This window comes from Lucilia sericata, unplaced genomic scaffold (assembly GCF_015586225.1).
Source record: "Lucilia sericata isolate MDLA Ls3-8-SP2 unplaced genomic scaffold, ASM1558622v1 Contig000790F_arrow, whole genome shotgun sequence".
Taxonomy (NCBI): domain Eukaryota; kingdom Metazoa; phylum Arthropoda; class Insecta; order Diptera; family Calliphoridae; genus Lucilia; species Lucilia sericata.
In genome coordinates, this window is record NW_023994783.1 from 3220 (window position 1) to 75308 (window position 72089).

The 72089-nt window shown below is 33.5% G+C and overlaps 2 protein-coding genes across 2 annotated transcripts; both read left to right on the forward strand.

The window, feature by feature from the left end:
- The first annotated feature begins 18503 nt into the window (after nt 1–18503).
- On the forward strand, nt 18504–19052 carry LOC119608096 (secreted RxLR effector protein 161-like). Its single transcript, XM_037962362.1, has one exon. The coding sequence runs from the start codon at nt 18504–18506 to the stop codon at nt 19050–19052; it is 549 nt and encodes a 182-aa protein (XP_037818290.1).
- Nucleotides 19053–23396: 4344 nt separating this feature from the next.
- LOC119608097 (secreted RxLR effector protein 161-like) lies at nt 23397–23945 on the forward strand. The gene has a single exon (XM_037962364.1). It carries the CDS (start codon nt 23397–23399, stop codon nt 23943–23945), a length of 549 nt encoding a protein of 182 aa, XP_037818292.1.
- The last annotated feature ends 48144 nt before the right edge of the window (nt 23946–72089 follow it).

The window sequence follows — 72089 nt, forward strand, 5'->3', positions numbered from 1 at the left end:
GCAGCAATGTTTTGTACAAACAGAAAATAACATGGCATTTTTATATTAAAAACTAGCTATACCCAGTGTGCTTCGCTACCCTCATCGTAATGGAATAAAATAAATATTATTGTAAATGTATATATATCAGCAATATCAAAAAGTCCCCTATTTAAATTTATGTTTATATATTCAATATTTAAGAAAACTCAAAAAGTACCAATGAAGTACGAAAAAGTAACAAAAGACCTCTTTATTTTATTTCATGTTCCTAAGTTCAATATTATAGAAAATTAAAAAAGTACCAGTTGAAGAACGAAAAATTACCAAAGGGTCCCCTTTTATAGATTCTCATTAACTCCGGGCTCCACATGGTTAATTTCATGTTATAAAAAAACACAAAAAGTACCTTTTGAAGAACGAAAAATTACCAAAAAGTCCTCTTTTATATGTTCTCACTTACTCCAGGCTCAACGTATTTAATTTCATGTTTCTAGGTTCAATATTATAGAAAATTCAAAAAGTACCTTTTGAAGAACGAAAAAGTACCAAAAAGTCCCCTCTTATAGATTCTCATTTACTCCAGGCTCTATATGCTTAATTTCATGCTTCTAGGATCAATATTATAGAAAATTCAAAAAGTACCTTTTGAAGAACGAAAAAGTACCAAAAAGTCCCCTTTTATAGATTCTCATTTACTCCAGGCTCTACATGCTTAATTTCATGCTTCTAGGATCAATATTATAGAAAATTCAAAAAGTACTTTTTGAAGAACGAAAAAGTACCAAAAAGTCCCCTTTTATAGGTCCTCACTTAATTCGGGCTCTACATGTTTAATTTCATGTTTCTAGGTTCAATATCATAGAAAATTCAAAAAGTACCTTTTGAAGAACAAAAAAGTACCAAAAAGTCCCCTTTTACAGTTTCTCACTTAATCCTTTTACAGTTTCTCACTTAATCCAGGCTCTACATGCATACTTTCATGTTTCTATTTTCAATATTATAGAAAATTCATAAAGTACCTTTTGAAGAACGAAAAAGTACCAAAAAGTCCCCTTTTATAGATTCTCATTTACTCCAGGCTCTACATGCTTAATTTCATGCTTCTAGGATCAATATTATAGAAAATTCAAAAAGTACTTTTTGAAGAACGAAAAAGTACCAAAAAGTCCCCTTTTATAGGTCCTCACTTAATTCGGGCTCTACATGTTTAATTTCATGTTTCTAGGTTCAATATCATAGAAAATTCAAAAAGTACCTTTTGAAGAACAAAAAAGTACCAAAAAGTCCCCTTTTACACTTTCTCACTTAATCCTTTTACAGTTTCTCACTTAATCCAGGCTCTACATGCATACTTTCATGTTTCTATTTTCAATATTATAGAAAATTCATAAAGTACCTTTTGAAGAACGAAAAAGTACCAAATAGTCCCCTTTTATAGATTCTCATTTAATAAGGGCTCTACATGCTTAATTTTATGTTTCTAGGTTAAATTTTATAGAAAACTCAAAAAGTACCAGTCGAAGGACGAAAAAGTACCAAAAAGTCCCCTTTTATAGATTCTCATTAACTAAGGCCTCCGCATGCTTAATTTCATGTTTCTAGGTTAAATTTTATAGAAAACTCAAAAAGTACCAGTCGAAAGACGAAAAAGTTCCAAAAAGTCCCCTTTTATAGATTCTCATTTACTCCGGGCTCTACATGCTTAATTTCATGTTTCTAGGTTAAATTTTATAGAAAACTCAAAAAGTATCAGTCGAAAGACGAAAAAGTACCAAAAAGTCCCCTTTTATAGATTCTCATTTACTAAGGGCTCTACATGCTTAATTTCATGTTTCTAGGTTAAATTTTATAGAAAACTCAAAAAGTACCAGTCGAAGGACGAAAAAGTACCAAAAAGTCTCCTTTTATAGATTCTCATTAACTAAGGCCTCCGCATGCTTAATTTCATGTTTCTAGGTTAAATTTTATAGAAAACTCAAAAAGTACCAGTCGAAAGACGAAAAAGTACCAAAAAGTCCCCTTTTATAGATTCTCATTAACTAAGGCCTCCGCATTCTTAATTTCATATTTCTAGGTTAAATTTTATAGAAAACTCAAAAAGTACCAGTCGAAAGACGAAAAAGTACCAAATAGTCCCCTTTTATAGATTCTCATTTACTAAGGGCTCTACATGCTTAATTTTATGTTTCTAGGTTAAATTTTATAGAAAACTCAAAAGTACCAGCCGAAGGACGAAAAAGTACCAAAAAGTCCCCTTTTATAGATTCTCATTAACTAAGGGCTCTACATGCTTAATTTCATGTTTCTAGGTTAAATTTTATAGAAAACTCAAAAAGTACCAGTCGAAAGACGAAAAAGTACCAAATAGTCCCCTTTTATAGATTCTCATTTAATAAGGGCTCTACATGCTTAATTTTATGTTTCTAGGTTAAATTTTATAGAAAACTCAAAAAGTACCAGTCGAAGGACGAAAAAGTACCAAAAAGTCCCCTTTTATAGATTCTCATTAACTAAGGCCTCCGCATGCTTAATTTCATGTTTCTAGGTTAAATTTTATAGAAAACTCAAAAAGTACCAGTCGAAAGACGAAAAAGTTCCAAAAAGTCCCCTTTTATAGATTCTCATTTACTCCGGGCTCTACATGCTTAATTTCATGTTTCTAGGTTAAATTTTATAGAAAACTCAAAAAGTACCAGTCGAAGGACGAAAAAGTACCAAAAAGTCCCCTTTTATAGATTCTCATTTACTCCGGTCTCTACATGTTTAATTTCATGTTTCTAGGTTCAATATTATAGAAAATTCAAAAAGTACCTTTTGAAGAACGAAAAAGTACCAAAAAGTCCCATTTTATAGATTCTCATTTACTCCAGCTCTACATGCTTAATTTCATGTTTCTAGCTTTAATTTTAAAGAAAACTCAAAAAAGTACCTTGTAGAACGAAAAAGTAGCGAAAAGTCCCTTTATTATTAATTTCATGTTTCTATTTCAATATCATAGAAAACTCAAAAAGGACCAGTTGGAGAATGAAAAGTACCAAAAAATATCACTTGGTACCGGGGTTCCAAATAACACCCCATTAGGATATTTAGTGTTTCTAAATTTAAAAATTTTATTTAAATTGGATCATTCTGGTTGAATAAAATCAAATTTCCCGTTTTTACCCCTTTTGGTACTTTTTTCCTCCCCATTAACGAAATAAAAATTCTATTCCAAAAAGTTGCAACATCGTAGTGGGAGCCCGTTATTATGTATTCATATGTATAAGTTAATAAACCAAAAACAATGTTTTATGAAAAAAGTACCAAAAATAGGTACAATTTTAACCCCTTAAACGTCCGAATATCCAAAAAGTACTAAATTAATATTTTTGTTTTTTCGTTAAGTTATAAAGGAGTCAAAAATATTTTTTGAATGTGCACTGGTTTAAAAGATACATGGGGTGCGAAAAAAGTACCAAAATACAGTTTTTACCCGTTTATTCCCTAAAGGGGCCGAATTTTAAAAAAGTACCAGACACCTGTCCGTTTATTTTTTAAATGAACGGCGAAAAGCTTTAAACTGTTTTTGTATCTTTTCTAGTTTAGGAGATATAAGGTTACCGAATTTACCCGTTTTTACCCTTTTTTACCCCCTAAACATTCGAATTTCCAAAAATCCCGTCTTAGTGGATCTATTTGGCGGGAGACCAACCTCCTGTCCAAATTTCAGCTCTTTAGCTTCAACCGTTTAGGCTGTGCGATGATGAATCAGTCAGTGAATCAGTCAGTCAGTCAGTCAGTCAGTAACGTTAGAATTTTATATATATAGAGATATTAGTTAACGAAGGACAAAGTAATGAAGTGGTGCAGTGGATGGAAGGGAGAATTAATTGCAGGTTCGATTCCTGGTCGATTTATCTTTTTTTGTCATAAATAATTAATCTTTTTATACCCTACACCACTTCAGTGGGGAGGGTATATTGGGTTTGTGCTGATGTTTGTAACGCACAATACCCACCTATACCCACCTTAAAGTATACCAAACAGCTCAGAATCATTTTCTGAGTCGAGCTATGTCCGTCCGTCCGTCCATGTAAACCTTGTAATCAAAATACAGGTCGCAATTTTGAAGATAATTCAATGAAATTTGGTACATGATTTTCTATTGTCCCAGGAACGAAGCCTATTGAAAATGGTTAACATCGGTCCATTATTTCACCTAGCCCCCATACAACTGAACCAGCCGGATAGGGCTTTTAAACTTTGTAATCAAACTACAGGTCGCAATTTTGGAGATAATTCAATCAAATTTGGCACATAATCTTTTATGGTACTGTGAACGAAGCCTGTTGAAAATGGTTTACATCGGTCCATTATTTCACCTAGCCCCCATACAACTGAACCAGCCGGATAGGGCTTTTAAGTTCATAATTATGTTTAATATACTCATATCTCGACAAAAAGCTGAAAAAACCAAGTTCTATACAAGATTTGATGACCCTCACGAATTCCATAATAATAGGTCCTCATATGACCCTAGCCCCTATGAAAAGTCCCGATCAAAATTTCACTTAAATGTCCACAATTTTATTCAACAATAAACGGCTTCAGAATGTATATCTGAGGCAAGGTACAATTCAATTTAAATGCTTTATTATGGCAACTAAATCGCATTATATTTTTGTCAAAGGTTTAGGGTATTATATGGTCGGCCTCGCCCGACTATAATTTCTTACTTGTTTTTTTAACCAAAATAAGTGTCGAAGTTCGGTTCAACAATAAAAATTTAAAAGCAATTTTTTTTTCATAGGATCAACAACGTTGAAAATCTTTTGTACCTCCCGTACTTTTCTCTCACACATAGACATTTTTTAAATACAGAACATATGTAGGTTAAATTTAGCATGCTCTGTAACAGTCTGTTAAGTGGTAGTTTTGTTTTTAATTCCATAATTCCATAAGGCGTAATGAAAGTAAGTCTAAAATATTAAGGTAAATTTGAATCAATCCATAAAATTTGATAATTTATGAAACCAGTTTAAGGTGGAGGGTATTTAAGATTCGGCAGAGCCGAATATAGCACTCTAAATTGTTTTTAATATAAAAATGCCATGTTATTTTCTGTTTGTACAAAACATTGCTGCTGAATAACTTTTATCAACACTGATGTTGCTGAATAGCATAAGAAATTATCAGTTACACTTTCTCAATGTGCACATTTTATTTGCTCTAGGGTTAACAACAATTTTTTACACAAACAGGAAAGAGAATTTCTATGTGAACATTAGTTGCAAACAATTACGAAGCTAGTTAATAGTGTAGTGGGAATGGCGTAAAACTAGCAACTGGGAGATTTTAAGTTCGAATCCTGTTCGTTTTGGACAGTTTTTATTTAATTGTTTCTTTATATGAATTCTATTGGCATAGAATTTAAATTTGTAAAATTTCGTAAATATATCGGCATTATTTCGGAAGTTATTAACAATAAATTAATTTCGGGGAATATGTACATTTGTATGGGAGGTATATGTAGTTGTGAACCGATTTGTCCGATTTTTAACAATGTTGATCCTTGCACCAAGAGTTATATCTCTGACAAAATTCATCAATTTAACTGCTGTAGTTTTTGTAAAAAATACAAATAAATATGTGAAAAAGCACAATTTTTTTTGAGGTTGTCTCAAATTTTTACTCATAACTCTGAACCTATTTCACCGATCTTGCTGATTTTTAATTCCAAACTGCTTAGGATATCAATGAATATTTTGGGTGAATTTCATAATGTTCCGTTTCTTCGTTTTAACGTTATCGTGTTTTATACAGACGGACAGTCGGACATATCTAAATCGACTCAGAATTTCATAAGGATCAAAAATATATATACTTTGTTGGGTCTCAAATGAATATTTCTCGGTGTTACAAACGGAATGACAAACTTATATATACCCTCTATGACCACTGATGGTGGTGGAGGGTATAAAAAGTACCAAAAGTCCCTTTCAATAGATTCTGATTCACTAAGGTCCCTACATTTTAAATTTTATTTTCAATATCTATGTTCAATAAAAAAGTACCATCGGAAAAACGAAAAAGTCCTAAAATATCTCTCAATAAATTCTCATTTAATAAGGACCGTGTGTTACGGTTAACCATTATAAAGAATCTAAAAGGGACCATTTGAAGAATAGAAATAGTTCCCACTTACAGAATATTATTCAGTCAAGACCATGTATGTTAAAATTAATGTTCCTAGGTTGAATATTTTAGAAAATTAAAAAAGTAACATATTTGAGATAAAAAGTACTAAAAAGTTCTCTCTTAAAGAATCTTATTCAATGAGGATTGTGTATGTTTAATGATCATGTGTTTTGAATTCATATTAAACAACATACAAAGAGTATCATTTGAAGAAAGAAAAAGTACCAAAAGTGGAATAAATTTTACCTAAGTGAAAAGTACTAATAAAGAGTACAATTTTCCCCTTTTCGAAAAAATTTTATTACAATAAATATTACAATGGGAATAATTCAATAAACCGAAAAAGTTTTCTTAATGTGCTAAAAAAAAGTACCATTAATACAGTTTTCTCCCTTTTAAGATAATTAAGAAAACCTGTTTTACCCGTTTTTCCCCTTTTCACCCGTAAATGTACAAATTTCCAAAAATTCCTCCTTAGTGGAACTACATAACCAAAGACACGTCTACTGTCAAAATTTCATGATTCTAGGTTCAGTTAGGGCTGTGCGATGATGAATCAGTCAGTAACGCTACTCTTTTATATATATATATATATATATATATATATATATATATATATATATATATATATATATATATATATATATATATATATATATATATATGTATATATATATAGATAAACTGAGAAGAAAGCTAAAATTACCCACTACACCCATAGTTGCTGAAATATCAGGATTAAATGAGATAGTTTCTGCTCGTTCTAATAAACTATACCAAGTTTTATTGCGCTCAACCACCCCAAACGATTTCAGGTTGAATATCCAAGCAATTGTTGTTAAAACACTAACCAAAAAGACTGGGAAAATATTCAATTCGCTGACCAAAAATTCTACGAAAGTCGACCTATAGACTTTATTTTTGGCAGCGATTATTACCCACAGATTTAAAAATCTGGAGTCAAAAAGGACTTGCTCAATACCCTTATAGCTTAGGAGTCAGAGTTTGACTGGATTCTAACAGGACCCGTTCAGAATTCGCAAAATACTCAGTTCAGTCACGCTTGATAAAGTTTTGACCAAGTTCTGGGAAATTGAAGATGTACCCACCCAACCCAAAGTTTCAGAGGAAAGTTCTTTATGTGAAGAAACTTTCATGACTACTACCCTTCGATTACCAAATGGCCGTTATCAGGTAAATTTACCATTTATATACCCTCCTGTTGAGTTAGGAAACTCTCGACACGTTGCTATGGCTCAATTTCTAAGAAACGAGAAAAGTTTGATGAAAAAGCCAGAGCTTAAAATGGAATATGATAACGTGCTACAAGAGTATATCGACTTAGGTCATATGAAACCCATTAAATATAACCCAAACACTCCTTCAAATACCCATTACTATTTACCCCATCACGCCGTTGTTAAACTTGATCGTGTTACGACAAAAGTTCGAGTTGTATTTAATGCATCTAGCAAAACCTCGAACAGCAACAGTCTTAATGAACCCTACACACTGGTCCTACCCTACAACAAGATTTAGTTGTACTTATCTTAAAATGAAGCTTTTACAAGATAGTTTATAATGCCGACGTTACAAAAATGTACCGGCAAATTATGCTAAACCCTACCCACACACCATTCCAAGGAATATTATTCCGTAAAAGCGTCAACGAATCCATTCAAGATTATGAACTGCAAACAGTTACATTTGGTGTTAACTGTGCGCCATATTTGGCTATTAGAACTCTACACATATTAGCCGATGACATTCAAAATACCCACCCTATAGCTTTGCAAATATTGCGAAACAACATGTATGTTGACGATGTCTTAGCCGGAGGTCACACAAAGAAGCTAAAAAAGCTCAAACTCAATTGATCGTGGCTCTTGACTCTGCTGGGTTTCCTTTGAGAAAGTGGCTTTCCAATACAAAGGAATTATTACAAAATTTACCCGAAGAACATCTACTCGATGTTGATTTACTTATCCTACCCGAATCAAATAATGCTAAAACGTTTGGCATTCGTTGGAATGCTAAAGAAGATACGTTTTTCTTTAATGTACACTTAATTGAAAGAAAATCAGCATACACAAAGCGAACTGTGTTATCAGAGATTGCACGTCTTTTCGACCCAGCTGGTTGGTTAGCGCCCATTATTATATCTGCCAAGATTATTATGCAGCAAATTTGGTAAGATAATACAGCTTGGGATGAATGTCTTAACCCACTCACCCTTATAAAATGGCAAAAGTTTTTGCAGTTCTACGATAATATTAATCGAATTCGTATTCCAAGATGGATTAACTTTTCACCTTCAGCAAAAATTGAGTTTCATAGCTTTTCAGATGCTTCTGAAAAGGCATCTTCTACATGTCTATATGCACAAGTAACACCCATAGACGGACCTAATTCAGTAACCCTACTCTTCACTAAGACGAGAGTAGCGCTAATCAAAGTAATCTCGTTACCAAAACTTGAACTTTGTGGTGCAGTGTTGTTGGCAAATATGACATATAATTTACTCACCCAACTCAACCTACCTACCTACTCGTGGAACACATTTGTAGCAAACCGAGTTTCTACAATAATCCATACCGTCGGCGTTGAAAATTGGAACCATGTTGCTTCACACGATAACCCTGCCGATGTTGCTAGCCGAGGATGTAATGCTGATGAGTTGAAAGATGACACTTTATGGTGGAATGGACCATCGTGGTTGAAAGAAGTAGCGTCGAAGTGGCCAAGAACAAGTAAACTCTTTGTAACTCAAGCTGAAGCTAAAGTTAGTCAGTCGTTTACTACGACCGTTAATACCCTTCCTTGGTTAATACGAATACTGAAAACCTAGATATATTATGAAGATTTTCGATATTGTCAAAAGCTCTAAGAGTAATGACATATGTCTATCGATTTTGTGATAGCGCATCCTACATCCGTAGAAATACATTCCGAAATAATAGAGTTATTCTTGATCGAAATAACCCACAACCACTCAATGATAGACTACGCTTGTTAACACCCACCCAAGTATTGAACTTGATGCATCAGAAATCAAATCTACTTATAGACTTATTACTCTTTGTCAGACAAAATATTTTAACAACGAATATAACTGTTTGAAGAGAAAATACCCTATACCCAACAAAAGTAACCTGCTAACCCTAACACCATTTTTAGATTCTGCAAAGATAATGCGTGCAATTGGTGGACTAGCAAATTCCAACAGTTTGTTCTATTCCGAAAGACACCCTATTAGTACCCTATAAAGTGCATTTGCTAAATTACTAGTACAACACGTACGTTTGTGTTTTTGTTTGCTTTGCAACAAAAGCTATCCACTTGGAGCCAACATCTGATTTGTCTACCCAAGCCTTTATGGCAGTCTTTAATCGATTTTTTTCGAGGCGGGGATGCCCTGTCGCCATTTATTCTGACGATGGAACAAATTTCATAGGTGCTAGCAAGTTATTGAAAAAGGAGCGACAGGAGCTCATTTGAAGAAAATAACTACCCTTAAATGTACATTTTAAGGCTAGCTACACTCCTTGCCAGAATAGAAGGCTGCCTAAACTCGAGACCCTTAAGCCCGTCAAGTGAAAACCCTCAGAATCTTAACCCGTTAACTCCTGGACACTTTTTAATTGGCTCACCCAATTTACCCCTGCAGAACCCGACACAAGCAGTGATAATATAACCCTGGCAAACAGATGGCAAAAATTAAAGATATAACATCACAACTTTTGTAAAAGATGGAAAGATGAATATCTTAAAGAGCTTCATAAAAGATATAATTGGAAAAACCCTACCCGAGAAGTTGAAATAGGTGATATTGTAGTAATTAGACAAGACAATTTAGCACCCAACAAATGATTACTTGGACGTGTGACCAAAACACACCCTGGTTCTGATGGTAGAAATAGAGTAATTGACTTACAAATTTCAACTGGAACTCTAACCCGACCAAATACTAAAATTGTTGTTTTACCCGCTAATTAGTCTAATACTTTTACTCAAACCCTAACCCAATATAACAATATCCTTAATTATTTCAACTAACCCATATACTAACCCAATATATTATGAATCATATTTAACACTTCACCCTAACACACTAACTCATTCATAATATTTCATTTCATAACCCATTTTTAATTTCTATGCAGAATGGCACCAAACAGCAAACGTGGATCCAACTGTGGACGTTCTGGTCGTCACCATACGCGTGATCATAAGGGAAACCGACGCCATCGTCGCCACACAGAACCAACAAAGCATTTTGGTTGCGGTATCTGTAAGGCCGACCACCGACTGACCAACTGCCACAAGTTCAACAAAATGAACTTGGCTCAGAAATATAAAACTGTGGTCAGCTTACACTACTGTGTCAACTGTTTGGCAAGGAACCACTTAATTGGAAGCTGTTCGAGTAAAGCTTGTTGCCAGCAATGTGGTGGTAAACACCATTCCACACTTCATGGTCCAAATAGGATTTTAAAGAATTTGACCCAAGACCGATCCCCTCCACTAACTCCGGCACCAAGAACTCCAAACACACCAGCTCCACGACGATCATTAGACATCGTGAAAGTTACAACACCGGTAACAACGTCGATGATGAAAACGTTTGTTCCTACAGCAGTTGTGCAGGTAGGAAGTCGGAGGGCAAGAACAATACTAAATCCTTGTTAGTGAAAGTTCCCTAACTCCCTTCAAAATCGACAAAGAGTTATTTGTGAAGGTTTTAGTTCCACCAAATTATTCCTCAAGCCTCCGATATGAGGTTTGCATAGAGGTGGTTAAGGATCTGCCAAAAACCCCATATACAAGCCCCATGGATGAAACAATTAAAAGTAAACTGTGTCGCATATCGCTGGCTGACCCGAAGTTTTACCCCAACAACTCAGTCTCCATGGAAATTGGTGGAGACCTTTACACAACGATCCTACAACCGAATGTGATTCACATAGGATTCCACCCTTGGTTGGCTTGTCATTGGATCATCTACCCAATAAACAACCATATAATGAAGTTGCCAGGCCCGGGAGGATGTTCACATCAGTGAACACCATCCCTGATGTCCAATAACACCCACACCAAACTGCAGCCAACTTCATTCTGCATAAATGTCAACTGAAGCTCTACACTTTTTCTTTTACTTTACTTCTATTCAATCTATCTGAAGAAGAACAAACAAATCTGTGCGCCTCGTTAACCCGGCAGTTTTAAAGTTAAAAATATTATTTTAAATAGAAAACTTAAAACCACAAATTTAAAATAAAGTGTGTCATTAAAAATAAACTAAAAAAAAAATTGGAAATCCAAAATTAAAACTGAAAACTAAATATTTATTTGAATTAATAAAATAAATCTAAAGCGTATATACTAATAAAAATAGAAATCACAGAAAAGTGTATCAAAGTTTTGTTAATTAAATTATTTACCCTATACTAAATAAAAAACATTAAAATCTAAATAAATAAATATTTAAACTTAACCCTATATATGTAATAAATACTTACCTCTATATTGCACATAAAATCTAACCTAAAATTTTGTGAATTATATACATACATACATACATACATACATACATACATACATACATACATACATACATACATACATACATACATACATACATACATACATACATACATACATACATACTACATACATACATACATACATACATACATACATACATACATACATACATACATACATACATACATACATACATACATACATACATACATACATACATACATACATACATACTACATACATACATACATACATACATACATACATACATACATACATACATACATACATACATACATACATACATACATACATACATACATACATACATACATACATACATACATACATACATACATACATACATACATACATACATACATACATACATACATACATACATACATACATACATACATACATACATACATACATACATACATACATACATACATACATACATACATACATACATACATACATACATACATACATACATACATACATACATACATACATACATACATACATACATACATACATCATACATACATACATACATACATACATACTACATACATACATACATACATACATACATACATACATACATACATACATACATACATACATACATACATACATACATACATACATACATACATACATACATACATACATACATACATACATACATACATACATACATACATACATACATACATACATACATACATACATACATACATACATACATACATACATACATACATACATACATACATAATACATACATACATACATACATACATACATACATACATACATACATACATACTACATACATACATACATACATACATACATACATACAACATACATACATACATACATACTACATACATACATACATACCTACATACATACATATCCATTATTAGCTCTGGCGAATCTTAAATATCCTCCACCATAAACTGGTTTCATAAATTATCAAATTTTATGGATTGATTCCAATTTACCTTAATATTTAGACTTACTTTCATTACGCCTTACAATATGCAATCAAAAACAAAACTACCACTTAACAGACTGTTACACAGCGTTGCCAATTTAGAGCTTTTGGCGCTAGATTTAGCGCCTTTTAACAATCCAAAAGTCGCATTTTTTCCTCTTAACGCTTTTTTGGAAAAAGGCACTAAATTAGCGCTTATTTCAACAAATGAAAAATCTTTTTAATAACATAAAATTATTCTAGTTTAACAATAAAGATAAAACGGAATAATTTTAGACAGTACTCTGCCGTACAAAATTTATTAAGTTCCTTTTTCTAAACTTTCCATATTATGAGTAATTCAAAGGTCTTTTAGTGTGATGAGTTATTTTAAAACTTTAAAACTAAAATAAAAAATATTCACCTTTTTCGCCAAAAGAATTGAAATTTGTTTCTTCTTAAATTTTCAATCCCTTCGAAGGGAAAATTGATTTCGTGAAATTCCACAACAGTTGATTTTGATCGTAACAGCTTTTTATTGATCAGAAAATTCTATAAAAAATTCACAACAAGGGAAGTTTTTTACGTCAAAAAAGGGAAAAGTTGTAAATTAACTTAATTTTAGTTAGGTTAACTTGAACTTGAAATTAAAATTGCATTTCGTGAAAGCTATTGATATTTTAATGTGAATAATACAAAAATAATTTTGATCGCACAAATTTTGATTCACAAAAATTTAGCATTATTTTTTATAACTTCACTGTGAAGGAAACAATTACTTGACGATTACTTCAGTTTTTTCAACAAGTTTTGGCTCTTAGTATTTTTGGAAATGAAGAGTTTAATTAAAATTTATTATGGGGAATTTCAAAAAATCTCTTTGACTAGTTATTGAGAGCTTGATCGATGATAGCAATTAGTCATTGAATAAGAAAATCGAACATATTTGTATTAACCTTAATTTTTTAAATTTCGTTCCCGAATCAAAATTCCAATTAAGGAGTAATTTTTTTAATAAACAAATTTTAGCTAAATACTATATTTTTTAAGATTGTGTAAAAATATAATTTTAACGCTTATTAGTGCGTTTTGAGTGAATGGACGGCGCGTTTTAGTATAAAATAGTTGACAACACTGCTGTTACAGAGCATATTAAATTTAACCTATGTTCTGCATTTAAAATAATTTCTATGTGTGAGAAATGGTAATAGTTATAAAACTTATATAATTTTGTACGGGAGGTACAATAGCTTTTCAACGTTGTTGATCCTATGAAAAAAAAATTGCTTTTAAATTTTTATTGTTGAACCGAGTTTCGACACTTAATTTGATTTAAAAAAATTAAATATTTATGACAAAAAAAGATAATTCGACCAGGAACCGAACATGTAATTAATTCTCATTTCCATCCAATGCACCACTTCATTACTTTGTCCTTCGTTAACTAATATTTTTAATATAAAAATGACATGTTATTTTCTGTTTGTACAAAACATTGCTGCTGAATAACTTTTATCAACAATGATGTTGCTGAATAGCATAAGAAATTGTCAGTTACACTTTCTCAATGTGCACATTTTATTTGATCTTGGGTTAACAACAATTTTTTACACAAACAGGAAAGAGAATTTCTATGTGAACATTAGTTGCAAACAATTACGAAGCTAGTTAATAGTGTAGTGGAAATGGCGTAAAACTAGCAACTGGGAGATTTTAAGTTCGAATCCTGTTCGTTTTGGACAGTTTTTATTTAATTTTTTTGCGAGAAATAATAAATTTTAATCCCTATGGGTGGTACAAGAAATTGTGGACTGATTTCGATTTTCAACTCAGTGGATTCCCAAACTATATGTATAACAAAAAAGAGCCATCTAGAATACGAACCAAGGACTTCGGTTTGTTAGTCAAATGTTCTACCCACTGCACCACTGCTTAGCTATTTCATTGCTCGTCAAATAATGGTTTTCACATACAAACCTACTTTTGTTTTATTTTTTGTAAAACACAATTCTTAGCACGCAATTAAATAAAATGTGCAAACAAAACGACAAAGCCGAAAATAAAGTACTTCATTACTAGAGTATTTCTAAGTAGTAGTCATTGAAAAGTAAGTGGTTATGGAAGTACAACCCATTACCGAGTTTTTGCTGGGTATCTAAATAAAATTCGGTTTTGTGTATGTATGAATCACTCTCCGAATTTTTTTCCGGATAGGCCCGTAATTGGTCATATAAGGTCCACTTTCGAAAATCACTTAAACGAGCATATTTCATTGATAAATATGGCTATCGAGGTACAATTCGGCACGAATATGTTTTGTGTATCTATCAAGTTATATAAAGTCAACTTCCGAAAATCACTTAAAGGTACATATTTTATTAACTAATAAATAATAAATAAAATTCAACTTGTTGGAGTAACGAAGACGATCAACTACAATACTGCATAATGCGTTTTTGTTTATTATAATGAACTGTCAAATATTCTTCCCTTTTATTGTATTTTCTTTATATTACTTTATGTTACTTTTTTTTTCTTTATTCATTCCTCTTTTATACTTCAATAAAGTGACTTGAATTTTAACAACGTGTACATGATTTAATAGGTTATGGGCCCAGTTTGGCAAATATAATCTATTGGTGAGTGAAAAACTCTTTTAAAGATAAAAATTGAAGTATGGCCGGTGTGGTGCTCATAGAGCCGCTAAACGCGGACAACTATGACACCTGGAAAATGCAAATGCGTGCTATATTAATAAAAATTGATTTATGGTCATATGTGGATGACAGCATTAAATGTCCTACAGATCCGGCGGAGTTTAATTCATGGAAAAGACAAGACGAAAAGGCTGCTGCAGACATCACGCTGGCAATGAGCTCGTCGGAATTGGGATTGGTAGCCGAGTGTACGACCGCAAGGGAAGTGTGGTTAAGATTGGAATCAACATACCAATCCAAAGGCCCTGCTCGAAAAGCAACATTGTTAAAATGCGTCGCGTTATCTCGTATGCGTGACGATGAAAAAGTACGTGAACATTTAAATGAGTTTTTCGATGCAGTTACAAAGTTAAAAGAGATCGGTGTCTCTATCGGTGATGAGCTCTTGGCGATTTTGCTATATATAGTCTTCCAGATTCTATATAGTCTTCCAGATTCATTTGAGACTTTTCGATGTGCATTAAAAACACTTGATGAACTGCCAAAACCCGAAGTACTTCGTGTAAAAATTCTAGAAGAGTTCTAATCGAGAAAATCTAAGGAAGACAAAAACGTGTCTGATGCATTATACGCAAAAAAAAGAGCAACAAAAAACGAAACAAACAAAACTGAAACAAAATGGTGCGTGTTTTAAGTGTGGCAAACTCGGACATTACGCAAGAAATTGTAGAGTAAAAAATAAAAATATACAAAATGCCCAAGATACAGGTGAAAATAACAGAAAATCTAATATTTGCTGTACAACAACTGAATCAGTTTATTTGTGTCCGGATGGTAACACGAAGTGGTGTTTGGACAGTGGCTGCACTTCGCACATGAGTGCAAATATTAAACATTTTAAACAGCTATCAGAAATAAATCAAGAACTTAGTTTGGCAAATAACAATTATACAACGATAAGTGGTGTTGGAAACGTTGATATTGTAATAAATGAGATTAATACAAATTTACATTTGAAGGACGTTTTATATGTATCCGATTTACGCACAAATTTATTATCGGTATCGAAAATAATAGACAGTGGTTACGAGGTAATTTTTCATAAAAATGAAGCGGTAATAATAGATCAAAATAAAAAAGTGTGTCTTCGTGCGGAAAGAATAGACAATTTATACTATTTGAAAAATACTGAAAGTGTCGCGAACGTCGTTGAAGCCCGAAACGAACTTGATTTATGGCATTACAAATGGGCCACTTAAATGAAAGAGACCTTAAAGATATGGCAAAAAATAGTGATATTTATGGACTAAATTTTAATCAAGAACTTAAATTATCAACATGTGAAATATGTATAAGCCTAAAAGAGACGCGCGCGTGTTTTCCAAAAAAAAAACCATAGATCTAACGAATTATTCGAAACCGTCCACAGTGACGTTTGTGGCCCGATGAGATATGCATCTAACTCTGGCGCTAAATATTTCGTCTTATTCATCGACGACAAATCACGGTGGTGTGAAGTATACTTTTTAAAACAAAAGTCTGATGTGTTCACCGCCTTTCAAAAGTACAAAGCTGCGGCAGAAACATTCACGGGTAGAAAAATTAAAGCAATTCAGTCTGATAATGGTCGCGAATACTGTAATCATGAATTTGATATGTACCTACAAGAACATGGAATAAAACGTCGTTTGACAACTCCCCACACGCCCCAAACAAACCGGTACGGCTTAACGCAAAAATAGAACCCTCATTGAAATGGCACGGTGTATGATGAAACATGCAGAGTCGCCACCGTCGTTTTGGGCAGAAGCCATTAATACCGCATGTTATATTCGAAACAGGTGTATTACAAAAGCTAACGGTGAAATTCCATACAAGCTTTGGGTAAATACAAAGCCCACAGTAATGCATATTAAAGTTTTCGCGTGTAAAGGTTATGTTTTAAACAAAAATCCCAACAAGGGCAAATTTGATTCACGTTCGGAACTTTGCGTTTTTGTGGGTTATTCCTCAGAATCAAAAGCGTATCGTATGTGGTCTCAGAAAAGGAGAGACGTCTTTATTATTTATTAATGAAAAAGGATTTAACAATACATACGAAGATTTTTATAATTCTGATGAAAACGATGTTATTGAAATTGAATGTGAACCTGGTTCCGAAGAAATTGACGAAAAAGAAACACGTATAGATGATAACAACCCACTCAACGATGATGTAAAAAGCGAGAAACGCGGGAGAGGGCGTCCAAAAATACAAAGGACAGGTACGCGTGGTCGACCTAAGAAAATCTTTCAAATAACTAATACCGACAAAAATGAACCAGAAGGTGATGATAGCGAGCCATTGGATCAGCCTGAAGAGCATAATTTTGAATAATGCGAACTAGCATACCTATCGATGGCGAACGATCAAGCTATGGAGTGTAATGATGCAACTGATTGGATGGCAGCAATTGAAGATGAGTATTTAGCACAACTAAGTAACAACACGTGGGAAATAGTCGAGCGGCCTGAGTCTAAGAAAAGGGTAATTAATAGCCGATTGGTGTTTCGTACAAAAGACAATGGTAAGAAAAAAGTTCGACTTGTAGCAAAAGGCTATGTCCAACGTCCTGGTGAAGACTTTCATCAAACCTATTCTCCAGTGGCGCGTTCATCCTCAATAAGACTTTTAGTGCCATTGGCAGCAGAATTGCATTTGGAGATTCATCAAATGGATGTAATCACAGCATACCTTAACGGCGAACTTGATGAAAGTGTGTACATTGAAATACCAGACCAGTTAAAGTATATACTAAAGAAACTAATATCTGATAAGTCAATGGGCACTAAAAATATTAAAAAAAAAACAAAACGTCGAGGAGACAGCTGATAGATGGCTGCAGGCAATATCAAGTCTTCAAAGTCCCGTATGTCTTTTAAAGAAAGTGTTATACGGTTTGCGCCAGTCAGGATTAATGTGGTACCATAAATTAACTACAGAACTTCTTAATTTAGGTTTAAAGCCAACTATAAAAGATCCCTGCTTGTTTTCAAAGAAAAAAGACGATAAAGTTTTAATAATTTTAATTTATGTAGATGACCTGTTATTGGCTTCAAATGAACCTAGATGGATTAACACTATTAAGGCATCATTACATCAATAGTTTGATATGAAAGATATCGGTCCAGTTAAACGTTGCTTGGGAATTGATTTTGATCAAAACCTTAAAACTAATCAAGTTTTCTTATCACAGCAAAAATATGCAGAAGTTATTTTAGAACGTTTTGGTATGGCGGACTTTAAACCAGTCTCCACTCCCTTAGTGATAAATTGTGGATTGACCTGCCCCAAAGTAAAGGATGAAAAGGAGATGTCCGAATACCCTTATCAGCGCTTAATAGGAGCACTAATGTATTTAACTGTGACAACACGCCCCGATATTGCATATGCTGTAAATTACTTGAGTCAATTTAATTCAAATTACACTGAAGAACATTGGAAAGCAGCCAAAAGAATTTTACGCTTTATTAGAGGAACGATCGATTATGGTTTGCTCTATAACAAAACAAATTTGAAACTATACGGAGTAGTAGATGCAGATTGGGGTGCAAACATTGAAGATAGGCGATCATACTCAGGCTTTGCCTTTCTCTTGGCAGGCGCTGCCATAAGTTGGGAGGCACTGTTTCCTTATCAAGCACCGAAGCAGAATATATAGCTATCGCCGATGCTACAAAAGAAGCTCTTTACATCAAAGATATGCTTAACACCATTGGAATAATCTGTGAGGGAGTTACCTTATTCAACGACAGCCAAAGTGCACAAAAACTTATACAAGGTTTTGGCTATAATTCACGGACGAAACACATAGATATTCGCCATCATTTCGTACGCGATTGTATCCGTAGTAATACCATAACTCTTGAATATTTATCGACAGAGAACTGTAGCATAAAACATGTATCGCTTATGCCGACAGAATATTGAAAAAGCAATTAAAAATAATATCATATTACAAAGTCGATAAAACAGTCAACACTTTAAATATTTTACTGATCGTGGCTTTGTTTGTATGTATTTCTTGCGTTCAATGTTCTGTCCAATTGTTACACTATCCACTTTATGAATAATGCTGTGTAAGCAATTAATTACTATATAATCTAAGAACTTTTTCAATAAAGACACAATTCGCTTAACACAAGAGAGCTGTAATTTAGTTCTTGCGAAGAACTAAGATTTAACGTAAACATCTTTTAATTAGCATAGCTCTTTATGGCGATCCTGCCGGCCTTTTTGGAGTGCTAAAAATAATAAGCACCCAAAAAGAATAAAAAGACCTTGGGAGTGCTGTTTTAAAGCACCTAAAGGCAATTATTTTATTATAAAAAGTCTTTTGGATTGCCAGAAAATAAAAGGGCACCCAAATAAAAAAATTGTGGTTCCTGGCGGACAGCTAAGTCTCCGTCAGAAGTCTGTACGGCCAAGGTACAGAATGGGTACACCAGGCCCAAGAGCCATAACACTAGAAACCAGCAGAAAACCTAACAAAGATACCACCAACAACGAAACCAAAACGAAGGGGTGGTTTTAAGACAAGGTTAAGAAGAGAAAGGGCAGTCCTGATCCGACTAATAAACCAGGATTCACCACCTCCTTGGAACCAGGCGTCGGCCATGTGGGAAAAGATCGATAGAATCGATCTTCTATTAAAAACAAAACATTAAAAATAATAATAATAATAATAATAATAATAATAATAATAATAATAATAATAATAATAATAATAATAATAATAATAATAATAATAATAATATATATTGTGCATTCAGTTGCACATTTAGGTCAGTAGGCGTTAACCGCCATTTGACAAATATAAATATTTTTTACTTTATACATATAAATAATTTTAAGAATAATGAATAATAAAAATAATATATAGAATATTTAAGTTTTCAAGCTCAATTAAATTTTTTTAAGGTCCTTTGTAATAGGAAAACACCAATCCAAAATAGAAAATCCTTCGGCCAATGTGGTCAATGAAGTAGAGGTAGTACAGGGAAATACAAATCTTGAATTAATTGAATGTTGTTTAATAATAACAACTTTTTTAATAGGTTTAAATACATTGTTGCGTTTTTACGCCTTAAAAGATTAAAGAAGAAATATACAATCCGAGCTAACGATTTGAATAGAGTATAGATGGAGTGGTCAGATATAGTAAAAAGGGTTAGAATAATTAGAGATGAATTTGACCGATCTTACAAATGTTTGAATATTGACAGACCAACTAAGGAAAAAACAATTCACCAACATATGCAAACTTTGCAAGAGATTCTAGAGATCTTACGTCTTTTTCAACTAGTAATGGATCATACAGATTTACTAGATTACCTTATGGTTTAAAAATAGCCCCAAATTCATTCCAAAGAATGATGACAATTGCTTTCAGCGGCCTAAAGCCTGCCAAGCTTTCTTGTATATGGACGATCTAGTACTACTAGGTTGTTCCGAAAAGCACATGCTTTCGAATTTAACAAATGTGTTTGAGTTATGTAGGAAATATAATCTCAAGTTGCATCCTGAGAAATGTACGTTCTTCAGGAAAGAGGTAACATATCTGGGACATAAATGTACGGATAAAGGAATACTCCCAGACGATAGCAAATATAGCGCAGTTGAAAACTATCCAACGTCAAAAAACGCTGACGAGGCAAGACGATTTGTAGCCTTTTGCAACTATTATAGAAGATTCATCAAAAATTTTTTCCGATTATTCAAGACATTTGACACGGTTGTCGAAGAAAAATGTTGAGTTCAAATGGACTGAGGCTTGTGATTTGGCTTTTAAACATCTAAAAAAGGCATTAATGAGTCCAACATTGCTTCAGTATACAGATTTTTCAAAAGAATTTTGTATAACAACTGACGCAAGCAAACAAGCTTGTGGTGCCGTTCTAACACAAGAACTCAATGGAAAGCACCTTCCAGTCGCATATGCTTCAAAAGTATTTACAAAGGGGCGAAAGCAATAAATCAACTATAGAACAGGAGTTAACAGCTATACACTGGGCTATTATGCATTTTAGACCATACATATATGGAAAACATTTCTTAATCCGCACTGATCACAGACCATTATCTTATTTATTTTCTATAAAAAATCCAAGTTCAAAATTAACAAAAATGAGACTTGATTTAGAGGAATATGATTTTATAGTTGAATATCTTAGGGAAAAAGATAATTATGTTGCTGACGCATTATCGCGTATAACCATAAATGATTTGAAAGAAATGAACAAAATAACAACACGATCAATGGCAAAAGAGTCACTTGAAAAATCTCCAGTTACATTAAACAAAAAGCATTTAGAAAATAAACATGAGAAGCCCAATGTATTTAACCCAATTATGAATTCTGACGTCAGAAAATTTTGCAAGCTAAAAACTGACCCACATACATTTTATATTAAACGTGGTAAATCGAAACTTGCATGTATGAAAATAAATTAATTGTTTATCAATGGGAAATTTGATTTAGGACAATTTTTCCCAAGGCTCCAAGAAGTGGCCGGTAGCTAAACCATTTGATACGGTAATAGTGGACACTATAGGTCCACAACCAAAATCATATAACGGAAATTCATATGCTGTCACAATAATATGCGACATGACAAAATATCTTGTAACGGTACCTATTCAAGATAAAAGCGCAAAATCAGTTGCGAAAGCCATATTTGAACATTTTATTCTTACTTATGGACCGATGAAGACGTTCATTACGGACATGGGTACAGAGTACAAAAATTCGGTGCTTAATGAATTATGTAACCTTTTGAAGATAGAAAATATTACATCGACTGCTCATCATCACCAGACGCTAGGAACTATAGAAAGAAGTCATAGAACCTTCAACGAATATGTAAGATCTTACATATCCGTTGACAAAAGCGATTGGGATGAATGGCTCAGGTATTTCACTTACTGTTTCAATACCACGCCATCTACGGTGCATGACTATTGCCCTTATGAGTTAGTTTTCGGTAATATTCCTAATGGGTTTCAACAATTTGATAAGGTTCATACAATATCACCTTTATATAATATAGAAGATTATGCTAAGGAAGTTAGATATAGGTTAGAAATAGCACATAAGAGAGCACGAGAAATAAATGATAGGTATAAGTTAAAACAAAAATTAAATTATGATAAGACATTGTTAGATTATAAATTAAAAGTAAGAGATTTAGTTTTGGTTAAAATGAAGTAGGTCACAAATTAGATCCACAATATAAAGGACCTTACGAAATTAAAAACATAGATTTAAGAAATAATGTAACTATAGTAGATAAGAAAAATAAAAAAGAGCAAATAGTTCATAAGAATAGACTTAAGATTTTCAACAAATAATATAATTAACATTATCCTTAGTAACATATGCGCATGAGTTTAAGTAATAAATAAGATGTTTATTCCCATATTTGTAATAAAATTAATTATTAAGATTATAGTAATAATTTGTTAAAGAATGTTCATATATTTAAAAAGGGTATGCATATTCTTCCGTAAAAGGGAGGTGTAGCATAAAACATGTATCGCAGCAGAATTGCATTTGGAGATTCATCAAATGGATGTAATCACAGCATACCTTAACGGCGAACTTGATGAAAGTGTGTACATTGAAATACCAGACCAGTTAAAGTATATACTAAAGAAACTAATATCTGATAAGTCAATGGGCACTAAAAATATTAAAAAAAAACAAAACGTCGAGGAGACAGCTGATAGATGGCTGCAGGCAATATCAAGTCTTCAAAGTCCCGTATGTCTTTTAAAGAAAGTGTTATACGGTTTGCGCCAGTCAGGATTAATGTGGTACCATAAATTAACTACAGAACTTCTTAATTTAGGTTTAAAGCCAACTATAAAAGATCCCTGCTTGTTTTCAAAGAAAAAAGACGATAAAGTTTTAATAATTTTAATTTATGTAGATGACCTGTTATTGGCTTCAAATGAACCTAGATGGATTAACACTATTAAGGCATCATTACATCAATAGTTTGATATGAAAGATATCGGTCCAGTTAAACGTTGCTTGGGAATTGATTTTGATCAAAACCTTAAAACTAATCAAGTTTTCTTATCACAGCAAAAATATGCAGAAGTTATTTTAGAACGTTTTGGTATGGCGGACTTTAAACCAGTCTCCACTCCCTTAGTGATAAATTGTGGATTGACCTGCCCCAAAGTAAAGGATGAAAAGGAGATGTCCGAATACCCTTATCAGCGCTTAATAGGAGCACTAATGTATTTAACTGTGACAACACGCCCCGATATTGCATATGCTGTAAATTACTTGAGTCAATTTAATTCAAATTACACTGAAGAACATTGGAAAGCAGCCAAAAGAATTTTACGCTTTATTAGAGGAACGATCGATTATGGTTTGCTCTATAACAAAACAAATTTGAAACTATACGGAGTAGTAGATGCAGATTGGGGTGCAAACATTGAAGATCGGCGATCATACTCAGGCTTTGCCTTTCTCTTGGCAGGCGCTGCCATAAGTTGGGAGGCACTGTTTCCTTATCAAGCACCGAAGCAGAATATATAGCTATCGCCGATGCTACAAAAGAAGCTCTTTACATCAAAGATATGCTTAACACCATTGGAATAATCTGTGAGGGAGTTACCTTATTCAACGACAGCCAAAGTGCACAAAAACTTATACAAGGTTTTGGCTATAATTCACGGACGAAACACATAGATATTCGCCATCATTTCGTACGCGATTGTATCCGTAGTAATACCATAACTCTTGAATATTTATCGACAGAGAACTGTAGCATAAAACATGTATCGCTTATGCCGACAGAATATTGAAAAAGCAATTAAAAATAATATCATATTACAAAGTCGATAAAACAGTCAACACTTTAAATATTTTACTGATCGTGGCTTTGTTTGTATGTATTTCTTGCGTTCAATGTTCTGTCCAATTGTTACACTATCCACTTTATGAATAATGCTGTGTAAGCAATTAATTACTATATAATCTAAGAACTTTTTCAATAAAGACACAATTCGCTTAACACAAGAGAGCTGTAATTTAGTTCTTGCGAAGAACTAAGATTTAACGTAAACATCTTTTAATTAGCATAGCTCTTTATGGCGATCCTGCCGGCCTTTTTGGAGTGCTAAAAATAATAAGCACCCAAAAAGAATAAAAAGACCTTGGGAGTGCTGTTTTAAAGCACCTAAAGGCAATTATTTTATTATAAAAAGTCTTTTGGATTGCCAGAAAATAAAAGGGCACCCAAATAAAAAAATTGTGGTTCCTGGCGGACAGCTAAGTCTCCGTCAGAAGTCTGTACGGCCAAGGTACAGAATGGGTACACCAGGCCCAAGAGCCATAACACTAGAAACCAGCAGAAAACCTAACAAAGATACCACCAACAACGAAACCAAAACGAAGGGGTGGTTTTAAGACAAGGTTAAGAAGAGAAAGGGCAGTCCTGATCCGACTAATAAACCAGGATTCACCACCTCCTTGGAACCAGGCGTCGGCCATGTGGGAAAAGATCGATAGAATCGATCTTCTATTAAAAACAAAACATTAAAAATAATAATAATAATAATAATAATAATAATAATAATAATAATAATAATAATAATAATAATAATAATAATAATAATAATAATAATAATAATAATAATATATATTGTGCATTCAGTTGCACATTTAGGTCAGTAGGCGTTAACCGCCATTTGACAAATATAAATATTTTTTACTTTATACATATAAATAATTTTAAGAATAATGAATAATAAAAATAATATATAGAATATTTAAGTTTTCAAGCTCAATTAAATTTTTTTAAGGTCCTTTGTAATAGGAAAACACCAATCCAAAATAGAAAATCCTTCGGCCAATGTGGTCAATGAAGTAGAGGTAGTACAGGGAAATACAAATCTTGAATTAATTGAATGTTGTTTAATAATAACAACTTTTTTAATAGGTTTAAATACATTGTTGCGTTTTTACGCCTTAAAAGATTAAAGAAGAAATATACAATCCGAGCTAACGATTTGAATAGAGTATAGATGGAGTGGTCAGATATAGTAAAAAGGGTTAGAATAATTAGAGATGAATTTGACCGATCTTACAAATGTTTGAATATTGACAGACCAACTAAGGAAAAAACAATTCACCAACATATGCAAACTTTGCAAGAGATTCTAGAGATCTTACGTCTTTTTCAACTAGTAATGGATCATACAGATTTACTAGATTACCTTATGGTTTAAAAATAGCCCCAAATTCATTCCAAAGAATGATGACAATTGCTTTCAGCGGCCTAAAGCCTGCCAAGCTTTCTTGTATATGGACGATCTAGTACTACTAGGTTGTTCCGAAAAGCACATGCTTTCGAATTTAACAAATGTGTTTGAGTTATGTAGGAAATATAATCTCAAGTTGCATCCTGAGAAATGTACGTTCTTCAGGAAAGAGGTAACATATCTGGGACATAAATGTACGGATAAAGGAATACTCCCAGACGATAGCAAATATAGCGCAGTTGAAAACTATCCAACGTCAAAAAACGCTGACGAGGCAAGACGATTTGTAGCCTTTTGCAACTATTATAGAAGATTCATCAAAAATTTTTCCGATTATTCAAGACATTTGACACGGTTGTCGAAGAAAAATGTTGAGTTCAAATGGACTGAGGCTTGTGATTTGGCTTTTGAACATCTAAAAAAGGCATTAATGAGTCCAACATTGCTTCAGTATACAGATTTTTCAAAAGAATTTTGTATAACAACTGACGCAAGCAAACAAGCTTGTGGTGCCGTTCTAACACAAGAACTCAATGGAAAGCACCTTCCAGTCGCATATGCTTCAAAAGTATTTACAAAGGGCGAAAGCAATAAATCAACTATAGAACAGGAGTTAACAGCTATACACTGGGCTATTATGCATTTTAGACCATACATATATGGAAAACATTTCTTAATCCGCACTGATCACAGACCATTATCTTATTTATTTTCTATAAAAAATCCAAGTTCAAAATTAACAAAAATGAGACTTGATTTAGAGGAATATGATTTTATAGTTGAATATCTTAGGGAAAAAGATAATTATGTTGCTGACGCATTATCGCGTATAACCATAAATGATTTGAAAGAAATGAACAAAATAACAACACGATCAATGGCAAAAGAGTCACTTGAAAAATCTCCAGTTACATTAAACAAAAAGCATTTAGAAAATAAACATGAGAAGCCCAATGTATTTAACCCAATTATGAATTCTGACGTCAGAAAATTTTGCAAGCTAAAAACTGACCCACATACATTTTATATTAAACGTGGTAAATCGAAACTTGCATGTATGAAAATAAATTAATTGTTTATCAATGGGAAATTTGATTTAGGACAATTTTTCCCAAGGCTCCAAGAAGTGGCCGGTAGCTAAACCATTTGATACGGTAATAGTGGACACTATAGGTCCACAACCAAAATCATATAACGGAAATTCATATGCTGTCACAATAATATGCGACATGACAAAATATCTTGTAACGGTACCTATTCAAGATAAAAGCGCAAAATCAGTTGCGAAAGCCATATTTGAACATTTTATTCTTACTTATGGACCGATGAAGACGTTCATTACGGACATGGGTACAGAGTACAAAAATTCGGTGCTTAATGAATTATGTAACCTTTTGAAGATAGAAAATATTACATCGACTGCTCATCATCACCAGACGCTAGGAACTATAGAAAGAAGTCATAGAACCTTCAACGAATATGTAAGATCTTACATATCCGTTGACAAAAGCGATTGGGATGAATGGCTCAGGTATTTCACTTACTGTTTCAATACCACGCCATCTACGGTGCATGACTATTGCCCTTATGAGTTAGTTTTCGGTAATATTCCTAATGGGTTTCAACAATTTGATAAGGTTCATACAATATCACCTTTATATAATATAGAAGATTATGCTAAGGAAGTTAGATATAGGTTAGAAATAGCACATAAGAGAGCACGAGAAATAAATGATAGGTATAAGTTAAAACAAAAATTAAATTATGATAAGACATTGTTAGATTATAAATTAAAAGTAAGAGATTTAGTTTTGGTTAAAAATGAAGTAGGTCACAAATTAGATCCACAATATAAAGGACCTTACGAAATTAAAAACATAGATTTAAGAAATAATGTAACTATAGTAGATAAGAAAAATAAAAAAGAGCAAATAGTTCATAAGAATAGACTTAAGATTTTCAACAAATAATATAATTAACATTATCCTTAGTAACATATGCGCATGAGTTTAAGTAATAAATAAGATGTTTATTCCCATATTTGTAATAAAATTAATTATTAAGATTATAGTAATAATTTGTTAAAGAATGTTCATATATTTAAAAAGGGTATGCATATTCTTCCGTAAAAGGGAGGTGTAGCATAAAACATGTATCGCTTATGCCGACAGAATATTGAAAAAGCAATTAAAAATAATATCATATTACAAAGTCGATAAAACAGTCAACACTTTAACGTAACATCTTTTAACGTAAACATCTTTTAATTAGCATAGCTCTATAGAACATGCCCGCTGACATGCTAACAAAACCACTCAGTAAAATCAAACACCTCAACTGTTCTAAAAACTTAGGGTTAATATCTCTTAAGCAATAAGGCTTGTAGTTTCTCTACTTCGAGGGGAGGTGTTGGAGTAACGAAGACGATCAACTACAACACTGCATAATGCGTTTTTGTTTATTATAATGAACTGTCAAATATTCTTCCCTTTTATTGTATTTTCTTTATATTACTTTATGTTACTTTTTTTCTTTATTCATTCCTCTTTTATACTTCAATAAAGTTACTTGAATTTTAACAACGTGAACATGATTTAATAAATATGTATTGTGTATATATATTTAAATCAGTATACAGAATTTTTTCCGGGTCGGTCCATAAATAGTCATAGCTCCCATATAAGGTTTACTTCTGAAGATCACTTAATACCACATAATTCATTATTAAATGATTATATCCGGATAAAATTCGACATGATTATATTCTCTGTATTGATAAATCATTCTGCTAAAATGTTTTCCAATTGATCCGTTACAGGTCGTAGCTCCCATTTAAAGCCAACAACATCGTTTAAAAAGTCCATATCCGAAAATCACTTACAATAAACTTTTTTTAGACCTAATTACTAAATGATAGTACCCTCAATATGGAAACAAAACTTATGCCGAGTTAGCTAAATCTAGATAGTTAAATAGGTTTTCATAAAAAGTAGCTTATTGGTGGAAGGTATTTAAGATTCGGCATAGCCGAATATAGCACTCTAACTTGTTTTTGAGTATTTCTTTTCAGTTTAAGGTGGAGGGTATTTAAGATTCGGCAGAGCCGAATATAGCACTTTAACTTGTTATACCCTCCACCACCATCAGTGGTGATAGAGGGTATATATAAGTTTGTCATTCCGTTTGTAACACCGAGAGATATTCATTTGAGATCCAACAAAGTATATATATATTCTTGGTCCTTATGAAATTCTGAGTCGATTTAGATATGTCCGTCTGTCTGTCTGTATAAAACACGCTCACGTTAAAACGAAGCAATGGAACTTTATGAAATTCACCCAAAATATTCACTGACATCCTAAGCAGTTTGGTATTGAAAATCAGCAAGAGCGCTGAAATAGGTTCAGAGTTATGAGTAAAAATTTGAGACAACCTCAAAAAAAAATTGTGCTTTTTCACATATTTATTTGTATTTTTTACAAAAACTACTGCAGATAAATTGATGAATTTTGTCAGAGATATAACTCTTGGTGCAAGGATCAACATTATTCGAAATCATATTTTTAATTTACATATTCCCCGAAATTAATTTATTGTTAATAACTTCCGAAATAATGCCGATATATTTACGAAATTTTACAAATTTAAATCCTGTGCCAATAGAATTCATATAAAGAAACAATTTTCTGAATCGGTCCATAATTGGTCATAGCTCCCATATAAGGTTACCTTCAGAAAAAAGCGCACATATCTCATTTCAAATAACAATATTCATACAAACTTTTGCACAAATATTGCTTTTATCTACAGAAATCCTACTGTACATTTTTGCACGATCGGTCCACAATTGGTCATAGCTCCCACAAGGTCTCCTTCTCAAAATCACTTAAACATATATTTCTCATTACTAAATAAAGGTATCCATACAAAATGTAGCACAAACATTGCTTTTATATACAGAAATAATACTGTAAAATTTGTTACGATCCATAGAAAATTGGCACAAATATTGCTTTTATCTACAGAAATCTTACTATAATTTTTCTTACGGTCGATCCATAATTGGTCATAGCTCCCATTTAAGGTCCCCTTTCGAGAATAACTTAAACGCATTGCCAAATAATGATATCCATAAAAGATTTGGCACAAATATTTATTTTTTAATTAATATAGTTTGGGAATCCATGAGTTGAAAATCGAAATCAGTCCACAATTTCTTGTACCACCCATAGGGATTAAAAAATTTATTATTTTTCGCAAAAAAAATTAAATAATAACTGTCCAAAACGAACAGGATTCGAACTTAAAATCTCCCAGTTGCTAGTTTTACGCCATTCCCACTACACTATTAACTAGCTTCGTAATTGTTTGCAACTAATGTTCACATAGAAATTCTCTTTCCTGTTTGTGTAAAAAATTGTTGTTAACCCAAGATCAAATAAAATGTGCACATTGAGAAAGTGTAACTGATAATTTCTTATGCTATTCAGCAACATCAGTGTTGATAAAAGTTATTCAGCAGCAACGTTTTGTACAAACAGAAAATAACATGGCATTTTTATATTAAAAACAAGTTAGAGTGCTATATTCGGCTCTGCCGAATCTTAAATACCCTCCACCTTAAACTGGTTTCATAAATTATCAAATTTTATGTATTGATTCAAATTTGCCTTAATATTTTAGACTTACTTTCATTACGCCTGACAATATGGAATTAAAAACAAAACTACCACTTAACAGACTGTTACAGAGCATACTAAATTTAACCTATGTTCTGTATTTAAAATAATTTCTATGTGTAAGAGAAATGTAAGGTAATAGTTACAAACCTTATATACCGTTGTACGGGAGGTACAATAGATTTTCAACGTTGTTGGTCCTATGAAAAAAAAAAATGCTTTTAAATTTTTATACCCTACACCACTTTAGTGGGGAGGGTATATTGGGTTTGTGCTGATGTTTGTAACGCACAATAATATTGGTCCTATACCCACCTTAAAGTATACCAATCGGCTCAGAATCATTTTCTGGGTCGATTTAGCTATGTCCGTCCGTCTGTCCGTCCGTCCATGTAAACCTTGTAATCAAACTACAGGTCGTAATTTTGAAGATAATTCAATGAAATTTGGTACATGATCTTCTATTGTGCCAGGGACGAAGCCTATTGAAAATGGTTAAGATCGGTCCATTATTTCACCTAGCCCCCATACAACTGATCCCCCCAATAGGGCTTGTAATCCTTGTAATCAAACTACAGGTCGCAATTTTGGAGATAATTCAATGAAACTTAGCACATGATCTTTTATGGTATCGTAGACAAAGCCTATTGAAAATGGTTAACATCGGTCCATTATTTCACCTAGCCCCCATACAACTGAACCCCTCGAATAGGGCGTTTAAAACTTGTAATCAAACTACAGGTCGCAATTTTGGAGATAATTCAATGAAATTTGGCACATGATCTTTTATGGTACCGTAGATGAAGCCTGTTGAAAATGGTTTACATCGGTCCATTATTTCACCTAGCCCCCATACAACTGAACCCCTCGAATAGGGCTTTTAAAATTTGTAATCAAACTACAGGTCGCACTTTTGGAGATAATTCAATGAAATTTGGCACATGATCTTTTATGGTATCGTAGACGAAGCCTATTGAAAATGGTTAACATCGGTCCATTATTTCACCTAGCCCCCATACAACTGAACCCCCGAATAGGGCTTTTAAAACTTGTAATCAAACTACAGTTACAAAGCCGCCGAATAGGGCTTTTAAGTTCATAATTATGTTTAATATACTCATATCTCAACAAAAAGCTGCAATAACCAAGTTGTATACAAGACTTGATGACCCCCACGAATTCCATAAAAATAGGTTCTCATATGACCCTAGCCCCTATGAAAAGCCCCCATCAAAATTTCACTTAAATGTCCACAATTTTATTCAACAATAAACGGCTTAAGTATGTATATCTAAGGCAAGGTACAATTCAACTTAAATGCTTTATTATGGCAACTAAATCTCATTATATTTTTGTCAAAGGTGTAGGGTATTATATGGTCGGCCTCGCCCGACTATAATTTCTTACTTGTTATTGTTGAACCGAATTTCGACACTTAATTTGATTAACTAATGTTAATCAAACCTTGTAATCAAACTACAGGTCGCAATTTTGAAGATAATTCAATGAAATTTGGTACATGATCTTCTATTGTCACAGGGACGAAGCCTATTGAAAATGGTTAAGATCGGTCCATTATTTCACCTAGCCCCCATACAACTGAACCCCCCAATAGGGCTTGTAATCCTTGTAATCAAACTACAGGTCACAATTTTGAAGATAATTCAATGAAATTTGGTACATGATCTTCTATTGTCCCAGGGACGAAGCCTATTGAAAATGATTAACATCGGTCCATTATTTCACCTAGCCCCCATACAACTGAACCCCTCGAATAGGGCTTTTAAAACTTGTAATCAAACTACAGGTCGCAATTTTGGAGATAATTCAATGAAATTTGGCACATGATTTTTTATGGTACCGTAGATGAAGCTTGTTGAAAATGGTTAACATCGGTCCATTATTTCACCTAGCCCCCATACAACTGAACCCCCGAATAGGGCTTTTAAAACTTGTAATCAAACTACAGGTCGCAATTTTGGAGATAATTCAATGAAATTTGGGGCGCTGCGAATTATGGCCCCAGGTAAAATGGTCCCAAAATATAAAACGAAAAATTGCCCCAATGTTGGGGTCAAAATTCGATATGAAGTATAACCCTAACATTTTTTAAGAAAAATCACCCCAAAATTAATGAAAATTCTCCCCAAGGTTGAAATGAAAAGTGGCCCCAAATATTGGGTTAATTTTTCTTAATGAACAATTACCCCAAAAACGCAAATGAAATTTCACCCCATTTAATTTTAATTCAAATATAGGTGGCGTGTCATAAAGTCCAGTGTCATATTTTCCATGGGCGTTATGACTCACTAAATTGAGTCTAGTGTCCATGGACTTTATAACAATTTCAAAAGTGTCACAATGCATATGAGCAATGTAATATAAAGTCCATGGATTTCAAAGAGTCCATTTATCAAAAGAAGGCTTAATTTAGCGAAGCCGGTATTTGAAATACCCTAGAGTTTAAAACCCTGCGCCCGGCCGAAGGCCGGCTATACAGAACACTTTTTAAATGGAAACCAAAATGTAACATACACCAAATTGAGGATAAATTCATTTGGGGGTAAGAGTGTCCCTTTCTTAAATCCTTTACAAATTTTCAAATACAGTTCTGTTTTAAAAGTGATACAATGTGGACATTATAACACTTTTAAAAATTGTCATAACGTCCGTGGACACTATGAAACTTTTTGGTGTGTCATAACGTCAATGGACATTATGACACCCCACCTCAAATATATGCTAATATATTTATAAAATTTCATATTTAATAATTTTATGAAAATACAACAAATATTATTATATAAAATATTTTTTATAAAATCGCGAGATTTAATAAAGAAATATTTTATGTAATAATATTTGTTGTATTTTATGTATAGAATATAGCGCGATAATATTCTGATTTTTTATAAAATATTAATAAATAGTAATAATGAAAGATCACCCCTAATTATTATATGTTTTTTTAGGTCCCTTTTTAATACTTTAATATTCACGTATTTTACAAAATTTAAGAATGAAAATTAACCCAAAGGAAAAAAAGTTTTGTTTTGGGGTATTTCTTCATTTCACAACATTGGGGTCATTTTTATTTTTTGCAAAATGCAGTATTACCCCAAATGTAAAAATGTTGAAATACCCCAAAAAAATATATAAAAAAAAAAAATTTCGTGTTTTTGTTTCCTGTATCTTTGTTGGGGCCATATTTCGTTTTATGTTTTGGGGCCATTTTACCTGGGGCCATAATTCGCAGCGCCGAAATTTGGCACATAATCTTTTATGGTACCGTAGACGAAGCCTATTGAAAATGGTTACCATCGGTCCATTATTTCACCTAGCCCCCATACAACTGAACCCCCGAATAGGGCTTTTAAAACTTTTAATCAAACTACAGGTCGCAATTTTGGAGATAATTCAATGAAATTTGGCACATGATCTTTTATGGTACCGTAGATGAAGCCTGTTGAAAATGGTTTACATCGGTCCATTATTTCACCTAGCCCCCATACAACTGAACCCGTCGAATAGGGCTTTTAAGTTCATAATTATGTTTAATATACTCATATCTCGACAAAAAGCTGCAATAACCAAGTTGTATACAAGATTTGATGACCCCCACGAATTCCATAATAATAGGTTCTCATATGACCCTAGCCCCTATGAAAAGCCCCCAACAAAATTTCACTTAAATGTCCACAATTTTATTCAACAATAAACGGCTTAAGTATGTATATCTAAGGCAAGGTACAATTCAACTTAAATGCTGTATTATGGCAACTAAATCACATTATATTTTTGTCAAAGGTGTAGGGTATTATATGGTCGGCCTCGCCCGACTATAATTTCTTATTTGTTTTAATATAAAAATGCGATGTTATTTTCTGTTTGTACAAAACATTGCTGCTGAATAACTTTTATCAACACTGATGTAGCTGAATACCATAAGAAATTGTCAGTTACACTTTCTCAATGTGCACTTTTATTTGATCTTGGGTTAACAACAATTTTTTACACAAACAGGAAAGAGAATTTCTATGTGAACTTTAGTTGCAAACAATTACGAAGCTAGTTGATAGTGTAGTGGGAATGGCGTAAAAGTAGCAACTGGGAGATTTTAAGTTCGAATCCTGTTCGTTTTGGACAGTTTTTATTTAATTTTTTGCGAAAAATAATCAATTTTTTAATCCCTATGGGTGGTACAAGAAATTGCGGACTGACTTCGATTTTCAACTCAGTGTATTCCCAAACCATATTAATTAAAAAACACGTCAGAGTGCTATGTTCGACTGAGCCGAATCTTAAATACCCTCCACCAGCTACTAATACATATATTAATACTTTTCTAATTAATCAAATATTTGTAGAAATAAGTTTTCTCATGTCTTGAATAGAAAAAATACAAAGATTTAAACAGCTTAAATCTATTACAATTCCATGATTTATTGAACATTACAAACACCATTTTCTTTATATTTTTATAGCGCTTAGCGATATTTAGTAATTTGCATGTATGCATGTGTGTAAAAGATTTAAGGATTTTCAAAATAAATATATATAATTTTGTTCTACACAAATTGATAATGCAACTAGTTAAATACGGTTAAAGCGCTTTTAGGGGCAGGACATAGTATGGGAGATATGACCAATTATAGACCGATCGTAAAAAATTCTTTAAGCTAAATTTCTGTTCATAAAAACTATATTTCAGTCAAATTTTTTATCTATATCGTAATTTAGTAATAAGTAATGTGTGTTTAAGTGATTTTCTGAAGGGAACCTTGTATGGGACCGACCGCACCTATGTTATGAACCGATCGTGAAAAAATCTTGAAATAGAATTTTTGTATTCAAAATTAATATTTGGGTAAAATTTTTTATCAATAGCTTTATTTGGTAATGAGTAATGTGCGTTTAAGAGATTTTCGTAAAAGGACCTTGTATTGGAGCTATGACCAATTATGTATATAAAGACAAAATTTCAAAATTCTGTATCAATATCATTATTTGGTAATGAATATTGTGCAGTTAAGTGATTTTCTGGAGGGGACCTAGTATAAGAGCTATGACCAAATATGGACCGATCGTAAAACAATTTTATAGTTTAATTTATGTATATAAGAGCAATATTTTTGCTAAATGTATGGATATCAATATTTTGTTATGAGTTATGTGCGTTTAAGTGATTTTCGGGAGGGAACCTTGTATGGGAGCTATGACCAAAGTTGGACCGATCATGAAAAAATGCCCAAATAACATTTCTGTGTACAAAAATAGTATTTATGCCAAATGTTTTATGGGTATCACTATTTGATAATGGGTTATGTGCCTTTAAGGGAGCTATGATCAATTATGGACCGATGGAAAAACAAATTCACAGTAATATTTGCCTGTATATAAGCAACGCTTGTGCTAAACTTTATATAAATATCTTAATTTAGTAATTAGTTATGTGCGTTTAAGTGATTTTCGGGACGGGACCTTGTATGGGAGCTATGACCAATTATGGACCGATCGGAAAAAAAATTCACAGTAATATTTTCGTGCATATGTGGATATCTTAATTTTGTAATGAGTTATGTGCGTTTAAGTGATTTCGGGAGGGGACCTTGTATGGGAGCTTTGACCAATTATGCACCGCTCGGAGAAAAATTTCAAAGTAATATTTTCGTGCATATGAGCAATACTTGTACCAAATTTTATGTGGTTATCTTAATTTTGTAATGAGTTATGTGCGTTTAAGTGATTTTTGGGAGGTGACCTTGTATGGGAGCTATGACCAATTATGGACCGCTCGGAGAAAAATTTCACAGTAATATTTCTGTGCATATGAGTAATACTAGTACCAAATTTTATATGGATATCTTAATTTAGTAATGAGTTATGCGCGTTTAAGTGATTTTCGGGAGGGGACCTTGTATGGGAGCTATGACCAATTATGGACCGATCAGAAAAAACTTTCACAGTAAAATTTCCTTGCGTATGAGCAATACTTATACCAAATTTTATATGGATATCTTAATTTAGTAATGAGTTATGTGCGTTTAAGTGATTTTCGGGAGGGGACTTTGTATGGCTATGACCAATTATGGATCGATGGAACAAAAATTTCACAGTAATATTTCTGTATGTGAGAGCAATACTTGTACCAAATTTTATATGGATGTCTTAATTTAGTAATGAATTATTTGCGTTTAAGTTATTTTCGGGAGGGGACCTTGTATGGGAGCTATGTCCAATTATGGACCGATCGAGAAACTTTTTTCTCTGAATGAATTCTATTCACACAATAATTTAATTTGTAAAATTTTGTGAAGATTTCGACATTGTGATGGAAGTTATTAACAAAAAATCCATTTTCCGGGAATATGTACTTTTGTATGGGAGGTATATGAAATTGTTAACCGATTCTGGCAATCTCAGCAAGACTCAAGCTCTTGTGTAGAAACGAATGTGAATGTACGGTGATTTTCATGGAATTATCTTGCATAGTTTTCGAGAAAATGACATCAGAATGTGTAAAAAATGCTTATTTTTTTCGAGGTTGTTTTAAATTTTGATTCATAACTTTTCCCGGTGTAAACCGATTTTGCTTATTTTCAATACCAAACTGCCTAGGACAATAATAAATATTTTGGGTGAATTTCGTTAATTTTTGTTGCTTCGTGTTAACGTGAGAATGTTTTATACAGACAGACGGACGGACATAGCTAAATCGACTCAGAATTTCATAAGGTCCAATAATATATATACTTTGTTGGGTCTCAGATGAATATTTCTTGGTGTTACATACGGAATGACAAAGTTATATATACCCTCTATCACCACTGATGGTGGTGGAGGGTATAATAAATATTTCTGCCAAATCTTTTGTGGATATCATTATTTGGTAATTAGTAATATGCGTTTAAGTTATTCTCGAAAGGGGACCTTAAATGGGAGCTATGACCAATTATGGATCGACCGTAAAAAAAATTATAATAAGATTTTAGTAGATAAAAGCAAAATTTGTGCCAATTTTCTAGGGATATCTTTATTTCGTAAAGAGTTTTATGCGTTTAAGTGGTTATCGAAAGGAGACCTTGTATGGGAGCTACGACCTATTACGGACCGATCGTAAACAATTTTTACAGTATCATTTCTGCATATAAAAGCAATGTTTGTGCTACATTTTTTATGGATACCTTTATTTAGTAATGAGAAATATGTGTTTAAGTGATTTTGAGAAGGAGACCTTGTATGGGAGCTATGACCAATTGTGGACCGATAGTGAAAAAATGTACAGTAGGATTTCTGTAGATAAAAGCAATATTTGCGCCAAAGTTTGTATGAATATCGATATTTGAAATGAGTTATGTGCGTTTAAAAACTTTTCGGAAGGTAACCTTATATGGGAGCTGTGACCAATTATGGACCGATTCAGAAAATTGCTTCTTTATATGAATTATATTGGCATAGAATTTTAATTTGTAAAATTTCCTAAAAATGTCGGCATTATTTCGGAAGTTATTAACAATAAATTAATTTCGGGGAATATGTAAATTTGTATGGGAGGTATATGTAATTGTAAACCGATTTTTCCGATTTTTAACAATGTTGATCCTTGCACCAAGAGTTATATCTCTGACAAAATTCATCAATTTGTCTGCAGTAGTTTTTGTAAAAAATACAAATAAATATGTGAAAAAGCACAATTTTTTTTGAGGTTGTCTCAAATTTTTACTCATAACTCTGAACATATTTCACCGATCTTGCTGATTTTCAATACCAAACTGCTTAGGATGTCAATGAATATTTTGGGTGAATTTCATAAAGTTCCGTTGCTTCGTTTTAAAGTGAGCGTGTTTTATACAGACAGACAGACGGACATATCTAAATCGACTCAGAATTTCATAAGGACCAAGAACAAATATACTTTGTTGGGTCTCAAATGAATATTTCTTGATGTTACAAACGGAATGACAAACTTATATATACCCTCTATCACCACTTGATGGTGGTGGAGGGTATAATATTAGTTAACGAAGGACAAAATAATGAAGTGGTGCTGTGGATGGAAGGGAGAATTAACGAACTGAGCATTGCAGGTTCGATTCCTGGTCGATTTATCTTTTTTTGTCATAAATAGTTATTTTTATACCCTACACCACTTTAGTGGGGAGGGTATATTGGGTTTGTGCTGATGTTTGTAACGCACAATAATATTGGTCCTATACCCACCTTAAAGTATACCAATCGGCTCAGAATCATTTTCTGAGTCGATTTAGCTATGTCCGTCCGTCTGTCCGTCCGTCCATGTAAACCTTGTAATCAAACTACAGGTCGCAATTTTGAAGATAATTCAATGAAATTTGGTACATGATCTTCTATTATCCCAGTGACGAAGCCTATTAAAAATGGTTAAGATCGGTCCATTATTTCACCTAGCCCCCATACAACTGAACCCCCCAATAGGGCTTGTAATCCTTTTAATCAAACTACAGGTCGCAATTTTGAAAATAATTCAATGAAATTTGGTACATGATCTTCTATTATCCCAGTGACGAAGCCTATTAAAAATGGTTAAGATCGGTCCATTATTTCACCTAGCCCCCATACAACTGAACCCCCCAATAGGGCTTGTAATCCTTGTAATCAAACTACAGGTCGCAATTTTGAAAATAATTCAATGAAATTTGGTACATGATCTTCTATTATCCCAGTGACGAAGCCTATTAAAAATGGTTAAGATCGGTCCATTATTTCACCTAGCCCCCATACAACTGAACCCCCCAATAGGGCTTGTAATCCTTGTAATCAAACTACAGGTCGCAATTTTGAAAATAATTCAATGAAATTTGGTACATGATCTTCTATTATCCCAGTGACGAAGCCTATTAAAAATGGTTAAGATCGGTCCATTATTTCACCTAGCCCCCATACAACTGAACCCCCCAATAGGGCTTGTAATCCTTGTAATCAAACTACAGGTCGCAATTTTGAAGATAATTCAATGAAATTTGGTACATGATATTTTATTGTCCCAGGGACCAAGCCTATTGAAAATGGTTAACATCGGTCCATTATTTCACCTAGCCCCCATACAACTGAACCCCTCGAATAGGGCTTTTAAAACTTGTAATCAAACTACAGGTCGCAATTTTAGAGATAATTCAATGAAATTTGGCACAAATGGCACGACAAAAAGCTGCAATAACCAAGTTGTATACAAGACTTGATGACCCCCACGAATTCCATAATAATAGGTTCTCATATGACCCTAGCCCCTATGAAAAGCCCCCATCAAAATTTCACTTAAATGTCCACAATTTTATTCAACAATAAACGGCTTAAGTATGTATATCTAAGGCAAGGTACAATTCAACTTAAATGCTTTATTATGGCGACTAAATCACATTATATTTTTGTCAAAGGTGTAGGGTATTATATGGTCGGCCTCGCCCGACTATAATTTCTTACTTGTTTTTTTAATCAAATTAAGTGTCGAAATTCGGTTCAACAATAAAAATTTAAAAGCTATTTTTTTTTCATAGGATCAACAACTTTGAAAATCTATTGTACCTCCCGTACAACATTATATAAGTTTTATAACTATTACTATACATATCTCTCACACATAGAAATGATTTTAATTTTTAGCACACTAACTTGTTTTAAATACAGAACATAGGTTAAATTTAGTATGCTCTGTAACAGTCTGTTAAGTGGTAGTTTTGTTATACCCTACACCACTTTAGTGGGGAGGGTATATTGTTTTTGTGCTGATGTTTGTAACATACAAAAATATTCGTCCTATACCCACCTTAAGGTATACCAATCCGCTTAGAATCGTTTTCTCGATTTAGCGCACAAGGTTTACATGGCTGGCTGTCCATGTAAACCTTCTGCGCATGGTACAGGTCGCAATTTTCAAGATAATTAGATGAAATTTGGCACACACTCTTTTTTTGACCCAAGGACGAAGCCTATTGAAAATGGTTAAAATCGGTCCATTATTTCACCTAGCCCCCATACAACAGAACCCCCCGAAAAGGGCTTCTGAGCTCATAATTATGTTAAATATACTTGTATATCGATAAAAAGCCACACAAGAAGTTTTATACAAGCCTTGATGACCTTGCCAAATTTCATAAAGATCGGGCCTCATTTGACCCTAGTTCCCATACAAAACCCCTTCCGAAAATTACTTGAATGTCCAAAATTAATTTATAAAAATAAATATCGCGATGAAATTCAGCACAAATAAATATTATATAAATATAAATATATTCACAAAACTTTATCGGGCTAGGTCCATATTTGCCCCTAGCCCCATATAAAGGCCTCTTTCAGAAAATTAGTTTTTCATCCATAAATTGCTTAAATGTATCTGAACAATGAATTATTATGAAAAATAAATCACATTTAATATTCATAACTGGTGTAGGGTATCATATGGTCGGTCACGCCCCGACTATACTTTCTTACTTGTTTTAATTGCATATTGTAAGGCGTAATGAAAGTAAGTCTAAAATATTAAGGTAAATTTGAATCAATCCATAAAATTTGATAATTTATGAAACCAGTTTAAGGTGGAGGGTATTTAAGATTCGGCAGAGCCGAATATAGCACTCTAACTTGTTTGTTTTAAATTTGAAGAATAATCATTATTTTCTATCCCTGTTTTATATATAGAAATGATACTGTAAAATTTCTATACAAAATTTGCCACAAATATTACTTTTGTAAACAAAAATGTAATTTAAATATTGTTTCACGATCGGTCCATATTTGGTCATAGCTCCCGTAGAAGATTTCCTGCAGAAAATCACTTAAACGCACATAAATCATTACCAAATAATTAATTTAGTTTACATAAATTTTATTTTAAAAAAAATTCATGATCGGCCCATATTTTGTCATAGCTCCCATGTAAGGTCCCCTTCCAGATATCACTTAAATTCACATTATTCATTACCAAACAATGATATCCATGCAAAATTTGACACAGACATTACTTTTGTATACAAAATGTTATTTATTAATTTTTTTTCACGATCGGTGCAGAATATGAGTCCGATCGGTCCCATACAAAGCCTCTTCCGAATATCACTTAATGCACATCACTTATTACCAAATAGCTATATAGATACAAATTTTGACAGAAATATAGCTTTTATTTACAGAAATGTTATTGTAAAAACACTTTAACCTTGTATAATTAATTGTAATTTATTTAGTAAAAGGAATCCTATATATATATAAAACAGACTGTTTGTTTGTTAGTTACGCTTTCACGGCAAAACTACTGAACCGATTTACATTAAATTTGAACGGCTAATAGGTCTAACCCCAAAAGGAACAATAGGCTATATAAGATCTTGATCGGATGCCACGCCCCTTTTTACGCCCACTTTTTGTGAAACTATTATTACACCAATTTTGCAATCACAATATTCTATATTTTTGCAATTCGAATGCTATATTTGGCTCTGCCGAATCTTAGATACTTTCCACCTGCAAAATACTTTTTAGTAAAACCCAATATAAATATGTTATAAATGGTTAAAGTTGTAGGGCCGAATTTATAATTTATACCAAAAAAATAAGTTTTACTTAAGTATTAAAATACATACTAAGTACTAAAGTACTTTATTTCCCTTATGGAGAACTGTAAAACCCGGCACATGTTTTGTTTCCGTAACTAAGATACTATTTATCATTTTGTAACTTGTTTATGCATGTATGTATGTAACTAATTTTGATTAGGCCCAGAAACATTTGTATTAAGTGATTTTCAGATACCGACCGATTATTCTTCGACCTATTATGTGCCGATCCTGCCGATAATTTATATGTGAGCTGTGACCAATATTGGACCAATTCGAAAAAAAAAAATTATCAAAATGATTTATATGTACACAGAACATACTCATGTCGATTTTAATAATAAATTGTGTGGCATTAAGTGGTTTTCAGAAGTGAGCCTTATATGGGAGCTAGTTATGGACCGATTAATACACAAAATTAATGTTATACACATCATGCCGAATTTTATTCCGATAGCTTTATTTTTCAATGAATTAAACTTGTTTAAGTGATTTTAGGATGTGGACCTTATATGGGAGCTAGTACCAATTGTGGACTGATCCGGAAAAAATTTCGTAGAGTATAAAATTCACACAAAACACATTCATGTCGAATTTTATCCAGATACCTTTATTTATCTATGAATTATGCTCGTTTAAGTGATTTTCTGATGTGAACCTTATATGGGAGCTATGATCAATTATGGACCGATCCGGAAAAAATTCCGTAGAATGACTTATGTATATACAAAACATATTCATGTCGAATTTTATCCCGATAGCTTTATTTATCAATAAAATATGTTCATTTAAGTGATTTTCGAAAGTGTACCTTATATGGGAACTATGACCAATTGTGGACTGATACAGATCTAAGTCCGTATTTTTGATTCCTGTTCATATAATGTCAATATGTACAAAACTTTGTGTTCATACCCATATATTTGAGGAAATTATTAAAGATAAATTAATTTCCTGGAATATGTACATTTGTATGGGGGCTATGGGAAATTTTGGATCGATTGCTACAATTTTAAACATAATTAATCTATAGATGGAAAAAATAATCTGTGAATATGTCGAATAATCCTTGGTAGTTTCTGAGAAAACTAATCAAGAATTAGGGAAAAAAACTTTTTTTTAAGTAGTCTGAAATTTTTACTCATAACTTTTTACGTTGTGAACCGATTTTGTTGATTTACAATACCAAACTGCTTAGGAAAACAATGAATATTCTCAGTGAATTTGGTTGATGTCATTTGCTTAGTTTTAACGTGAGCGTGTTTTAAACAGGCAGACAGGCAGACAGACGGACATAGCTAAATCGACTCAGAATTTCAAAAGGACCCAGAATATATATACTTTGTTGGGTCTCAGATGAATATTTTTTGGTGTTACACACGGAATGACAAACTTATATATACCCTCTATCACCACTGATGGTGGTGGAGGGTATAAAAACTACTAAACCGATTAACTTGAAATTTTGCATACCGATAGGTATAAGCTTGGAAAGAACTATCGGCTATATATAAGAACTTGATCCGATGCCACGATCTTCCTACACCCACTTTTTATAACACTACCCTTACATAAATATATCTTATCCTATAATTATATGGAAGAGACAGTATGTTTGTTACGCTTTCACGAACAAACTACTGAACCGATTTACATGAAATTTAGAACACTAATATTTCTATTCTAAAGTAGAAAAATAGGCTAAATAAAATAATGATTTGACGTCACGATTCTTCTTATGCTCACTTTTCCTATATATGTAATTGTTATACAAAATTTTAATTCGAGACTTACAGAAAACTACTGAACCGATAGGTCTGATCTCAGGATCGGACGTCACTCGGACGTCACGCCCTTTTTACACCAACTTTTTGTAAAACAATTATTAAACCAAATTTACGTTCAGGCATACACAAAACTACTGATCCGATTTTCATGAAATCTGTTATAATAAATGTTGTGGAATGAATAGTACGACACATTACATCTCCAAAACCTATAATATATAATCCTATATATCCTATATATATAAAACAGACTGTTTGTTGGTTTGTTACGCTTTCACGGCAAAACTACTGAACCGATTTACATGAAATTTGGACCGCTAATAGGTCCAACCCCAAAAGGAACAATAGGCTATATAAGATCTTGATCGGATGTCACGCCCCTTTTTATGCCCACTTTTTGTGAAACTATTATTACACCAATTTTGCAATCACAATATGCAAAAACTACTAAACCGATTAACTTGAAATTTTGCATACCGATAGGTAAAAGCTTGGAAAGAACTATTTATAAAACTACCCTTACCTATATCTTATCCTATAATTATATGAAAGAGAAAGTCTGTTTGTTACGCTTTCACGGACAAACTGCTGAACCGATTTTCATGAAATTTAGAACACTAATAGTTCTATTCTAAAGTGGAACAATAGGCTATGTATGATTTGACGTCACGATTCTTCTTATGCTCACTTTTTTCTATATAATTGTTATAGCAAATTTTTATTCGAGACTTACAGAAAACTACTGAACCGATTTACATGAAATTTGGTATACCGATCTTAGGATCTGGATCGGACGCCACGCCCCTTTTTACACCAACTTTTTGTAAAATAATTATTAAACCAATTTTACGTTCAGGCATACAAAAAACTACTGAGCCGATTTTCATGAAATCTGTTATAATGAATGTTGTGGAAAGAACAGTACGACACATTACAACTTCAAAACCTATAATATATAATAATAAATTTATATGAGACTTTTTTTTACTCTTTTACTACATAACTAATAATCTTATTTTCATAAAATTTTGCATTTAATAGGTCTAACCTCAGAAATTAAAAAAACTCTATATGATATTGATTTGATGCTACGCACATTTTTATTTTTTGAATAACAAAGAACAGCTGTAACACCAAATTTCTAGTCTAAATATAAAAAAACATGAACCGATTTTCTAGAAACAGACAGTGTATTTTTAGAATCAACTTTTTGATCTGCATTTTATGCTTCATGAAATTTTGAATGACAACAGTTCTATCATGGAAAGTTAGGTTAGTTTGAGGAAGAGAATGTTTAATACATTAAATCCGAATAAATACACCTATATCACTAATTTCGGGCCTGTTATACCTGTTAAATGTTTAAAAATTTACTTTAAATATCTCTCAATTCGATCCGTAATCACTTGTATTTTTCATACAAAAATATAAAATTTATATTTATTGTTAAATCGAGGTAACAATAAAAATCTGCAATAAGTTAAAAAAAAACATCAAAAATTATCTTGATATAAATTCGGTTGACATTTTTTAAATGCAGCTCAAATCTAAAAAACCATGATATGTATTTGACTACTCATTAGTGTCCTGAAAGACAGAACTTTTGCAAATCTTATATAGGTATACCTCTGAAACGATGCATATAAAGAATTATTCATATAAAATACATTTAGATGAATTCATCTTTCAATATCTTTTTATACTTTTAGAAAATTATCCACCAAAAATTCTGCACGTATGTAGCACCGCATTTATTCCAAGCTTTTCAAATTAAATAATGTTTTTGAATAATTCCAGCACACATTTTCCATTTACCATTAACAAATTCCGAAATTTTTTAATTAGAGGAAGATGTGAATATTTTAATAAGTAAAATTATTTGGTAACCTTTTGTATATCTAACGATATTTGATCTTTAAACCTTTATTTCTTCGGATTTAATAAGTGGTGTCTAAATCCATCTAAATCTTAAGTGTGGATGCATAAAAGCTAATGAATAAAAATAATATTTTTAAACATACTTTTTTATAAATGGATGTATTTTTGAGAAACAAAGACGAAACAAGTAAGAGTGTTATATTCGGCTGTGCCGAATCTTGTATACCCACCATCAAATCATTGCCAAAAAGGAATGCTTCCTTATAAATAAACATTGATATTTAAGAATCCATGCTTTTATTATCCAAACAATTTTCTCACTTATTACATCTATGTATAGAGAAATTTTTGTCGAATTTTGTCGCTATACTTGCATTTTTAAGGTAGTAAAAAGCGTTTAAGTTATTTTCTGAGAGGGTCCTTATTTAGGGGGGGACGTTTGCTCAATTATGGACCGATCCTCGTCAAATTTTCTAGAACGATTTTAGTTTAGGCTAGTAATGAGAGTTAAAGCCATTTTCAGAAGGAGACGGGTTAATGTCAATTATGGACCGATCCTTATAAAATTTTACAATAATATTAAAGTTCCTATAAAATATGTTCGTGTCGCATTTCATCGCTATAGATGCTTCTTTTAGACAGTAATGAGCCTTAAAGCCATTTTCTGAAGGGGACCTTATATGGGGGTAGGGTCAATTATGGACCGATCCTTGTAAAATTTTATAAAGATATTGAGGTTCCTAAAAAATATGTCTGTGTCGAATTTCATCGCTATAGCTGCTTCTTTTAGTCAGTTATGAGTGTTAATGAACATTTTCTGAGGGGGACCTTATATGGGGGATAGGGTCATTTATGGACCGATCCTTATAAAATTTTACAATGATTTTAAGATTCCTATAAAAATTGTTTATGTCGAATTTCTTCGCTATTGCTGCTTCTTTTAGATAGTTATGAGCGTTAATGTCATTTTCTGAGGGGGACTATGGGGGATAGGGTCAATTATGGACCGATCCTTATAAAATTTTACAGTGATATTAAGATTCCTATAAGATATGTTCTTGTGTCGAATGTCATTGCTTTAGCTGCTTCGTTTAGTCAGTTATGAGCGTTAATATCATTTTCTGAGGGGGACCTTATATGGGGGATAGGGTCAATTATGGACCCATCCTTAAAAAATTTTACAATGATATTAAGGTTCCTGTAAAATATGTTCATGTCGAATTTTTTAGTCAGTTATGAGCGTTAAAGTCGTTTTCTGAAGGGGACCTTATATGGGGGCTAGGCGAAATCGTGGACCGATATTGCTCATTTTCAATACCAAATAAACTGCATTAATATAAAATATTTATGCAAAATTTCAGCTCGCTAGCTGCTTCCGTTTGGACTCTATCGTGTTTTCAACAGACGGACAGACGGACGGACATGGCTAGATCGTCTTAAAATTTAATAAGGATCCAGAATATATTTATGGGTCTTAGATGAATATTTCGATGTGTTACAAACGGAATGACTAAAACAATAAATTTAAAATTTTTCTACAAATTAGTCAAAATTTCCTAATTTAAGCTCATTTTAAACTTCTAAACTTTTAAGGGACTTTTTGGTTCAAAAACTGACTTTAAGGATTAACAAAGGGCAGAAAAATAAAATAACTATTTTATCGTTATAAGATAAATTTTGATATCTATTTCAAAAAAGTCATTACAGATAGAAAAATAATTTTCTATCTGTAATGTACTCATTAGAGTGTCCTGAAAGACAGAACTTTTGCAAATCTTATATAGGTATACCTCTGAAACGATGCATATAAAGCATTGTTCATATAAAATATAGATGAATTCATCCTTCAATATCTTTTTGTACTTTTAGAAAATTTTCCACCAAAAATTCTGCACGTATGTATCACCGTATTTATTCCAAGCTTTTCAAATTAAATAATGATTTTGAATAATTCCAGCACACATTTTCCAGTTACCTTTAACAAATTCCGAAATTTTTTAATTAGAGGAAGATGTGAATATTTCAATAAGTAAAATTATTTGGTAACTTTTTTGTATATCTAACGATATTTGATCTTTAAACCTTTATTTCTTCGGATTTAATAAGTGGTGTCTAAATCCAACTAAAACTTAAGTGTGGATGCATAAAAGCTAATGAATAAAAATAATATTTTTATACCCACCATCAAAAAAAAAAGGGGGGGGGGGGTATAGTGATTTTGTCATTCCGTTTGTAACACATCGAAATATTGGTCATAGACCCACAAAAGTAAATATATTTTGGGTCCTCATGAAATTCTAAGACGATCTAGCCATGTCTGTCCGTCTGTCAGTCTGTCTGTCTGTCTGTCTGTCTGTCTGTCTATCTGTCTGTCTGTCTGTCTGTCTGTCTGTCCGTCTGTTCGTCTGTCTGCCAGTATGCTGAAAGCACGATAGAGTCCGAATGAAAAGAGCTAGACAGTTGAAATTTCCCATAAATATTTTTTATAGGTAAGGTTTGTTTGGTATTGAAAATGGGCAATATCGGTCCACGTTTTAGAATAGCCCCCATAAAGTGGCCCCTCGAAAAGCAGCTTTAACAGCCATAACTTGTTTAAAATTACGAATATAGCGATGAAATTCGACATAAGTAAGTTTCTTATAATCCAAAATCAATATGCAAAATTTTATGAGGATCGGTCCATAATTGACCCTACCCCCCATATAAGGTCCCCTTCAGAAAATGACTTTAGCGCTCATTACTGGCTTAAAAATAGATGAAATTCGACATAAGTAAGTTTCATACGAGTCAAAATCTATCTAAAAAATTTTATGAGGATCGGTCCTACCCCCCATATAAGGTCCCCTTCAGAAAATTAATTTAACGCTTATAACTGGCCTAAATATACGAGTATATAGATAAAATTCGACATAAGTAAGTTTCATTCGAGTCAAACGAGGTTTGATGGTGAGTACATAAGAATCGGCATAGCCGAATATAACACTCTTACTTGTTAAATATACTTTTTATACCCTACACCACTTTAGTGGGGAGGGTATATTGGGTTTGTGCTGATGTTTGTAACGCACAATAATATTGGTCCTATACCCACCTTAAAGTATACCAATCGGCTCAGAATCATTTTCTGAGTCAATTTAGCTATGTCCGTCCGTCCGTCTGTCCGTCCGTCTGTCCGTCCTTATGTCTGTCCGTCCGTCCGTCCATGTAAACCTTGTAATCAAACTACAGGTCGCAATTTTGGAGATAATTCAATGAAATTTGGCATATGATCTTTTATGGTACAGTAATCAAACTACAGGTCGCAATTTTGGAGATAATTCAATGAAATTTGGCATATGATCTTTTATGGTACAGTAGATGGTTTACATCGGTCCATTATTTCACCTAGCCCCTATACAACTGAACCCCTCGAATAGGGCTTTTAAACTTTGTAATCACACTACAGGTCGCAATTTTGGAGATAATTCAATGAAATTTGACACATGCTCGTTTATGGTACCGTAGACAAAGTCTATTGAAAATGCTTAACATCGGTCCATTATTTCACCTAGCCTCCATACGATTGAACCCCCCGAATAGGGCTTTTAAACTTTGTAATCAAACTACAGGTCGCAATTTTGGAGATAATTCAATGAAATTTGGCACATGATCTTTTATGGTATCGTAGACGAAGCCTACTGAAAATGGTTACCATCGGTCCATTATTTCACCTAGCCCCCATACAACTGAACCCCCGAATAGGGCTTTTAAAACTTTTAATCAAACTACAGGTCGCAGTTTTGGAGATAATTCAATGAAATTTGGCACATGATCTTTTATGGTACCGTAGACGAAGCTTATTGAAAATGGTTACCATCGGTCCATTATTTCACCTAGCCCCCATACAACTGAACCCCCGAATAGGGCTTTTAAAACTTGTAATCAAACTACAGGTCGCAATTTTGGAGATAATTCAATGAAATTTGGCACAAATGGCACGACAAAAAGCTGCAATAACCAAGTTGTATACAAGACTTGATGACCCCCACGAATTCCATAATAATAGGTTCTCATATGACCCTAGCCCCTATGAAAAGCCCCCATCAAAATTTCACTTAAATGTCCACAATTTTATTCAACAATAAACGGCTTAAGTATGTATATCTAAGGCAAGGTACAATTCAACTTAAATGCTTTATTATGGCGACTAAATCACATTATATTTTTGTCAAAGGTGTAGGGTATTATATGGTCGGCCTCGCCCGACTATAATTTCTTACTTGTTTATAAATGGAAGTATTTTTGAGAAACAAAGACGAAAAAACGGCGGTTTTACTATTTAATGAACAACTCAAAATTGTTCGTCAAATTAAAAGTAGTTTTGTTTTCTCTGTCAATATTCGAGGATTCTTCACATTTTCCTAGGGCAGAAAAAAACTTAATTTTGTTCTTTTTAAAGGAATTTGAAATCAAAGAGCCCAAATTTTTCATGATTTTGTGCAGAATTTCTCATAATCGTTTCAGAGTTTTTTTCAATTGCATGTACTTTTTCAAACAGCAAAAAATCGCCTCTACACCAGGGGCACTACAATTCAAAGTACGGTGTGATGTAATTTAAACTGAACAGTTCTTTAAATCTACTGCAAAAATAAAACAAATCATTTGAAAGTGTCCTTAGTTCCCTACAAGTGATTGAAAATGCTGATTTCAGTATAATTTCTCAAAAAAGTTTTTTAAATTTTGCTACAAATTAGTCAAAATTTCCTAATTTAAACTCATTTTAAACTTCTAAACTTTTAAGGGACTTTTTGGTCCAGAAACTCACTTTAAGTATTAAAAAAGGCAGAAAAATAAAATAGCTATTTTATCGTTATAAGATAAATTTTGATATCTATTTCAAAAAAAGTCATTACAGATAGAAAAATATTTTCTTTAATTTTTGAAGAAACCCGGGCAACACCGGGTGCACGCAGCTAGTTATATATATTTATTTTGAAAATCCTTAAATCTTTTACACACATGCAAATTACTAAATATCGCTAAGCGCTATAAAAATATAAAGAAAATGGTGTTTGTTATGTTCAATAAATCATGGAATTGTAATAGATTTAAGCTGTTTAAATCTTTGTATTTTTATACCCTCCACAACCATCAGTAGTGATAGAGGGTATATATAACTTTGTCATTCCGTGTGTAACACCAAGAAATACCCAAGACCCAACAAAGTATATATATTCTTGGACCTTATGAAATTCTGAGTCGATTTAGCTATGTCCGTCTGTCCGTCCGTCTGTCTGTCTGCATAAAACATTCTCACGTTAACACGAAGCAACAAAAAATTAACGAAATTCACCCAAAATATTTATTATTGTCCTAGGCAGTTTGGTATTGAAAATAAGCAAAATCGGTTCACACCGGGAAAAGTTATGAATCAAAATTTGAAACAACCTCGAAAAAAATAAGCATTTTTTACACATTCTGATGTAATTTTCTCGAAAACTATGCAAGATAATTCCATAAAAATCACCATACATTCGTTTCTACACAAGAGCTTGACTCCTGCTGAAAATTGCCAGAATCGGTTAACAATTTCATATACCTCCCATACAAAAGTACATATTCCCGGAAAATAGGTTTTTTATTAATAACTTCCGTCACAATGTCGAAATCTTTACAAAATTTTACAAATTAAAATCTTATGTGAATAGAATTCATTCAGAGAAAAAATTTTCTGTATCGGTCCATAATTGGACATAGCTCCCATACAAGGTCCCCTCCCGAAAATAACTTAAAGGCAAATAATTCATTACTAAACTAACACATCCATATAAAATTTGGTACAAGTATCGCTCTCAAATACAGAAATATTACTACTAAATGTTTGTTCCATCGATCCAAAATTGGTCATAGCCATACAAGGTCCCCTCCCGAAAATCACTTAAACGCACATAACTCATTACAAAATTAAGATATCCACATATGCACGAAAATATTACTGTGAATTTTTTTTCCGATCGGTCCATAATTGGTCATAGCTCTTATACAAGGTCCCGTCCCGAAAATCACTTAAACGCACATAACTAATTACTAAATTAAGATATTTATATAAAGTTTAGCACAAGCATTGCTCATATACAGACAAATATTACTGTGAATTTGTTTTCCTATCGGTCCATAATTGATCATAGCTCCCAAGGTCCCTTTCAGAAAAACACTTAAAGGCACATAACTCATTACAAATAGTGATACCCATAAAACATTTGGCATAAATACTATTTTTGTACACAAAAATGTTATTTGAACATTTTTTCATGATCGGTCCAACTTTGGTCATAGCTCCCATACAAGGTTCCCTCCCGAAAATCACTTAAACGCACATAAATCATTACAAAATATTGATATCCATACATTTAGCAAAAATATTGCTCTTATATACATAAACTAAACTATAAAATTGTTTTACGATCGGTCCATATTTGGTCATAGCTTTTATACTAGGTCCCCTTAAGAAAATCACTTAAATGCACAATATTCATTACCAAATAATGATATAGATACAGAATTTTGAAATTTTGTCTTTATATACATAATTGGTCATAGCTCCCATACAAGGTCCTTTTACGAAAATCTCTTAAACGTACATTACTCATTACCAAATAAAGCTATTGATAAAAAATTTGGCCCAAATATTAATTTTGTATACAAAAATTCTATTTCAAGATTTTTTCACAATCGGTTCATAACATAGGTGCGGTCGGTCCTATACAAGGTTCCCTTCAGAAAATCACTTAAACACACATTACTTATTACTAAATTACGATATAGATACAAAATTTGACTGAGATATAGCTTTTATGAACAGAAATTTTGCTTAAAGAATTTTTTACGATCGGTCTATAATTGGTCATATCTCCCATACTATGTCCTGCCCCTAAAACCACTTTAACCGTATTTAACTAGTAGCATTATCAATTTGATTAGAACAAAATTATATATATTTATTTTGAAAATCCTTAAATCTTTTACACACATGCAAAATACTATAAACTATAAAAATATAAAGAATGTAATGTTCAATAAATCATGGAATTGTAATAGATTTAAGCTGTTTAAATCTTTGTATTTTTTCTATTCAAGACATGAGAAAACTTATTCTTTAAATATTTGATCAATTAGAAAAGTATTAATATATGTATAAGTAGCTGGTGGAGGGTATTTAAGATTCGGCTCAGCCGAATATAGCACTCTGACTTGTTATACCCTACACCACTTTAGTGGGGAGGGTATATTGGGTTTGTGCTGATGTTTGTAACGCACAATAATATTGGTCCTATACCCACCTTAAAGTATACCAATCGGCTCAGAATCATTTTCTGAGTCGATTAAGCTATCTCCGTCCGTCTGTCTGTCCGTCCGTCCGTCCATGTAAACCTTGTAATCAAACTACAGGTCGCAATTTTGAAGATAATTCAATGAAATTTGGTACATGATCTTCTATTATCCCAGTGACGAAGCCTATTGAAAATGGTTAAGATCTGTCCATTATTTCACCTAGCCCCCATACAACTGAACCCCTCGAATAGGGCTTTTAAAAGTTGTAATCAAACTACAGGTCGCAATTTTGGAGATAATTCAATGAAATTCGGCATATGATCTTTTATGGTAACGTAGATGAAGCCTGTTGAAAATGGTTTACATCGGTCCATTATTTCACCTAGCCCCTATACAACTGAACCCCTCGAATAGGGCTTTTAAAACTTGTAATCAAACTACAGGTCGCAATTTTGGAGATAATTCACTGAAATTTGGCACATGATCTTTTATGGTACCGTAGACGAAGCCTATTGAAATTGGTTACCATCGGTCCATTATTTCACCTAGCCCCCATACAACTGAACCCCTGAATAGGGCTTTTAAAACTTGTAATCAAACTACAGGTCGCAATTTTGGAGATAATTCAATGAAATTTGACACATGCTCGTTTATGGTACCGTAGACAAAGTCTATTGAAAATGCTTAACATCGGTCCATTATTTCACCTAGCCTCCATACGATTGAACCCCCCGAATAGGGCTTTTAAACTTTGTAATCAAACTACAGGTCGCAATTTTGGAGATAATTCAATGAAATTTGGCACATGATCTTTTATGGTATCGTAGACGAAGCCTACTGAAAATGGTTACCATCGGTCCATTATTTCACCTAGCCCCCATACAACTGAACCCCCGAATAGGGCTTTTAAAACTTTTAATCAAACTACAGGTCGCAGTTTTGGAGATAATTCAATGAAATTTGGCACATGATCTTTTATGGTACCGTAGACGAAGCTTATTGAAAATGGTTACCATCGGTCCATTATTTCACCTAGCCCCCATACAACTGAACCCCCGAATAGGGCTTTTAAAACTTGTAATCAAACTACAGGTCGCAATTTTGGAGATAATTCAATGAAATTTGGCACAAATGGCACGACAAAAAGCTGCAATAACCAAGTTGTATACAAGTCTTGATGACCCCCACGAATTCCATAATAATAGGTTCTCATATGACCCTAGCCCCTATGAAAAGCCCCCATCAAAATTTCACTTAAATATCCACAATTTTATTCAACAATAAACGGCTTAAGTATGTATATCTAAGGCAAGGTACAATTCAACTTAAATGCTTTATTATGGCGACTAAATCACATTATATTTTTGTCAAAGGTGTAGGGTATTATATGGTCGGCCTCGCCCGACTATAATTTCTTACTTGTTTTGTTTTTAACTTTGTGTGAAAACTCTACTTCTTGAAATTTGTTTCGTTATTCTCAACGAATGCCAAGTATTAAGATATAGCTTATCTAGTGCTATTTATCAAATAGCCTCATTAAAAATATAGAGAACTAGATTTTTGTACCCGGCGTTCTCGGGGTTTTAAGTGGTTTCATAACATTAATTAATATTTACATACATATGTGTTTTTTTCTCCACCACCATCAGTGGTGATAGAGGGTATATATAACTTTGTCATTCCGTGTGTAACACCAAGAAATACCCAAGACCCAACAAAGTATATATATTCTTGGACCTTATGAAATTCTGAGTCGATTTAGCTATGTCCGTCTGTCCGTCCGTCTGTCTGTCTGTCTGTATAAAACATTCTCACGTTAACACGAAGCAACAAAAAATTAACGAAATTCACCCAAAATATTTATTATTGTCCTAGGCAGTTTGGTGTTGAAAATAAGCAAAATCGGTTCACACCGGGAAAAGTTATGAATCAAAATTTGAAACAACCTCGAAAAAAATAAGCATTTTTTACACATTCTGATGTAATTTTCTCGAAAACTATGCAAGATAATTCCATGAAAATCACCATACATTCGTTTCTACACAAGAGCTTGACTCCTGCTGAAAATTGCCAGAATCGGTTAACAATTTCATATACCTCCCATACAAAAGTACATATTCCCGGAAAATAGGTTTTTATTAATAACTTCCGTCACAATGTCGAAATCTTTACAAAATTTTACAAATTAAAATCTTATGTGAATAGAATTCATTCAGAGAAAAAATTTTCTGTATCGGTCCATAATTGGACATAGCTCCCATACAAGGTCCCCTCCCGAAAATAACTTAAAGGCAAATAATTTATTACTAAACTAACACATCCATATAAAATTTGGTACAAGTATCGCTCTCAAATATAGAAATATTACTACTAAATGTTTGTTCCATCGATCCAAAATTGGTCATAGCCATACAAGGTCCCCTCCCGAAAATCACTTAAACGCACATAACTCATTACAAAATTAAGATATCCACATATGCACGAAAATATTACTGTGAATTTTTTTCCGATCGGTCCATAATTGGTCATAGCTCTTATACAAGGTCCCGTCCCGAAAATCACTTAAACGCACATAACTAATTACTAAATTAAGATATTTATATAAAGTTTAGCACAAGCATTGCTCATATACAGACAAATATTACTGTGAATTTGTTTTCCTATCGGTCCATAATTGATCATAGCTCCCAAGGTCCCTTTCAGAAAAACACTTAAAGGCACATAACTCATTACAAATAGTGATACCCATAAAACATTTGGCATAAATACTATTTTTGTACACAAAAATGTTATTTGAACATTTTTTCATGATCGGTCCAACTTTGGTCATAGCTCCCATACAAGGTTCCCTCCCGAAAATCACTTAAACGCACATAAATCATTACAAAATATTGATATCCATACATTTAGCAAAAATATTGCTCTTATATACATAAACTAAACTATAAAATTGTTTTACGATCGGTCCATATTTGGTCATAGCTTTTATACCCCCCTTAAGAAAATCACTTAAATGCACAATATTCATTACCAAATAATGATATAGATACAGAATTTTGAAATTTTGTCTTTATATACATAATTGGTCATAGCTCCCATACAAGGTCCTTTTACGAAAATCTCTTAAACGTACATTACTCATTACCAAATAAAGCTATTGATAAAAAATTTGGCCCAAATATTAATTTTGTATAAAAAAATTCTTTTTCAAGATTTTTTCACATACAAGGTTCCCTTCAGAAAATCACTTAAACACAAATTACTTATTATAAATTACGATATAGATACAAAATTTGTCTGAAATATAGCTTTTATGAACAGAAATTTTGCTTAAAGAATTTTTTACGATCGGTCTATAATTGGTCATATCTCCCATACTTTGTCCTGCCCCTAAAAGCGCTTTAACCGTATTTAACTAGTTGCATTATCCATTTGAGTAGAACAAAATTATATATATTTATTTTGAAAATCCTTAAATTATGTATCCCTAAAGAATGTAATGTTCAATAGATCATGGAATTGTAATAGATTTAAGCTGTTTAAATCTTTGTATTTTTTCTATTCAAGACATGAGAAAACTTATTCTTCAAATATTTGATCAATTAGAAAAGTATTAATATATGTATAAGTAGCTGGTGGAGGGTATTTAAGATTCGGCTCAGCCGAATATAGCACTCTGACTTGTTTTGTTTTTAACTTTGTGTGAAAACTCTACTTCTTGAAATTTGTTTCGTTATTCTCAACGAATGCCAAGTATTAAGATATAGCTTATCTAGTGCTATTTATCAAATAGCCTCATTAAAAATATAGAGAACTAGATTTTTGTACCCGGCGTTGCCCGGGGTTTTAAGTGGTTTCATAACATTATACTTAAGTATTAGAGTAAACTAAAAAATGTGCTTTATGTCCATAAGTAGTATATTTATGGGGCTTCTGGCATATAGGATGAATTTTTTGGGATGCATTTTTGGGATGAATTTTTTGGTAACGAATTTTTTGGGATGAATTTTTGGGACGATTTTTTTTAGAATTTGTGTGAGAAAATTTAATTTTGAGTTTTATATTTTTTGTAAATTGTGTTTTTTGTTTTGTTTCCTCTCTTTGAGTGTAAGTTGTTTGTATTAGTGTTAATAGAGAAACAGTTTTCTTCCCTCGACTGATATTAAAAAGTCATTCCTAATAATATTTGTATCATTAATCTTGATAATTCTATAGAGAATACTTAATATCATCGTAAGTAGTTACTGGTTTATAAATCAATATTGTAAAATAATTAATAAACAATTTTCAGATGTTTGAACAAATTATTAATATCGCATTAGGTATTAAACCAGAGTATATAAGAGTGGATGACATTCCGATAGAACAGCCTCATAAAATCTTAAGTTTTGAATGGAAAGAAACTAAATATGGATCAAAAGTAATTGCATACTTAGAAAATTATAAATTGTTTTATCTTCCAAGAAGAATTACCAAATTTTTAAATAAAGAAGATCCATATTTAACCAAAATGGGCGATAAAAAGTGGACAATTATTTACAAAGGTCGTCAATACTCAAATGCTCCTGCAATATTTGAATTATATTATGCCTAACTTATTTGAACAATGAAATAAAAACACATTTTTTAATATTCATTTAATTACTTTAGTTTTATTTAAAATTTATTTCTTAATATATAAAATTAAAATGTTATATCTAGTAGGAATTCATCCTCCTCCTCCATGAACTCCTTAACAATGTCCTTTTTTGTTAGCATTGTTGTTGTTGCTGGAGATGAACTTGCTATTTCAGTATCAGTATCCTTTTTAGTTTTCATTATTGTTGCTGCAGATGTATGTGGCATTTCTTTCAGGTTTGCTTTTATATATGTTTTAACCTTTTTAAAGCCAAAATTATGCTTTTTTGTAAGAAATTATAGTCGGGCGAGGCCGACCATATAATACCCTACACCTTTGACAAAAGTATAATGTGATTTAGTCGCCATAATAAAGCATTAAATTGAATTGTACCTTGCCTTAGATATACATACTTAAGCCGTTTATTGTTGAATAAAATTGTGGACATTTAAGTGAAATTTTGATGGGGGCTTTTCATAGGGGCTAGGGTCATATGAGAACCTATTATTATGGAATTCGTGGGGGTCATCAAGTCTTGTATACAACTTGGTTATTGCAGCTTTTTGTCGTGCCATTTGTGCCAAATTTCATTGAATTATCTCTAAAATTGCGACCTGTAGTTTGATTACAAGTTTTAAAAGCCCTATTCGAGGGGTTCAGTTGTATGGGGGCTAGGTGAAATAATGGACCGATGGTAACCATTTTCAATAAGCTTCGTCTACGGTACCATAAAAGACCATGTGCCAAATTTCATTGAATTATCTCCAAAATTTGGACCTGTAGTTTGATTAAAAATTTTAAAAGCCCTATTCCGGGGTTCAGTTGTATGGGGGCTAGGTGAAATAATGGACCGATGGTAACCATTTTCAATAGGCTTCGTCTACGATACCATAAAAGATCATGTGCCAAATTTCATTGAATTATCTCCAAAATTGCGACCTGTAGTTTGATTAAAAATTTTAAAAGCCCTATTCGGGGGTTCAGTTATATGGGGGCTAGGTGAAATAATGGACCGATGTTAACCATTTTCAATAAGCTTCGTCTACGATACCATAAAAGATCATGTGCCAAATTTCATTGAATTATCTCCAAAATTGCGACCTGTAGTTTGATTACAAATTTAAAAGCCCTATTGGGGGGTTCAGTCGTATGGAGGCTAGGTGAAATAATGGACCGATGTTAACCATTTTCAATAGACTTTGTCTACTGTACCATAAACGAGCATGTGTCAAATTTCATTGAATTATCTCCAAAATTGCGACCTGTAGTGTGATTACAAAGTTTAAAAGTCCTATTCGAGGGGTTCAGTTGTATAGGGGCTAGGTGAAATAATGGACCGATGTAAACCATTTTCAACAGGCTTCATCTACGTTACCATAAAAGATCATATGCCAAATTTCATTGAATTATCTCCAAAATTGCGACCTGTAGTTTGATTACAAATTTAAAAGCCCTATTCGGGGGGTTCAGTCGTATGGAGGCTAGGTGAAATAATGGACCGATGTTAACCATTTTCAATAGGCTTCGTCCCTGAGACAATAAAATATCATGTACCAAATTTCATTGAATTATCTTCAAAATTGCGACCTGTAGTTTGATTACAAGGTTTACATGGACGGACAGACAGACAGACAGACAGACAGACGGACAGACGGACGGACGGACGGACGGACGGACGGACGGACGGACGGACAGACGGACATAGCTAAATCGATTCAGATCGACTTTAAGGTGGGTATAGGACCAATATTATTGTGCGTTACAAACATCAGCACAAACCCAATATACCCTCCCCACTAAAGTGGTGTAGGGTATAAAAAGCGAAATATTTCAAATTTAGACAAGTCATCAAAACATGAAGTAGCAAAAATATCAAAATTGAGTACTAATACTGAACATGACAGCATTAAATTAAAATTATGGAACTTATGGATACATCAAATCAGCCCAAAGAAAGCAATGTTAATACAAGTAAGAAATTATAGTCGGGCGAGGCCGACCATAAAATACCCTACACCTTTGACAAAAATATAATGTGATTTAGTCGCCATAATAAAGCATTTAAGTTGAATTGTACCTTGCCTTAGATATACATACTTAAGCCGTTTATTGTTGAATAAAATTGTGGACATTTAAGTGAAATTTTGATGGGGGCTTTGCATAGGGGCTAGGGTCATATGAGAACCTATTATTATGGAATTCGTGGGGGTCATCAAGTATTGTATACAACTTGGTTATTGCAGCTTTTTGTCGTGCCATTTGTGCCAAATTTCATTGAATTATCTCCAAAATTGCGACCTGTAGTTTGATTACAAGTTTTAAAAGCTCTATTCGGGGGTTCAGTTGTATGGGGGCTAGGTGAAATAATGGACCGATGGTAACCATTTTCAATAGGCTTCGTCTACGGTACCATAAAAGATCATGTGCCAAATTTCATTGAATTATCTCCAAAATTGCGACCTGTAGTTTGAATAAAAGTTTTAAAAGCCCTATTCGGGGTTCAGTTGTATGGGGGCTAGGTGAAATAATGGACCGATGGTAACCATTTTTAATAGGCTTCGTCTACGATACCATAAAAGATCATGTGCCAAATTTCATTGAATTATCTCCAAAATTGCGACCTGTAGTTTGATTAAAATTTTAAAAGCCCTATTCGGGGGTTCAGTTGTATGGGGGCTAGGTGAAATAATGGACCGATGTTAACTATTTTCAATAAGCTTCGTCTACGATACCATAAAATATCATGTGCCAAATTTCATTGAATTATCTCCAAAATTGCGACCTGTAGTTTGATTACAAAGTTTAAAAGCCCTATTCGGGGGGTTCAGTCGTATGGAGGCTAGGTGAAATAATGGACCGATGTTAACCATTTTCAATAGACTTTGTCTACGGTACCATAAACGAGCATGTGTCAAATTTCATTGAATTATCTCCAAAATTGCGACCTGTAGTGTGATTACAAAGTTTAAAAAGCCCTATTCGAGGGTTCAGTTGTATAGGGGCTAGGTGAAATAATGGATCGATCTTAACCATTTTCAATAGGCTTCGTCACTGGGATAATAGAAGATCATGTACCAAATTTCATTGAATTATCTTCAAAATTGCGACCTGTAGTTTGATTACAAGGTTTACATGGACGGACGGACAGACGGACGGACATAGCTAAATCGAAAAAATGCCTTTTATACCCTTCATACTTTAGTGGGGAGGGTATATTGGGTTTGTGCTGATGTTTGTAACGCACAATAATATTGGTCCTATACCCACCTTAAAGTATACCAATCGGCTCAGAATCATTTTCTGAGTCGATTTAGCTATGTCCGTCCGTCTGTCCGTCCGTCCATGTAAACCTTTTAATCAAACTACAGGTCGCAATTTTGAAGATAATTCAATGAAATTTGGTACATGATATTTTATTGTCTCAGGGACGAAGCCTATTGAAAATGGTTAACATCGGTCCATTATTTCACCTAGCCCCCATACAACTGAACCCCTCGAATAGGGCTTTTAAAACTTGTAATCAAACTACAGGTCGCAATTTTGGAGATAATTCAATGAAATTTGGCACATGATCTTTTATGGTATCGTAGACGAAGCTTATTGAAAATGGTTAACATCGGTCCATTATTTCACCTAGCCCCCATACAACTGAACCCCCGAATAGGGCTTTTAAAACTTTTAATCAAACTACAGGTCGCAATTTGGAGATAATTCAATGAAATTTGACACATGCTCGTTTATGGTACCGTAGACAAAGTCTATTGAAAATGGTTAACATCGGTCCATTATTTCACCTAGCCCCCATACAACTGAACCCCCGAATAGGGCTTTTAAAATTTTAATCAAACTACAGGTCGCAATTTTGGAGATAATTCAATGAAATTTGGCACATGATCTTTTATGGTATCGTAGACGAAGCCTATTAAAAATGGTTACCATCGGTCCATTATTTCACCTAGCCCCCATACAACTGAACCCCCGAATAGGGCTTTTAAAACTTTTAATCAAACTACAGGTCGCAATTTTGGAGATAATTCAATGAAATTTGGCACATGATCTTTTATGGTACCGAAATATTTCAAATTTAGACAAGTCATCAAAACATGAAGTAGCAAAAATATCAAAATTGAGTACTAATACTGAACATGACAGCATTAAATTAAAATTTATGGAACTTATGGATACATCAAATCAGCCCAAAGAAAGCAATGTTAATACAAGTAAGAAATTATAGTCGGGCGAGGCCGACCATAAAATACCCTACACCTTTGACAAAAATATAATGTGATTTAGTCGCCATAATAAAGCATTTAAGTTGAATTGTACCTTGCCTTAGATATACATACTTAAGCCGTTTATTGTTGAATAAAATTGTGGACATTTAAGTGAAATTTTGATGGGGGCTTTGCATAGGGGCTAGGGTCATATGAGAACCTATTATTATGGAATTCGTGGGGGTCATCAAGTATTGTATACAACTTGGTTATTGCAGCTTTTTGTCGTGCCATTTGTGCCAAATTTCATTGAATTATCTCCAAAATTGCGACCTGTAGTTTGATTACAAGTTTTAAAAGCTCTATTCGGGGGTTCAGTTGTATGGGGGCTAGGTGAAATAATGGACCGATGGTAACCATTTTCAATAGGCTTCGTCTACGGTACCATAAAAGATCATGTGCCAAATTTCATTGAATTATCTCCAAAATTGCGACCTGTAGTTTGAATAAAAGTTTTAAAAGCCCTATTCGGGGGTTCAGTTGTATGGGGGCTAGGTGAAATAATGGACCGATGGTAACCATTTTTAATAGGCTTCGTCTACGATACCATAAAAGATCATGTGCCAAATTTCATTGAATTATCTCCAAAATTGCGACCTGTAGTTTGATTAAAATTTTAAAAGCCCTATTCGGGGGTTCAGTTGTATGGGGGCTAGGTGAAATAATGGACCGATGTTAACTATTTTCAATAAGCTTCGTCTACGATACCATAAAATATCATGTGCCAAATTTCATTGAATTATCTCCAAAATTGCGACCTGTAGTTTGATTACAAAGTTTAAAAGCCCTATTCGGGGGGTTCAGTCGTATGGAGGCTAGGTGAAATAATGGACCGATGTTAACCATTTTCAATAGACTTTGTCTACGGTACCATAAACGAGCATGTGTCAAATTTCATTGAATTATCTCCAAAATTGCGACCTGTAGTGTGATTACAAAGTTTAAAAGCCCTATTCGAGGGTTCAGTTGTATAGGGGCTAGGTGAAATAATGGATCGATCTTAACCATTTTCAATAGGCTTCGTCACTGGTATAATAGAAGATCATGTACCAAATTTCATTGAATTATCTTCAAAATTGCGACCTGTAGTTGATTACAAGGTTTACATGGACGGACGGACAGACGGACGGACATAGCTAAATCGAAAAAATGCCTTTTATACCCTTCACCACTTTAGTGGGGAGGGTATATTGGGTTTGTGCTGATGTTTGTAACGCACAATAATATTGGTCCTATACCCACCTTAAAGTATACCAATCGGCTCAGAATCATTTTCTGAGTCGATTTAGCTATGTCCGTCCGTCTGTCCGTCCGTCCATGTAAACCTTTTAATCAAACTACAGGTCGCAATTTGAAGATAATTCAATGAAATTTGGTACATGATATTTTATTGTCTCAGGGACGAAGCCTATTGAAAATGGTTAACATCGGTCCATTATTTCACCTAGCCCCCATACAACTGAACCCCTCGAATAGGGCTTTTAAAACTTGTAATCAAACTACAGGTCGCAATTTTGGAGATAATTCAATGAAATTTGGCACATGATCTTTTATGGTATCGTAGACGAAGCTTATTGAAAATGGTTAACATCGGTCCATTATTTCACCTAGCTCCCATACAACTGAACCCCCGAATAGGGCTTTTAAAACTTTTAATCAAACTACAGGTCGCAATTTTGGAGATAATTCAATGAAATTTGACACATGCTCGTTTATGGTACCGTAGACAAAGTCTATTGAAAATGGTTAACATCGGTCCATTATTTCACCTAGCCCCCATACAACTGAACCCCCGAATAGGGCTTTTAAAATTTTAATCAAACTACAGGTCGCAATTTTGGAGATAATTCAATGAAATTTGGCACATGATCTTTTATGGTATCGTAGACGAAGCCTATTAAAAATGGTTACCATCGGTCCATTATTTCACCTAGCCCCCATACAACTGAACCCCCGAATAGGGCTTTTAAAACTTTTAATCAAACTACAGGTCGCAATTTTGGAGATAATTCAATGAAATTTGGCACATGATCTTTTATGGTACCGTAGACGAAGCCTATTGAAAATGGTTACCATCGGTCCATTATTTCACCTAGCCCCCATACAACTGAACCCCCGAATAGGGCTTTTTAAACTTGTAATCAAACTACAGGTCGCAATTTTGGAGATAATTCAATGAAATTTGGCACAAATGGCACGACAAAAAGCTGCAATAACCAAGTTGTATACAAGACTTGATGACTCCCACGAATTCCATAATAATAGGTTCTCATATGACCCTAGCCCCTATGAAAAGCCCCCATCAAAATTTCACTTAAATGTCCACAATTTTATTCAACAATAAACGGCTTAAGTATGTATATCTAAGGCAAGGTCCATTATTTCACCTAGCCTCCATACGACTGAACCCCCCGAATAGGGCTTTTAAACTTTGTAATCAAACTACAGGTCGCAATTTTGGGGATAATTCAATGAAATTTGGCACATGATCTTTTATGGTATCGTAGACGAAGCTTATTGAAAATGGTTAACATCGGTCCACTATTTCACCTAGCCCCCATACAACTGAACCCCCGAATAGGGCTTTTAAAACTTTTTATCAAACTACAGGTCGCAATTTTGGAGATAATTCAATGAAATTTGGCACATGATCTTTTATGGTACCGTAGACGAAGCCTATTGAAAATGGTTACCATCGGTCCATTATTTCACCTAGCCCCCATACAACTGAACCCCCGAATAGGGCTTTTAAAACTTGTAATCACACTACAGGTCGCAATTTTGGAGATAATTCAATGAAATTTGACACATGCTCGTTTATGGTACCGTAGACAAAGTCTATTGAAAATGGTTAACATCGGTCCATTATTTCACCTAGCCCCCATACAACTGAACCCCCGAATAGGGCTTTTAAAATTTTAATCAAACTACAGGTCGCAATTTTGGAGATAATTCAATGAAATTTGACACATGCTCGTTTATGGTACCGTAGACAAAGTCTATTGAAAATGGTTAACATCGGTCCATTATTTCACCTAGCCGCCATACAACTGAACGCCCGAATAGGGCTTTTAAAATTTTAATCAAACTACAGGTCGCAATTTTGGAGATAATTCAATGAAATTTGGCACATGATCTTTTATGGTATCGTAGACGAAGCTTATTGAAAATGGTTAACATCGGTCCATTATTTCACCTAGCCCCCATATAACTGAACCCCCGAATAGGGCTTTTAAAACTTTTAATCAAACTACAGGTCGCAATTTTGGAGATAATTCAATGAAATTTGGCACATGATCTTTTATGGTACCGTAGACGAAGCTTATTGAAAATGGTTACCATCGGTCCATTATTTCACCTAGCCCCCATACAACTGAACCCCCGAATAGGGCTTTTAAAACTTGTAATCAAACTACAGGTCGCAATTTTGGAGATAATTCAATGAAATTTGGCACAAATGGCACGACAAAAAGCTGCAATAACCAAGTTGTATACAAGACTTGATGACTCCCACGAATTCCATAATAATAGGTTCTCATATGACCCTAGCCCCTATGAAAAGCCCCCATCAAAATTTCACTTAAATGTCCACAATTTTATTCAACAATAAACGGCTTAAGTATGTATATCTAAGGCAAGGTCCATTATTTCACCTAGCCTCCATACGACTGAACCCCCCGAATAGGGCTTTTAAAACTTTGTAATCAAACTACAGGTCGCAATTTTGGGGATAATTCAATGAAATTTGGCACATGATCTTTTATGGTATCGTAGACGAAGCTTATTGAAAATGGTTAACATCGGTCCACTATTTAACCTAGCCCCCATACAACTGAACCCCCGAATAGGGCTTTTAAAACTTTTAATCAAACTACAGGTCGCAATTTTGGAGATAATTCAATGAAATTTGGCACATGATCTTTTATGGTACCGTAGACGAAGCCTATTGAAAATGGTTACCATCGGTCCATTATTTCACCTAGCCCCCATACAACTGAACCCCCGAATAGGGCTTTTAAAACTTGTAATCACACTACAGGTCGCAATTTTGGAGATAATTCAATGAAATTTGACACATGCTCGTTTATGGTACCGTAGACAAAGTCTATTGAAAATGGTTAACATCGGTCCATTATTTCACCTAGCCCCCATACAACTGAACCCCCGAATAGGGCTTTTAAAATTTTAATCAAACTACAGGTCGCAATTTTGGAGATAATTCAATGAAATTTGACACATGCTCGTTTATGGTACCGTAGACAAAGTCTATTGAAAATGGTTAACATCGGTCCATTATTTCACCTAGCCCCCATACAACTGAACCCCCGAATAGGGCTTTTAAAATTTTAATCAAACTACAGGTCGCAATTTTGGAGATAATTCAATGAAATTTGGCACATGATCTTTTATGGTATCGTAGACGCAGCTTATTGAAAATGGTTAACATCGGTCCATTATTTCACCTAGCCTCCATACGACTGAACCCCCCGAATAGGGCTTTTAAACTTTGTAATCAAACTACAGGTCGCAATTTTGGAGATAATTCAATGAAATTTGGCACATGATCTTTTATGGTATCGTAGACGAAGCTTATTGAAAATGGTTAACATCGGTCCATTATTTCACCTAGCCCCCATATAACTGAACCCCCGAATAGGGCTTTTAAAACTTTTAATCAAACTACAGGTCGCAATTTTGGAGATAATTCAATGAAATTTGGCACATGATCTTTTATGGTACCGTAGACGAAGCCTATTGAAAATGGTTACCATCGGTCCATTATTTCACCTAGTCCCCATACAACTGAACCCCCGAATAGGGCTTTTAAAACTTTTAATCAAACTACAGGTCGCAATTTTGGAGATAATTCAATGAAATTTGGCACATGATCTTTTATGGTACCGTAGACGAAGCTTATTGAAAATGGTTACCATCGGTCCATTATTTCACCTAGCTCCCATACAACTGAACCCCCGAATAGGGCTTTTAAAACTTGTAATCAAACTACAGGTCGCAATTTTGGAGATAATTCAATGAAATTTGGCACAAATGGCACGACAAAAAGCTGCAATAACCAAGTTGTATACAAGACTTGATGACCCCCACGAATTCCATAATAATAGGTTCTCATATGACCCTAGCCCCTATGAAAAGCCCCCCATCAAAATTTCACTTAAATGTCCACAATTTTATTCAACAATAAACGGCTTAAGTATGTATATCTAAGGCAAGGTACAATTCAACTTAAATGCTTTATTATGGCTACTAAATCACATTATATTTTTGTCAAAGGTGTAGGGTATTATATGGTCGACCTCGCCCGACTATAATTTCCTACTTGTATTAACATTGCTTTCTTTGGGCTGATTTGATGTATCCATAAGTTCCATAAATTTTAATTTAATGTTGTCATGTTCAGTATTAGTACTCAATTTTGATATTTTTGCTACTTCATGTTTTGATGACTTGTCTAAATTTGAAATATTTCGCTTTTTATACCCTACACCACTTTAGTGGGGAGGGTATATTGGGTTTGTGCTGATGTTTGTAACGCACAATAATATTGGTCCTATACCCTAAAGTATACCAATCGGCTCAGAATCATTTTCTGAGTCGATTTAGCTATGTCCGTTCGTCTGTCCGTCCGTCCGTCCGTCCATGTAAACATTGTAATCAAACTACATGTCGCAATTTTGAAGATAATTCAATGAAATTTGGTACATGATCTTCTATTATCCCAGTGACGAAGCCTATTGAAAATGGTTAAGATCGGTCCATTATTTCACCTAGCCCCCATACAACTGAACCCCCCAATAGGGCTTGTAATCCTTGTAATCAAACTACAGGTCGCAATTTTGAAGATAATTCAATGAAATTTGGTACATGATATTTATTGTCCAGGGACGAAGCTTATTGAAAATGGTTAACATCGGTCCATTATTTCACCTAGCCCCCATACAACTGAACCCCTCGAATAGGGCTTTTAAAACTTGTAATCAAACTACAGGTCGCAATTTTGGAGATAATTCAATGAAATTTGGCATATGATCTTTTATGGTACCGTAGATGAAGCCTGTTGAAAATGGTTTACATCGGTCCATTATTTCACCTAGCCCCTATACAACTGAACCCCTCGAATAGGGCTTTTAAACTTTGTAATCACACTACAGGTCGCAATTTTGGAGATAATTCAATGAAATTTGACACATGCTCGTTTATGGTACCGTAGACAAAGTCTATTGAAAATGGTTAACATCGGTCCATTATTTCACCTAGCCTCCATACGACTGAACCCCCCGAATAGGGCTTTTAAACTTTGTAATCAAACTACAGGTCGCAATTTTGGAGATAATTCAATGAAATTTGGCACATGATCTTTTATGGTATCGTAGACGAAGCTTATTGAAAATGGTTAACATCGGTCCATTATTTCACCTAGCCCCCATACAACTGAACCCCCGAATAGGGCTTTTAAAAACTTTTAATCAAACTACAGGTCGCAATTTTGGAGATAAGTCAATGAAATTTGGCACATGATCTTTTATGGTACCGTAGACGAAGCCTATTGAAATTGGTTACCATCGGTCCATTATTTCACCTAGCCCCCATACAACTGAACCCCCGAATAGGGCTTTTAAAACTTTTAATCAAACTACAGGTCGCAATTTTGGAGATAATTCAATGAAATTTGGCACATGATCTTTTATGGTACCGTAGACGAAGCTTATTGAAAATGGTTACCATCGGTCCATTATTTCACCTAGCCCCCATACAACTGAACCCCCGAATAGGGCTTTTGAAACTTGTAATCAATCTACAGGTCGCAATTTTGGAGATAATTAAATGAAATTTGGCACAAATGGCACGACAAAAAGCTGCAATAACCAAGTTGTATACAAGACTTGATGACCCCCACGAATTCCATAATAATAGGTTCTCATATGACCCTAGCCCCTATGAAAAGCCCCCATCAAAATTTCACTTAAATGTCCACAATTCTATTCAACAATAAACGGCTTAAGTATGTATATCTAAGGCAAGGTACAATTCAACTTAAATGCTTTATTATGGCGACTAAATCACATATTTTTGTCAAAGGTGTAGGGTATTATATGGTCGGCCTTGCCCGACTATAATTTCTTACTTGTATTAACATTGCTTTCTTTGGGTTGATTTGATGTATCCATAAGTTCCATAAATTTTAATTTAATGTTGTCATGTTCAGTATTAGTACTCAATTTTGATATTTTTGCTACTTCATGTTTTGATGACTTGTCTAAATTTGAAATATTTCGCTTTTTATACCCTACACCTTTTTAGTGGGGAGGGTATATTGGGTTTGTGCTGATGTTTGTAACGCACAATAATATTGGTCCTATACCCTAAAGTATACCAATCGGCTCAGAATCATTTTCTGAGTCGATTTAGCTATGTCCGTCCGTCTGTCCGTCCGTCCATGTAAACTTTGTAATCAAACTACAGGTCGCAATTTTGAAGATAATTCAATGAAATTTGGTACATAATCTTCTATTATCCCAGTGACGAAGCTTATTGAAAATGGTTAAGATCGGTCCATTATTTCACCTAGCCCCCATACAACTGAACCCCCCAATAGGGCTTGTAATCCTTGTAATCAAACTACAGGTCGCAATTTTGAAGATAATTCAATGAAATTTGGTACATGATATTTTATTGTCCCAGGGACGAAGCCTATTGAAAATGGTTAACATCGGTCCATTATTTCACCTAGCCCCCATACAACTGAACCCCTCGAATAGGGCTTTTAAAACTTGTAATCAAACTACAGGCCGCAATTTTGGAGATAATTCAATGAAATTTGGCATATGATCTTTTATGGTACCGTAGATGAAGCCTGTTGAAAATGGTTTACATCGGTCCATTATTTCACCTAGCCCCTATACAACTGAACCCCTCGAATAGGGCTTTTAAACTTTGTAATCACACTACAGGCCGCAATTTTGGAGATAATTCAATGAAATTTGACACATGCTCGTTTATGGTACCGTAGACAAATTCTATTGAAAATGGTTAACATCGGTCCATTATTTCACCTAGCCTCCATACGACTGAACCCCCCGAATAGGTCTTTTAAACTTTGTAATCAAACTACAGGTCGCAATTTTGGAGATAATTCAATGAAATTTGGCACATGATCTTTTATGGTATCGTAGACGAAGCTTATTGAAAATGGTTAACATCGGTCCATTATTTCACCTAGCCCCCATACAACTGAACCCCCGAATAGGGCTTTTAAAACTTTTAATCAAACTACAGGTCGCAATTTTGGAGATAATTCAATGAAATTTGGCACATGATCTTTTATGGTATCGTAGACGAAGCCTACTGAAAATGGTTACCATCGGTCCATTATTTCACCTAGCCCCCATACAACTGAACCCCCGAATAGGGCTTTTAAAAACTTTTAATCAAACTACAGGTCGCAATTTTGGAGATAATTCAATGAAATTTGGCACATGATCTTTTATGGTACCGTAGACGAAGCCTATTGAAAATGGTTACCATCGGTCCATTATTTCACCTAGCCCCCATACAACTGAACCCCCGAATAGTGCTTTTAAAACTTGTAATCAAACTACAGGTCGCAATTTTGGAGATAATTCAATGAAATTTGGCACAAATGGCACGACAAAAAGCTGCAATAACCAAGTTGTATACAAGACTTGATGACCCCCACGAATTCCATAATAATAGGTTCTCATATGACCCTAGCCCCTATGAAAAGCCCCCATCAAAATTTCACTTAAATGTCCACAATTTTATTCAACAATAAACGGCTTAAGTATGTATATCTAAGGCAAGGTACAATTCAACTTAAATGCTTTATTATGGCGACTAAATCACATTATATTTTTGTCAAAAGTGTAGGGTATTATATGGTCGGCCTCGCCCGACTATAATTTCTTACTTGTTTTTTTCATATTATTTTGACAATTAATATTTGTGTGTATGTGTTTTTTTTTCTGTCGCGTGTCATTATTTTGTAATTTAAAACACCTTAATATTTAAAAAAAAAAATATTGTAGTTAGCAATTTTTTACACATGTTTGTTATAGTTTCAATACTATGAGAATTTTTTCAAAGTTTGTTAACCATTTTTTTGTGTATGGTCAAGATTAATTTCAAGAAATACTTAAAAAAACACTTATAAAAACATAAATGAATGCAAAACCTTTTATTGTTTAATTACCATTTCGATAAATTGCAAGAAATAAAAAATCAAAATGAATGCAAGTGGAGTAGAAGAAAAAATCAACACACCTAAAAAGGATACTATTGAAATAAGGGATTTTCTTATCCTCCCCCCCATCGACCTTCCACTATTCCTGTCGCTCTATGAAGGCAACGACAAAATGCTTTTGGAAGCATTATTAGATTTCGAAAGGAAAATTGAAGCAAAAACAACATAATACATATATTTATTCATTGTTATTTATTTTTATATATATAAATATATATATACATTTTTATACCCTCACCACTTTAGTGGGGAGGGTATATTGGGTTTGTGCTGATGTTTGTAACGCACAATAATATTGGTCCTATACCCACCTTAAAGTATACCAATTGGCTCAGAATCATTTTCTGAGTCGATTTAGCTATGTCCGTCCGTCTGTCCGTCCGTCCATGTAAACCTTGTAATCAAACTACAGGTCGCAATTTTGAAGGTAATTCAATGAAATTTGGTACATGATATTCTATTGTCCCAGGGACGAAGCCTATTGAAAATGGTTAAGATCGGTCCATTATTTCACCTAGCCCCCATACAACTGAACCCCCCAATAGGGCTTGAAATCAAACTACAGGTCGCAATTTTGAAGATAATTCAATGAAATTTGGTACATGATCTTCTATAGTACCGTAGATGAAGCCTATTGAAAATGGTTAACATCGGTCCATTATTTCACCTAGCCCCCATACAACTGAACCACTCGAATAGGGCTTTTAAAACTTGTAATCAAACTACAGGTCGCAATTTTGGAGATAATTTAATGAAATTTGGCACATGATCTTTTATGGTATCGTAGACGAAGCCTATTGAAAATGGTTAACATCGGTCCATTATTTCACCTAGCCCCCATACAACTGAACCCCCGAATAGGGCTTTCAAAACTTGTAATCAAACTACAGGTCGCAATTTTGGAGATAATTCAATGAAATTTGGCACATGATCTTTTATGGTACCGTAGACGAAGCCTATTGAAAATGGTTACCATCGGTCTATTATTTCACCTAGCCCCCA

Coding starts and splice junctions, on each gene's coding strand:
- LOC119608096 (XM_037962362.1), top strand. CDS start 18,504: ATGAAAGATATCGGTCCAGTTAAACGTTGCTTGGGAATTGATTTTGAT.
- LOC119608097 (XM_037962364.1), top strand. CDS start 23,397: ATGAAAGATATCGGTCCAGTTAAACGTTGCTTGGGAATTGATTTTGAT.